This window comes from Zingiber officinale, chromosome 10A (assembly GCF_018446385.1).
Source record: "Zingiber officinale cultivar Zhangliang chromosome 10A, Zo_v1.1, whole genome shotgun sequence".
NCBI lineage: Eukaryota > Viridiplantae > Streptophyta > Magnoliopsida > Zingiberales > Zingiberaceae > Zingiber > Zingiber officinale.
In genome coordinates, this window is record NC_056004.1 from 5,574,846 (window position 1) to 5,631,373 (window position 56,528).

General features: G+C 38.8%; 4 protein-coding genes across 6 annotated transcripts; 3 read left to right on the forward strand and 1 right to left on the reverse strand.

Annotated features, from left to right (window-relative positions):
- The first annotated feature begins 10,419 nt into the window (after window positions 1-10,419).
- On the forward strand, window positions 10,420-13,539 carry LOC122027572. Of its 2 annotated transcripts, XM_042586556.1 has the most exons (5): window positions 10,420-11,403; window positions 11,570-11,917; window positions 12,028-12,751; window positions 12,854-13,015; window positions 13,112-13,539. In XM_042586556.1, exons 1-3 carry the CDS (start codon window positions 10,900-10,902, stop codon window positions 12,709-12,711), a joined length of 1,536 nt encoding a protein of 511 aa, XP_042442490.1. In that variant the 5' UTR covers window positions 10,420-10,899; the 3' UTR covers window positions 12,712-12,751; window positions 12,854-13,015; window positions 13,112-13,539. The 2 variants fall into 2 exon arrangements, with proteins under 2 accessions (XP_042442490.1, XP_042442489.1); XM_042586555.1 differs by having other exon boundaries at window positions 12,028-13,015.
- An 18,705-nt stretch (window positions 13,540-32,244) lies between these two features.
- Window positions 32,245-33,278, forward strand: LOC122027778 (lysine-rich arabinogalactan protein 18-like). Its single transcript, XM_042586786.1, has 2 exons — window positions 32,245-32,830; window positions 32,942-33,278. The coding sequence occupies exons 1-2, from the start codon at window positions 32,273-32,275 to the stop codon at window positions 33,029-33,031; spliced, it is 648 nt and encodes a 215-aa protein (XP_042442720.1). The 5' UTR covers window positions 32,245-32,272; the 3' UTR covers window positions 33,032-33,278.
- Window positions 33,279-33,384: 106 nt separating this feature from the next.
- LOC122026229 (3-oxo-Delta(4,5)-steroid 5-beta-reductase-like) lies at window positions 33,385-35,011 on the reverse strand. The gene has a single exon (XM_042584884.1). It carries the CDS (start codon window positions 34,831-34,833, stop codon window positions 33,604-33,606), a length of 1,230 nt encoding a protein of 409 aa, XP_042440818.1. The 5' UTR covers window positions 34,834-35,011; the 3' UTR covers window positions 33,385-33,603.
- A 14,759-nt stretch (window positions 35,012-49,770) lies between these two features.
- On the forward strand, window positions 49,771-54,918 carry LOC122027416 (ubiquitin-NEDD8-like protein RUB2). 2 transcript variants are annotated; one of them, XM_042586366.1, is made up of 3 exons: window positions 49,771-49,989; window positions 50,411-50,670; window positions 54,640-54,918. In XM_042586366.1, exons 1-3 carry the CDS (start codon window positions 49,897-49,899, stop codon window positions 54,743-54,745), a joined length of 459 nt encoding a protein of 152 aa, XP_042442300.1. In that variant the 5' UTR covers window positions 49,771-49,896; the 3' UTR covers window positions 54,746-54,918. The 2 variants fall into 2 exon arrangements, with proteins under 2 accessions (XP_042442300.1, XP_042442301.1); XM_042586367.1 differs by having other exon boundaries at window positions 54,654-54,918.
- Window positions 54,919-56,528: the final 1,610 nt, after the last annotated feature.

Genomic DNA, 56,528 nt, shown 5'->3' on the forward strand with positions numbered 1-56,528 from the left:
GTCAATATAGTTAAGTTTGATATTGCCTTTAGTGACATGATCCCTAACGAAGTGATGTTTAATTTCTATGTGTTTAGTTTTAGAGTGATGTAATGGGTTTTTAGTTAGATTTATAGAACTTATATTATCAATATATGTTTTCATATTTTTATAATCTAGATTAAAATCTTTTAAAGTGTGGGACATCTATAGCAATTGAGCTATGCATTCTCCCATCACTATGTATTCGATTTCAGTAGTAGATAAGGCAACACAATGTTACTTTCTACTAAATCGACTAACTAAAGACGATCCTAGTAGTTGACATCCTCCACTTGTACTCTTTCTATATAACTAACTGCCGGCATAATCTGAATCGGAATAGCTAACTAATTCAAAATGTAATGTTCTTGGTGTAGGATCGAAAAGAATTTAGATATATCTACAATGGTATGATATTATATACTTTGGACTTAAGCCCTCATGGTTTTACTCTTGGACTCTCCCCAAAATGCCTCATATAAATGGAGATATTTTTTTCTTATAAACACATGATATTTCCCATGTGCTTTCAATGTGGGACTATGTTTGTAACCTTGCAACCCCAACAATCCCCCCTTAAATAAAGGACCACAGGGTCCCCCTCAAACATCGAGTCACTCTTGACCTGCTCAGGGCCTCCCCTCAAGCCTCAAGTCACTCTTGACATGCTCAGGGCCTCCCCTACTTTGTTCAAGGTTTCAACCACATAGTTTAATCTTGGATACCAATTGTAGAATCGAAAAGAATTTAGATATCTCCACAATGGTATGATATTGTCCACTTTAGGTCTAAGCCCTCATGGTTTTGCTCTTGGGCTCTCCCCAAAAGGCTTCATGTCAATGGAGATATCTTTTTCTTATAAACTCATGATCTTTCCCATGTATTTTCAATATGGGACTGTTTGCAAGCTTGCAACCCCAACACTTGGGTACCACATGCCTACATTAATGGTTCCTTTTAGATATTTAATTATTCTTTTAACATAAGATAGGTGAGACTCTTTGCACATGTTTAATATCGAGCACACATGCTTACTGCAAATAATATGTCAAGTCTGCTTACAGTTAAGTATAGTAAGCTATCTATCATACTTCTATAGTATTTTAAGTCAACTGATTTACCATTTGGATCACTATCTAAATTAATGTTACTTGTCATAGGTGTTTTTAGTTCTTTAGAGTGTTCCATACCAAATTTTCTAATTAGTTCTTTTGTATATTTAGTTTAATATACGTAGTTTCCTTTTTTAGTTTGTTTAATTTATATAGTACCTTTTTTAACTTAAAAACATGATTTGGGTATTCTAAGCTTTCAAAATCTGATGGTTGACTTACATAAACCTCCTCCATAATTTGTCCATTTAGGAATGTAGATTTAACATCTATTTAAAATAACTTAAATCCTTTGTATGCTGCGTGCACTAGCAACATCCAAATTGATTCAAGCCTAGCTATCGGAGCATAAGTCTCATCGTAGTCGAGTCCCTCGACTTGACTAAACCCTTTGGCAACTAGTCGGGCTTTGTTCCTTATAATTTCACCTTGGTCATCTAACTTATTCCTAAAGACCCACTTAGTGTCAATAACTGACTTACCTTTTGGTGGAGGTACTAGATCCCAAACCTGATTCCTATCGAATTGACTCAATTCTTCTTGCATTGCAATTACCCAGTTAGGTTCACACAATGCATCATTAATGGTTTTGGGTTCAATTTTAGATATTAGTAATATTTGGCTTATGTTCCTAAAAGTTGATTGGGTTTAAACTCTTAACTCAGGATTTCCTATTATTTATTCAATTGGATGATCAGGGTTTAGTCATATTATTCTTGGATTGATTTTTTTTCTATTTGTTTGTTTTGTTTTAATTGTTCTTCTTCTTCTTGATTTAAAGAATTATGTTGATTATTAGTTTTCTTAGGGTTAATTATATTATTATTAATATTTTTATCAAAAGTGATATTAGTTGTTTATTCAATTTTTAAAGTAGATTTATTATAAACTCTATAGGCTCTACTTGTAGATGAATATCCAAGAAAAATTTCTTGATGGGTTTTTTAGGTGAATTTTTCTAAGTAATTTTTAAGGTTTAAAATATGTACATTACATCTAAATACTTTAAAGTATTTTATGTTTGGAATTTTGTTAAAATAAATTTCATATGATGTTTTATTTAGAAATTTATTTATTATAATTCTATTTTGGACGTAACAGGCCGTATTAACAGCTTCTGCCTAAAAATATTTAGGTAAATCATATTCATTTAGCATTGTTCTTGCAGCTTCTTATAAGGTTCTATTTTTTCTTTCTACTAGTCCATTTTGTTGTGAGATCTTGGGGCATGAAAATTCATGATGGTAGCCATTTTCTAGACAAAAATTTATAAAATTTTGATTTTTAAACTCACCTCCATTATCACTTCTAAATTTCTTGATTTTGATTTCTTTTTCATTCTCTATTTGTTTGCAGAAGTTACTAAATATTTCAAAAGTTTCATATTTATGAGTTAAGAATCTAACCCCAAGTATATTTTGGAGCAATCATCTATTATAACTAAGCAGTAAGACTTCCATTTAATGATTTTACTCTATGAGAATCGAATAAATCTAAGTGTAATAATTCAAGTATTTTATTAGTTCTATTTTGATTAGTTACTTTATGAGTTAATTTAATTTATTTTCCTTATTGACAAAGGTTGCATATTTTATTTTCAGGGGTTTCTAATTTAGGTAGACCTTTAATTAAATCATTTTTATTTAATTTTGGTAAATTTCTAATATGGGTGTGAGCTAATCTCCTATGTCACAACCATGCTTCGTTATGTTGTGTCAAAAGACACTTAGGTGAGGTTTTTGGTAGATTTATTGAGTAAATATTTTTATCTCTAATTCCTTTCAATAACGTATTGGTTGATTTAGTGTAACTTATTAGACATTCAGAAGATAAAATTTTTACTTTAAATCCAGAATCACATAATTGACTTATACTAAGTAAATTATAATGAAAATATTCAACAAGTAATACTTTCTTAATTAATATATTAGACTATAATTGAATCTCTCCTGTACCAATTACCTTTAGCTTGTCGTTGTTTCTAAAGGCAACTGATCCTAAGTTTTTAAACTCGATACTTGTGAATTTGTGCTAATCCCCAATCATATGTCTAAAACAGCTACTGTCTAAAATTTATTTGTCCAGAGCTTTTGATTCCTACAAATAACGTAGGAGTTAGACCAAAGTTTGGTTAATTGAGTTTTAAGTGTTTTGAGTTTAACTTGAGTTTAGTTATTAAGTTAAAAATAAATTAGTTTTAGTTAAGTATTAAGTTAGGTGTGTTAATTTTAGTTTCAATTAATTTTGAGTTTTTAAACTAATTTTAAAATTAATTAAATTTGAAAATAATTAAGTTTTTAAATAAATTTTAAATTAAGTTTTAAAATAATTTTAATTAAATTTAAAATTAATTTTAATTAAGTTTTAAATTAATTTTAATTAAGTTTTAAATTAATTTAGTTTTTAAAATAAATTTTTAATTAAGTTTTAAAATAATTTTAATTAAGTTTTTAATTAATTTAAAATTTTAAATTAATTAAGCTTTATTAACTTTTTAAATAAATTTTAAATTAATTAAGTTTTTAAATGACTATTTTGAAAAAGGTTGTTGAACCCTTGTTAGATTCAAACTTAGGTTTGGGTTAATCAAGCAAGCTTCCTAAGGATAAGTTTTTATTTAGTGGCGAGACATATGATCTTCTTGTATATCAACGATGGACCATTGTATGAATACTTTCCAAATTAGTCCTACCCAAATAATTTAATACTAGATTTTGGTCTAACTAGCCCATGTTTGACTAGGGTAGGTCGGTCAGATTCACTAAGTCTAGTGCACCAGGTAGAATACACAAGATTCAGTTTAGACATGCTTTTGATAAAGCTTCCTTGACGTACTATCATCCCAATCCATTCCGATGCTATGTTATTAGAGTTTGGTAAACCTTTTTAACTAACCGTTGTAAACTAAATAGAAAAGTACTAAGCCTAATCCTAAGCATGCATAGTTGATAAATCAAGTTGGTTGAACAATTTTCTTATTTGCTCCCCCTAAGTCATAGCTTAGATATGGTCTATCTAAGTAGTGAATTTGACTCTTAGGGATCAAATAATGATTTAGTTTGATTGGTTTGGTTAAACATCTTTTAGGAACCCATGCTTGGACTTGATTTCTAACATTTTGACTAATTAAGGTCAGATATGGTTTGTTGGTTTTATTTTGTTTATAGTCAAGTCTCGATTTGTTGTACACGGCTCATTGCGACCCAAGTACTATATTTAGACACTTGGATCTCAGTTCGAACCTTTCCAACATTTTCTTAAGTCGCTCGACTTGATTTTGTAAGTACCCCGGGTAGTTTTGATGTGGTCAACCAAGTTCAGTTAAGTCCTATTATGTTTGATCCATATGTCTAAGTGTGCAGGAGCTTAGGAACACAAGAAGTCGAGCGAAAGACGCAGCCAGCGAGAAGGATGGCACAGGAAGAGAGTCACAGGCTCAGTGCATCCGAAGGACGAAGTGCTGCGAAAGAGTACACCGGCGGACAAGAAGGATGCGCACAACGGTTTGAGAGACGAGAAGCCGGGGAGGATTGCTCAAGGAGAAGGGCAGGAGTTGGGTTCAGGTGAGCTCAATTTCGGATGGTCGGAGCATCACCCAAGCGAACGGAGTGAAAAATAGTTAACAAGGGAAGTTAACTATTTCCATATGAACAGTGTTGCAGGCACCCTCAAAGGCTTTGAAGGCGCCTTCTGTGAACAGTACTGAAGGCTCCTTCAAAGGCTTGGAAGGCGCCTTCGATGAACAGTACGAAGGCACCTTCTAGCCCTTGAAGGTACCTTCCGACAACCGTTAGCGAAGATGAAGTTTTATCTTCGCATGGATAAAACTTAACCAATTGAATGTGCCTTGAACCCTCTTGAAGGCGCCTTTCACCTTCAGATAAGTTTTTCCAAGAGCTATAAAATGGCCCCTGGAGCTAGGAAATAAACAACAACTTAAACTACAACTCTTGTACTATTTCCTAGTCAATTTCTTAAGCTGTCAACGTCTGTAAGAGACTTTTCCGCCTATAATGAAAGATATCTTTTTAGTGTTGTTCACTGCCTTGGATTAATAACTATCTAGGTTTGTAATCAAGTAAACCTCTGGTCCTCTTACTTCTTTCTTTAAGTTGTTTAGTTCAATTTTATTATTGTTATTTTAATTGTGCTACTAATCAAGTCCAAAGATCGAGAAGGAATTTATTTTTTTGTGTAAGCAATTCACCCCCTCTTGCCGACCCAACCTGGTTCAACAGATTTTTCAAGTTGAAATTTTCTTCCTCAAGTTTCGCAACTTGAGTTGAAGTTCTGACTTGAACTTGGTTAGTCGAGTTACTCAAGTTAACTTACTCCTTAAGGTGGTTAATTTCCTTAAATAGCAAGTTATTTTGTTTTTTAGATTTTGTTAATTTTTTAACCGAACATTTAACTACTTTAAGTAAATTTGACTTTGAATAAAAGGTTACCATATTGGGACCTTCGGAAAAGGATACGGATCCGTGGCTTCTCTCAAACTCGGTGTCGATTTCAGACTCGATGTCGGTCTTGGACTCGTACTCTTCCTCGGACTCGGAATCTTCGTTTCTTGTCATAAGGGCAAGATGGCTCGAGTGCTTCGGTTCTTCCACATCAGACTTCTTGGAAGATGACTCGTCCTATGTCTCTTTGAGGGTCTTCTTCCTTCTTATTGATTTTGAATTTTCTTCCTTTCAATTAGGGCATTCCTTTTTGAAATGTCCCTTCTTGTTGCATCCATAACAAACTGTTTCTAATTTATTTTGCGTATGGTTCGTTGGTGTCTTCTTGGTGCTTTTTTTTAACCTCATTTTTGTTAGTAGTTTTCTGACCATATTGACCAGCTCCTCTTCATTGGTTGAGTCTGAGTCAGATTTACTTTTTGGTTCATTCTTGACTTTGGTCTTGGTTTCTTTGCTTGATCCTGTATACAAGGCAATACCTTTCTTGATTTGACTCAAGTTAGAATGTTCATGTAATTCTAGTTCATAAAAAAGTTTGCTAATTTAAGAATTGAGAGATCCCTTGAAACTTTGTATGCATCTACTATTGATGCCCACAAAGGGTTTCTCGGGAAAGTGTTTAGTGCATACCTTATCGTGTCACGGTTCTCGAGGTTGTGTCTTATCAGATATAGGTCGTTGAGAATATCCTTTAGTCTCGCGTGTAGTTGTGTGGTCGTCTCTACGGGAAACATTTTAATATTAAATAAATTATTTAATAGTAAATCTCTTTTATTTACCCTAGATTCATAGTTCTTTCATGTAGCTTTACCAGATGGTCCTAGAGTTTTTTACATTTTCGTAGGATCTGACTCGGTTCAGTTCTTCTATGGTCAGGCCACACTGAATTGTGTTGATTGCTTTGTAGTTTAGTTGCACATTCTTAATCATCGGGGGAGTCCAATCTTCTGGTTCTATCGGCTTTCCATCAACCATCGGAGGAGTGTATCCTTTGAGTATAGTGAACCAAAGTTCGATGTCGGATTTGAGGTAGCATTCCATTCTATTCTTCCAGTAGTTGAAGTTCTCCCCTGAACAATGGATGGCGGACGGTGTTATACCCTTCTTGGTAGGAGTTCGACATCCTTGTGACAAAGAGTAAAAAAAAAAGAAAATTTCCAAGACTCTCATCTTGGGATTAATAATGCGGGGTAAAGAAAAAATGTTACTTAAGAATTAAAGAAAACACTTTTAAAGAAAAAGGAAAAAATTAAAATTGCTCGAAAAATGGTTAAGTAATTTCAGAGCTACCAGATTCTCATACCAATTGAAGGATCGAAAAGATACAATAGAGAGGGGTGAATATCGCACATTAAAAACTTTTCTTTTGCTTGTAAAACAAATCAGAATAAGTAGCAGAAATCAAAATGAAAACAACACAGATGACACAAGTTGATTACTTGGTTCGGAGCCTAAATCAACTCGTACTCCAAGACCCACGATCCTTGATCGCATCATTGGGCAATCCACTAAAACTCTTCTTTTCGAAATCTTTGGAAAGAACCAATGCATAAAAATGAAGAATGTAAGATAGTAACAAACTATTATTTTTTATAAATTAAGACAATACAAGCATAAACAAAAAGTTATATCGACACTAGATAGAAGATGAAGCTTGGTCAGTACTTCCAGATTAATCAGTTTGCTTGTGAAAGTACGAATAGGAGCTTTGCACAACGTTGACTTCGAAATTGATGCATTGCCTCGAACCTCGAGTTCTGCTTATATAAGTCTTGATCGGTCAACTGATAAATTATTCAATCGACTAATCAGTTCAATCGGCCAAACAGTGAATTTCCCTATTCGTCGAGATTCGTACTTAATTCTACATTAATGAAGTGATCATTCGGTTGACAGATCCTCGTGTTCGGTCGACCGATCAGCCTAGCTTCCTTCTTTGCTTCGACTCGATCTGATCTCTGCCATGTTATCATGGTTCGATCAACTGATTGTCTGGTCCAGTCGATTGATCAAACTTTGATCAAACTCTGTTTTGCTTTGGCCTGAATTCTGGTATGAGTTGATCTGGTTCGGTTGACCAACCCCTGTGTTCGGTCGACTAATCAGGTCGGTTCTTGCAAAACACAGTTAAACACAATATATCCCTACAAAATAAAGGTTAGCACAGTATAGTATGATGCATAAGTAGTAATTGACAGTAACACTGTCTTGATTTCAATTTGAAAACCTTCCCGATTTCTTCAGTTGAATCAGCGACCTAGGATTTGTTCCTTCCCAGAACACGACCTCACTGTCGCTCCTCTCTAGCTTGTTTACCTCAACCTACCTGCCAAATATTTATCCTCCAAGCATGCTTGAACTTTGTCGCTTAGCATCCAATCAACTTACTAGGACTTTCCCTCAATTTCGGTCCTTTAGACCTATCGAGTTTCCTTGCCAAGTATCAAATCCTCTTGATCCATTTGGACTTTCTGCCTGACTTCCACGATCTACTAAGAATTTTTTGGTTGAATAAATATTCTACATACTTAATTAATTTGTCAGATCAAATTAATTTTTGATAATATTAAAACTCAATTTGATGCATATGTATTAATAAAAAATGTATACCCCTGAGAATCCTAGTCACCTTTTTATTTTTTATATAGACACTGACATTAGAGATTATTATTTTCTCCGTGCTAATATTTTAATTTTCTCTTCCAACTTTTCTTAAAATTTGACATGAGCGTGGAAAGGGGTGTTCACCAATGTATATCTTAGCCTTCCTTCTGAAACTTTTTCAGTTCTTTCAATTCTTGTCACGGAAGACATCCATAAGAGATCTTGCATTATTGGGTCTGATAGCTGCTGACTCGACAATAGTCGACTCGAGAAGATTTGATCAGACGTGCATCCAACCTACCAAAAGAGCTCGACCACATATACGTTAACGAATCAACTCCTTCCTGATCTCAGACCGGATCACGGAGTGATAATACTATTTATTAACTTAGAATTCAGTAAGTTCACATAAGGGATCGTTTGGTAGATCAAATTAATATTTTATTTTTAAAATACTTTTCGATCAATTTGTCGTAATAAAAAATTATCTAAAGTTCAATCAGATGCATCAAATAATTTTAAGCGCCATTGAAGCATATTCTTCTCAACTATGCAACTTTCACCCACTGACCAATAGAACTCGAACGATCCGTTAACTCACATGGTAAAGAGAACTCTGTTGGCGATCGCCACTTTGTTTAATGATCGCCATGAGAATGTCTGCATCATAAAGAATAAGGAACTGGACGGGTAGATCTGTTATGTGATACAGCAGTGGGAGCATCATTAATAAGGCGATAAAGGCGGATTGTGTAAGAACCGAATCCACAAATTAACTCTGCAACTAAAGTCTGGATACAGATTTCTCATTTCTTTTAAGGAAAAACTTATGATAAAGACGGATGGATCTAATTATATATACGACGAACCTGAATCCAAACTACTTTTGCATGTGTTCTTGGCTGGATTTCTGTGATTTTCTGTGGTGAACAGAAATTGTTTATTTGTTTCTTATTAATTTACTTCAATGTGTTTCCTAAACGTCGATTATTGGGCCGGTGTTATCTTTTCAACATCATCAAAAACAAGCATTTTATTGCAATGAGCAGCAGGCCCTGCCGATACCTATCAGATTGAACTCTCAATTTTTACTCGTATATATCTATCTATTCCCACATTTTTCAAAGATAATCTTTCCGAGTTCCTTTCGCAAAAGTCATCCTCTTATGTCCAATTTCAAACAAAAGTAGATAGGACCAAACACAATTCCTCAAAAAGATTTTAAATACTTTCAGAGCTGATTTTTGCAAGGAAAGTATTTAAAATCTTTGAAAGTATAATCCTTTTAGTCCATAATGATTGCTGTACATGCTTCCCCGAGCTAGTCTCAAGATGCTCGCCATCATACTTTAATCCATTTGTATAAAGAAATAACTAGATACAATCTACCCGATTAAAGTCATGTTCAATGGTTGAATCAAGCCAATGAGAAGGTTAGATAGAGATGGGGCAGATTAAACTTTCTTATTTTAATGTCGTGCAACCAAACACATTGTGTTAAGTATGGATAAGATTCTTGATTGTTATTTATTTATTTATTACATTTACCAAACACGTTTTTATTCTCTATTGATTATGAGATGAGATATGTAATTACAGAATATTAGACTTATTGGCTGTCACAAGTATTTTTCAATTTATCCTTGATTTAGTAAATTTTTATGGAATTGGATTAATCATTTTAAATTTAGTGTTAGTCCATCAATTTTTTTCCTATTGATTATCGATGTAGAGTTGTTAGGCTTTGTGTTTCGGCCTTTCTGTTTCCTGATCCAATAGAATTTATTGGATCAGACTTAACGATCGATCTTCGGCTTCCACTTGCCCATTTGCAGTAATCAAGTAAATAGATGGTTGTGAATTAGATTTGCGCCATTTACGAGGTCGAGTCAACGACGACCCGCAAAGATACCGGTCACGTTCGCACCACCAGTTCGTTTCTTTACTGTCGGCGAGCATCGAGGTCCTCCGCCGTCCGAACCGCCCTGGACGGACGGGATGCGTCGATTAGATTATGGTCCCTCGGCCTTTAACTTTTGTTGTCGTCTGTGGCACTGTATAACGTTATACATTGATGATAAAATTAAATATGCAAAAGAGGAATCTCCGCCGGTCACGTGCCGCATAAGCCGTCTACTTTCCGTCACGGCGCCGTCCTCAGTCAACCCAAAATGAAAATTCTAGTAACGGCGCCGTCTAGTGAGGCGCCGCCCGCACATGTGCTGCTCCCCGCTGGTGTGGCTCACCGCCTAGAAGTCCGGCGCTGACGGACGAGTCCGCTCACTTGCGGTCGGTTGAGCTTCCCATCGCCTCGGGCTTCAACGAAGCGTTTGCTGTTTAGAGGAGACGATTAATGGTGGTGACGCCGTGACGGTGATCGTATCCTCCTAAAAGAGAGAGAAACTCTTGTCCGTATTCGTGTGAACTGACTGACGCACTCAACAGCCACATTCCATGTTTCGCCTTCCATATTTTATAATTTACCATTTGCTCTCCTCTTCCAGTTGCTTTTATTGGTTTTCTTGCTCGACTTGCCTTTCTTCTTCTTCTTTTCAGACAGCTCTGTTTTGCTGCAGTAGAGTGGCAGTGGTTCCTTCTCGGTCCTCGAGAGAATAAATCTCGCGTTGCCGTCCTTCCACCATCTACGTTCGGTTGGTGGATTTGCTGCGGGAGGCGTCGGAGCGAGGAGACTGGTTGATTCCATGGAGAAGAAACACGGGTTCTTCTCTACGCTCGAGGAAGTGGTGCGGGGGCTGTCGCCGGCGCGGCTGAGGACAAAGAACCCCGCGGCGAAGAGCGAATCTTCTTCGGGAGCAATTATGATCAACCCGCGGCGGCGGAAGGGGCAGGGCAGAGAGAGGCAGCCTCACCAGCCGTTGGATCAGGATCTGGCGGAGGCACCGATGATGGGGAGATCGTCGAGCTTTCGGCCCGTAGGGGAGGCGCTGTCGCCGCTTCTGGAGGGCCCTGACGGTGACGCGCCGGAGGAGGTTGGAAGTCAGAGGAGGGAAGGGTGGGGCCACTGGGTTCGCGGCCAGCTCTCGCGGACGCCTTCCGTCACGTCCTCTTCGGCTGCCGCCACCGGTTGTTCGTTTGGCACTTCAGACCTTCGGCTCTTGCTCGGAGTTATGGGGGCGCCGCTCGCTCCCCTTCACGTCAGTACCGTCGATCCTCTCCCACTTCTCAGCATTAAAGACACTCCCATTGTAAGCATAGATCTTGCTTTTCCACAATGCCGTTATTTCTCTGCATTTTCTAGTCATCTTCTTCATCCGGGGCAGAACTGCAAGCTCTCTTTGAAAAATGAAGTCTTTGTGATTTAATTTCTTTCTACGGTCTCCGAGTTTTGACGCAGCTTCCTTATTCTTTTAGGAAACTTCATCGGCTCAGTACATACTGCAGCAGTATACAGCCGCATCGGGTGGTCTCAAGCTGCAAAGCTCTATCCGCAACGCCTACGCGATGGGAAAAGTGAGGATGCTGGCGTCAGAGTTCGAGACGCCAACCAAAGTGGTGAAGAACCGCGGTGGCGCAAACGCTGCGGAGTCCGGCAGCTTTGTTCTCTGGCAAATGACCCCGGACATGTGGTACGTCGAGCTCGCCGTCGGCGGGAGCAAGGTCCACGCCGGCTGCAACGGTAAGATCGTTTGGCGGCACACTCCCTGGCTCGGTGCGCACGCTGCGAAGGGCCCTGTTCGCCCACTCCGCCGCGCCCTCCAGGTATAAACCTCTTATGGGCATCACCTGCTCTCCTGGATCTCTCCTTAGCGAAACAATTGCTTCATAAAAGTTTCTTCTTTGATTGAACTCGAGGGACTTTCTTCGAACAGGGCCTTGATCCTTTAACCACGGCGAGCATGTTTGCAAGTGCACGTTGCATCGGGGAGAAAAAGATCAACGGGGAGGAATGCTTCATACTTAAGCTCTCCGCCGACCCGCAAACGCTCAAGGCCCGAAGCGAAGGCCCTGCGGAGATCATCCGGCACGTCCTATTCGGCTACTTCAGCCAGCGGACAGGGCTCCTGGTCCACTTGGAAGACTCCCATCTCACTCGCATCCAACCCAACGCCGGCGGTGACGCCGTCTACTGGGAGACCACAATCAACTCTTTCCTCGAGGACTACCGCCCCGTCGAGGGTGTAATGATCGCCCATTCCGGGCGCTCCGTGGTGACTCTGTTCAGGTTCGGTGAGGAGGCGATGAGCCACACCAAGACGAGGATGGAGGAGGTCTGGACGATCGAAGAGGTATCGTTCAACGTGCCAGGCCTCTCTGTCGATTGTTTCATCCCCCCTGCCGAGATAAGGCGCCACTCCATCAGCGGCGCCTGCGACCAGCCTCAGGCAGAAAGGATCAGGAGCAGAAGCAGCATCGGAAGCCGGTCGAGAGTCGCCGCCATACCCGCGGAGAAGCTGCAGGATCCGAGCGACAACAAAATCGTTTTTAGAATCGAAGTGCCGCAGCGTCATGCCCTTAAACAAGGATCTGATCGCTTTGTTAATATGGCCGGCTAAGTAATTGACCACCGGAAATGGATCACTGCAGTTCTAGACAGTAATTTCATCTTTGTGTTGCTTCCTCTGTACATAAGAGCATAATTTTTCTCAGGTCTTAATTGTCAAAAAGCCGGGCTGAATTTTTGTACTCTGAATGCAGAAGGATAAAGCATTACCTAAAGATTTAAATGTGTAGTTGGGAACAGACGTTTTCCCTTCGGCCTCTGCTGCATTCCACTATTATCTGTATTTGAATGAAACAATTCCTGGCACTACTATCTGTACTTTTTCTCCAAGATCTCAAACAATTCACAATGCGACGGTGAGTCTAATCCTGATCAAAAACATAGTTTGCCATGGGAAACAAGCTTCATCAGTTATTTAATGCCTGTATCTCTTTTTCTTTCATGTCTGGCAGATCTTAGCTGTACATTTTGTTGCCTTCTCTCCAGATCTTGTGGGGGTGCTGAAATCATCTTGATCTTGTCCTCTTCTGCTGCAGCTTTATCTTTTTTATCTTGTTTCGTGACAGCGTCTGAAGCTTGGTGATCCACAAAGTAATTAAACACAGCTCGTGCTCAGGTGCAAGTGAGGCAGGGGTTGTTGCCTTGGCCCGAAGCAAGGCATCAAGACGCAAGTGGCCTCGGGGTCTGAAGGCCACCATGTGCTTCTCCTACCTCATTCGAATACCTAGCTCTGGAGCACATTTATTTTAGTGATATGTGAGACGTGATATTTTACTGAAATCTGCAAAGTCTTACCTAACACATTAGTTAAGACGTGCATGCTCCTTTGTTAGTAATATTGAGAAGCTTCCAGCTTCCTTATGTGGATGCTCTTCTTCAAGTCAAATCCCGTGATGGTCACTTGCTCATTTTTATATCTGTGGAAAATATTCACTACGATGCAAAGATCAGCCAGCAACTCCATTGTCACTTGAAAATTTGAAATAAAGTACATCCACACACACTATGAGCTCGCTTCCAATAGCAGCAGGTAACAAGGCTTAGAGGATGGTAGGTCCATGTACCATTGAATTATCGTTCACAATGTCTCCCAGCTATCCTACAGCAATTCTCAAATGATAATGTACGACTGGTATGGCACTGTCAGGCTTTCTGTCCTCGATCAACAACGGGTATTTTGAACAGCAGCAAAAAAATATAATAAGCACGAAATTTTAGAAGCTTTTATCGACAGAATAATTGATGAGTCTTGAGAATTAATTTCTTTTGCTATCGGGTATCCTGTTCTTGCGAGCTGTAATCAAATCTAAAAGATTTCTCTAACATTTTGCTGAATTGATGAAGCATACGTACATGGAGCGACCAAAATTAGGATTAACTTTTATCTTTCTCTCATGCTTCACCAGCCAGGCAGCTGCTAGTTTCTTCTCTGCATCTTGCACAATGTACTTACCGTTCGTAAACATAAATGAAAACTTTCAAAAGCAATACCTATCATTTGACCGGCGATAAGTTTGGCTTCGCCGAACAGAAATAAGTAGAAGACAGTGGACATTGCAGGATTCTTGATCCTTGTTTCTTGCAGCTTGTTCTTGGACAGCTAAATTCCTGCGGCTATTAATAAAATTACTGTTTAAATGTGATGATATTGATGTCTGATGGCAAGCAACATGGAGAGTTGGTAATAAGATTGATACAAATAAATTTACGTTCAAGTGTAGGGTGAGCATTGAAATCTAGATCCAAATTGTTTCTTCAGTCTTCACAAGTAAAGAAAAAAGGATTTAAGGAACAATTTAACACTGATCAATTTTCAGTTAGACCAGAAGAGGATTACAGCCCAATCCAGCATGTTTCAGATGCAGGACAATTGGACTATCAGAAAGCGCCAGCTCGGGCACCAAAACCTCCCATAGTCCCATCCATATAGTTCTTTTTGCACAAATGTTCTTAGAATCTGTGACAGCATTTGCATGGCTTTAACAGACCTTGAACGCAAAAGAAATTGTTTGCTAGATTCACTACAACACAAAAAGAGGAGGAAATTTAGAGCTGTTAATAAAAGAAATTGCTATAGAAGTTCAAATTTGCATTGCAAATTTAACTCGAAATGAATTTAGACAATCAAAAGTTTTATCACAAGTAACACGAATTCCACACACCGCATCCTCAGAAGAACCTGCCCTAGTAAGCTGTACCCTTACCAAGGCCCAAAGAAGTAGCTAGGATAGTAGATGATGCCTTGTCAATCACCAACCCGGTAGATATTAATAAATAAGATACTGAATTTCAGAAAACGTGTTTTTGTATCCCTAAGTGTATAGTTGATTAGTAAGACGTTGCTGCATACAAAAGAATCATATCGTGTGATCACTCTCTGCTTAAGACTGAGTTTTAAATGCTTAAATGCTAATGCAACTGCATCCAAAACCAGTAAATAACACTTCATTTGTTGATGTCTGTGAAATAGTACCATTGCGTCTTCCCTGCGCCATTGCTGAAATTATTTTCTGTAGTCTTCTCTATCTCAATGAATTCACGAACAATCTGGAGTAACATTTGATAAATAATAGAAGATTAATCTTTAATGCAAATTTTGGAACAAAGTCAAAAGTGTATGAACTTATCTAGAAGCTTAGTTGAAGGGACCGGTGGCGATGACAAAAATATTGACGGAGAAAGGACTGGGATTGAAAATTGAAGATACGCCATAGCTTTTAGCCCTCCAGCAAAGCTGGGGAGAGGTGATAAATGTGGGTTGCTGGGGAGAGGTGATAAATGATACCCACGAATCTGCGCACACCATAGACAGCTCCCTTGGGGATGTTAAAGCGAGATTCAGGAAAAAGGTATCTGACGTAGATACTCCGGTGCTCAAATCAGAAAGAGACAGAGCGAAAAGCCTATAAAAAAGAAGAAGAATAGTAGATGCGTGTGTAGGTGCATACTTGGCCAACGGAAATGACCTCTTTTTATACCGCTTCTCATAACCTCTGTAATAATGAGGTGATCAAAGAATGTTTGGTGTCAGAATATATCGGGTGATGTAGAATATACGACGGACTTCCATTGGGTGAAGAAAGGGTTTGCGATATACATGTGGCAAAGTATTAGAATATTCCCTTACAAATTGTCGTTATTTTTTGACAAGTTGTTGTGATTCCCTGATAGCGTTGTCTCCTGGCGGTAATCTGATCTGCTTTGGGACTGATCAGGAGTGGGCTGGGAGCTATGCCCATGAGTGAGATGAGTCCAAGAGATCCGACTAGTATTGGGATCAACCTGAAGTAAACTGGGTGTTTGCCCATGAAAAGTGATTGTTTTGGAGATCCAATCGGCACTGGGACAGACCGAAAGCAGGCTGGGATGAGAATCTGGGAGGCGTGTGAACCATCCACGCTTATAACTAGCATTGGAGCGAGAGTCTAAGACCCGACCGGTTGGTCGTTGGGAGCATGAGTCATGCACGTTTATTACTTGCACTGGGACAAGAGTCTAGGATCCAACTGGCTGGTTGTTGGACACGTGAGCATGCACGCTTATAAATCGCACTTGGGCGAGAGTCTGGGACCCGATCGATTGGTCGTTGGGCTCGTGAACTATACATGCTTATAACTCGCATTGGGACAAAAGTCTAGGACCTGACCAGTTGGTCGTTGGGCTCATAAGATATGCACGCTTATAACTCGCACTAGGGCGAGAGTCTAGGGGACCCGACAGATTGATCGTTGGGCTCGTGAACTATGCACCCTTATAACTCGCACTGGGATGAGAGTCTAGGACCCGACTAGTCGATACTCATGCTGCCCGAGTACTCGGCCTTGATTGTCGCCTCCTTTTAACATTTGACCGTCATATTATCTTAACTCTTGACCTCAAACTATCCTTGGGCCACCCATTATACACGTATCAGTGTATAAATGCAATGAATGAAATTTTGATAGTGTTTCTTCCCAAAAAACACAAGGATAAATTTTACAAAACAAAACTAATTAAGAATCGAACGTAATGAAACAAGGAACTAAAAAAAAATTCAAAACAATTCACTATAGAAAGTGGCAAGCATCGAAGAGGAACAAAGGATTACAGAGAACAAAAACTAGAATGCAAATATGCTTTTTGTTGGAATTTTGGTGGATTTAATAGGTGAAAATAAGAATACAGAAGAGACTTTATAAGAAAGTATGAGGATGAGAGAGAGATTCTGATGAATGTTTAGGGTTTGTTATTAATAAATGATCATCATATAAGATTCTTTTTATACCCTTAGATTTATATTTCCACATCTTTCTACAATTAATACATTATAAAATAATTAATTTTTGTTCTTTTCTATACTAATGTGACAAAAAGGCGAAATCGCTCGCCCCTAGCGCCCCCGCCGCACCCGACCCAAAGCCATCACGAGGGAGGTAAATCACAGCATCCTGAGCGAGCATGTGGCAGGTGGGGTGAGTTGCACAGGGACCGGGGATTTACGCCCCGACTACCCTGAGTTTCGACCCCGCGACCTCATGTGGCAAGCATCCCACCACATACCAACTCGGATGACCTGTGGGGTCATTCTTTTCTATACTAATGATTCTTGTCATAAAGAGTTTCATTGAACTTAATAAGATAATTAAATTTTTCATATTTGATGAAGAGTCACATGAAGTCAAATTGTTCTTAGCATTGTTCTTGCATAATTGAAGAAGTCAATTTGTCTTTGGAATAAGTTTACATGCCAACATATGCTCCTTTAAACTTGTTCTTCCTTAAACTCCAAACAAATTCCTTAGGTATTGAAAAGCTTTTGTTTTTAGAGGTATTGTAAATATATCAGCTACTTGATCACTTAACTTCACATGGAGCAATTCTATTTCTTTTGACTTAATATACTCCCTTATGATGCTTGAATCTTTCTTGATGAACTAGGCTTTGTTGGTGTTGGAAGCACCAGCTAATTAAACTTGTATTTTGATATTGACAAATATTCAAAGTTAAGTTGTGTTGTTGTTCTAACAAGTTGAACTAATTATGCAGGAAAGTCCTGAGTGATCTTATGCAAGGTGAAAGTCCTAATTGAAACTAGGCAAAGAGGTCTTAGTTGATACAAGACAGGTGGAAAGTCTTAGCTGCGATTAGACAACGAAGTCCTGGTCTGGGGGACTAGGCAAAGTCTTGGCAGGTCGAGAACATTTAGCAAAATCCTAGGGTCGATGACACTAGGTGAAAGTCCTAGGGGTCACAGACACTAAACGGGAAATCCTAGGGTCGAGGACATTAGGTGAAAGCCCTGAAGTCTCAGATGCCGAGCAAAATTCTAGACGGTCTGGAGGAACGGTCTGAGAAAAGTTAAACTCTCCTGAGAGGAATATGTGAGGATACGTTCCATGTAGAGGGAACAGTAGATATTGGTTCGACCTAGAGTTTCAGCAAAACTCAAAGTTAAGACTGGACAGTCCAAAAACTGTCAAAATCAATTTACTTTACATATTATTTGTTCTTGTGCTAACCTTGTAATGCAGAAAGTTGGTGGCTGGAAAACAGAGCTCCAGGCACCCATAGCTTGTCTGAGCGCCTGGAGTTGCTCCAAACGTTTGGAGGTGCTCCAAGCGCCTGGACAAGCAAAATCTCATCTTCACTCTGCGTTGGAGCATAACGACTAGCCGACCCACATTAGCGGTCCAGGCGCCCATACATGGATAAGCTTCTCGGATGAAGTTTCTGTAAGGAATAGGTGGTCGGCTAGAAAGGGGGTTGGATAGCTAGGTCACCCACAACTTCTTTTCTTCTCTACAAAAGATTAGTGCACACGCGGAAATACAACTAACTAATTAAAACAATAAGAAAGAATACCAAATCGCTAACAAGCTCGATGTAACGTGGTTCGGAGATTGCTTGCTCCTACTCCACGGCGTGTCCTTGAGGTGGACGAGCCCTTGATCCTTCGATGGATCAATCCCCGGCAATCTCCGGCTAGAGCTTTCTCCTTCTCGATGGAGCAAACCTCTCACAAAGGATCTCTTCCTCTTTACAATGATGAACTTAGGTTTAGGAGGAAGAGAGTAGGCTTGGAAGCTTTGGGCAATGACAAGGAGTTATTCAATAAACATGAGTAACCTCCTTCAAGCCCCAAAGCTTCCCTTAAATAAGAGGAGAGAGTTGATCATCATATCAACTCATCTCGGCACCAGTCGACTGGTGTTACCGTTAGAGGTAGCCAGTCGACTGCTAAAACTAGCAGTCGACTGCTAAAACTTGCAGTCCACTGATCCACACCAACCGAACGAACAGAACCATTCTGTTCGCGCCCAGTCGACTGTGCAGTCGACTGCACCAGTCGACTGCTAAAACATGCAGTCGACTGCTACAATGCTGCTACAGTGAATCCTAAAATTTATGCTTTTGCTTCGAGTACAATCTCTCGTGTACTCGTACCCTCACCCTTACGACTCTTTTAACGCTTCCTTTGCAGCTTTAACAGAACCTTCAAGCATACTTTCTTTGGCTCTCGTCCCTCGGATGCATTCAAGCCTGCGGCTCGTCCCCAATGTCATCCTTCGCGTATGCCTCGAAATTGCTTCCCTCGGCCCTTGTCCTCGCTGCCTTGTCCACGGTCCCTCGGATGCTTCATCCTTCACCGGACCCGAAGCCATCAACCTGAGTCGCATGTGTATCCTGCGAACCTGCACAACTCAAATACACATATCAGATACAAGGGTGAACCTAACTTAAACTCTTTGACACACACATCAAAACTATGATCGTACCGATCAAAATCTAGGTCGATTGCACCAACAATCTCCCCCTTTTTGATGTGTGGCAATATGTTTAAGTTAGGCATAAATATCAACATGAAAATTAGAAGCAATATGTAAACATGAAGCATAATACTCAAGCTCCCCCTTAACATATGCTCTCAACCATAATTTTCAAGTTTTGCACATAGTTAAGTTTTTAACTTAAACCTTTGTATTTCGCCCCCTTTGACACCATCAAAAATTGTACCAAACATGTATACATACTATGCTATCAATGTGGACTTAAAAATACCCAAAACCAGCTCTTGAAAGTGCTGGAAAACAGCTACCAGTTGACTGCTATCTGTCGCAGTCGACTGGCACAAACCAACCCGAATTTCAGCATTTTACAGCCAACTTCAGAAATGCATAGAAAATTCTAGAAAATTTGAAAAATCATGAAATTTTGAACACATATTTCTTATAATGTTCTTTAACAAGGAAAAATATGTTTCCATGAAAATTCATCATATGTTTGAAGTTTTAATAAAAACTCAAACACCTTGAAAAATACTCAAGTTTGTATCAACTTAAACCCTAGTTTTGAATTCATATGTTTCAAAATAACTATCCACTGTAAATAAAACATAAAATTGTTTTTCAAAACATTTGAAATGTCCAACTATGATCTATGGGCAAGATGTCCATTAATTAAACATTTGCTTTCCCCATAGTTGGCCTATGATCACTAAAAATTAATACATCTCATAACTCATCAAGATGCTATAAGCATAAGTGAATTATTTGTATCATCCTATCATCTCACATTTAAGGTTAGAAAATAATGCAAATCATTGTGAGATTAAGATAACTCCTACTTAGCCCCCTTAATCATGAATTTCTATCAAGGCTAAGTGCTCCCCCTTAAGGTCTCAAGTCAACCATTTTTCAAGGATTTGAACTATGATTTTAATGGTTGACTAACCTAAAATCCTCTAACCCTTGAGGATTGATTTTGGCACCCAATAGAAATTCTTTCTAATTGGGTTAACCAAATATTCCTTGGGGATCCATTTTCTATCTATAGTCTTGGTTTTTTATTGGCCCCTAGCAAGTAGACAATGGTAGGTCTTTTCATTATTGGGTTCCTTGTATCCTAACCCATTTTTCTTAAAACTTGCCCTTTGGCTCCCAATAATCATGTTTAGGGTTTTAGAGCCAATTTCAAATTTTCTAAGGACATTGGTAAGATATTCTACCTTTTCCCTTAATTTCCTATTTTCCTCTTCTAAACATGAATCATATGAACTTGTAGAAGAAGCATGCATATCATCATCCCTAATAGACATGGATTCTAATTTTTCTTTAAGCATGCAAATATCATTTTTCAAGGTTTTATTTTTCCTTTTTGCCTTGAACAAATCATCATTTGTACTTTTAATGATCTTAATTAAAACATGAGGAGGAAGATTGTATACCTCACTTACCGAGATGTCTGAATCCGATGTTTGACCTCCCCCTTCACTTGAGCTCCCTTCTTCATATTCACTTGAGCTCTTTCCCTCTTCATTTTCGGATGAGGTGGAGGCTACATCATCAATTCCCATTAGAGCAAAATTGACTACATGGTGCTCCTCTTCCTCCAATGATGATGATGGATCATCCCATGTTGCTTTTAGGTTTTGAGCCTTCTTCCCTTTTTCTTTTGTCTTCTTCTCCTCCTTCTTCTTCCCTTCCTTCTTCTTCAAGAGAGGACAATCATCTCTTATGTGTCCTTCTCCTTGACAATTATAGCAAATGATCTTCCTTGTCCTACTTTTGCTTCTAGAACTTTTCCTAGCACGAGATTTGTTAAAAGAAAAAGATTTAAATGTCTTTCTCATCTTCCTTACCATATATGCTTCTTGATCGCTATCCATTGAGGCACTTGATTCTTCGGAGTCGAAAGATGGTGGTGATGAAGATTTCTTCTTCTTTCCCTTTCCCTTGTTTGCCACAAGGGCTACTCCTCTTGATCTATGAACTTCTCCATCTAATCCTTCAACTCTTGTTTCGTAAAGCTCCATTGTTGAGAAGAGTTCATCTAGAGAGGATTTCTCTAGATCCTTTGATATGTAGTATGAATCTACAATGGAGCTCCAAGTTGTGGTTCTTGGGAAAGCATTTAGGGCTTTCATCATCATGTCTCGATTTGAAAGTGTCTCACCTACACTTGTTAGCCCATTAATAATTTCCTTAATTCTAGAATGTAACATTGATACCTTTTCTCCTTTCTCAAGCTTGATATTGTTGAGTTGAGTTCGAAGGATGTCTCTTTTTGCCAATTTTGCTTCTGATGTTCCTTCATGAAGCTCCACTAGCTTTTCCCACAAGTCTTTGGCACTTGTATAGTTTCCAATTCTTGTTACTTCTTGTTGTGGAAGAACATGTAGTAGGTGATGCATTGCTTTGGAATTTGCTAGATGCTCTTCTTTTTGCCTTTTGGTCCATCTTGTTATGTCGATTGTCTCATTGTGTTCATCCTTGGGTTCTTCAAAACCACTTCTCATGATTAGCAGAATGTCAAAATCGGTATTGAAAAATACCTCTATTTTCTTCTTCCACCATGAGAAGTCCCCTTCGAATTTCGGTGGATGAATGTTTGAGCCGGCCATTTTGATGAAGTGTTCTTCTCGGCGATTAGTCCGTTGAAGGGCGTCCTCACTCTGATACCACTTGTAAGGAATAGGTGGCCGGCTAGAAGGGGGGTTGGATAGCTAGGTCACCCACAACTTCTTTTCTTCTCTACAAAAGATTAGTGCACACGCGGAAATACAACTAACTAATGAAAACAATAAAGAAAGAATACCAAATCGCTAACAAGCTCAATGTAACGTGGTTCGGAGATTGCTTGCTCCTACTCCACGGCGTGTCCTTGAGGTGGACGAGCCCTTGATCCTTCGGTGGATCAATCCCCGGCAATCTCCGGCTAGAGCTTTCTCCTTCTCGATGGAGCAAACCTCTCACAAAGGATCTCTTCCTCTTTACAATGATGAACTTAGGTTTAGGAGGAAGAGAGTAGGCTTGGAAGCTTTGGGCAATGACAAGGAGTTATTCAATAAACATGAGTAACCTCCTTCAAGCCCCAAAACTTCCCTTAAATAAGAGGAGAGAGTTGATCATCATATCAACTCATCTCGGCACCAGTCGACTGGTAAAACTATCAGTCGACTGGTGTTACCGTTAGAGGTAGTCAACGGCTACTTTCCAGCACCAACGGTCATTTACCAGTCGACTGCTAAAAATAGCAGTCGACTGGTGCAGTCGACTGCTAAAACTTGCAGTCGACTGATCCACACTGACCGAACGAACAGAACCATTCTGTTCGCGCCCAGTTGACTGCACCAGTCGACTGCTAAAACATGCAGTCGACTGCTACAGTACTGCTACCATGCTGCTACAGTGAATCCTAAAATTTATGCTTTTGCTTCGAGTACAGTCTCTCGTGTACTCGTACTCTCACCCTTACGACTCTTTTGACGCTTCCTTTGCAGCTTTAACAGAACCTTCAAGCATACTTTCTTTGGCTCTCGTCCCTCGGATGCATTCAAGCCCGCGGCTCGTCCCCAATGCCATCCTTCGCGTATGCCTCGAAATTACTTCCCTCGGCCCTTGTCCTCGCTGCCTTGTCCACGGTCCCTCGGATGCTTCATCCTTCACCTGACCCGAAGCCATCAACCTGAGTCGCATGTGTATCCTGCGAACCTGCATAACTCAAATACACATATTAGATACAAGGGTGAACCTAACTTAAACTCTTTGACACACACATCAAAACTATGATCGTACTGATCAAAACCTAGGTCGATTGCACCAACAGTTTTGACGAGAGCTCACCACGTCAGCACAGTTCAAGCACTCGAATGGGGGTATAAAAGGAGGGTTCGACCAGTAGCTTCAACACATCATTTTGAACAACTTTTTCTATTTGCATGCTGCTCCGAAAATGACACAACCACTCCCAAATGTTGTCCCAACAACCAAAGCCAAGAATTTTCAGATCTGTAGTCGTCGGTAACTTCTAAATATTTACATATATATTGTAATTCAGATATTCTTGTAATACTTCAAATTGATAGTGAATTACCTAACGAAAGCAATCAATGATCACGGGCCTTGAAGTAGGAGTCATCACAAACTCCGAACCAAATAAAAATAAACTTGTTAACGTTGTTTTTTACTTCTGTTCTTTATTTATTCCGCTGTATTTTACTCTGAATTTTAAATGAACGTGAAAAGTTACGCCTGCTATTCACCCCCCCTCTAGCGCAACGATCCTACAATTGATATCTGAGCCTGGACTGCTAGAAGGACTAACCGTTGGCTGTGCACAAGAGTCATGGTATAATCGAGCCATGTGAGGTGAAATATTGACCTTCAACGAAAGATGTGAGGGCTCCCATGTCTGGATCAAGATGACCAGACACTAGGCAAAGAAGTCTCACTTGCGGTTAGGCAAGAAAATCTTAGTAGGTTGGTCGAACCGAGGGGAAGGAAAGTCCTGATGAGTTAAAGATCAGATGACATCAAGCGGATAAACTTGAGGGGGCAGTCCTTCGTTTGAGGGGGGATTGTTGAACTGCAATGGTTGCAAATAAAGTCCCACATTAAAAACACATAGAAAGGATTATGGACTTATAAGAGAAAGATATCTCTATTGGTATGAGGACTTTTGCGTAGAGCTCAAAAATAAAATCATGATAGCTTAGGTCCAAAGTAGACAATATCATATTATTGTGAAAATATATAAATTCCTTTTGATCCTAATAGGCTTTTGCTAAGGCAATTGTCGAACTATTATCCACATAGATCTTAGTTGTAGCTTCTTGTTGCAAATTGCAATCTAAGATCCTAAGTAATCCCTTTAGCTAAATAACATGACAAATACAAGAGGTTGTAGCAATATACTCAGCTTCACAAGTTGATAGAGCAATAATTTATTATTTCATTGAGGATGATACGGGTGACAAAGTGAATGCAACATTACCAAGATAAAACACATATCCAGCAATGCTCTTGCGATCATCATAATTTCCAGCTCAATCGCTATCACTGAGACCAAAAATCTCCATATTTTTTGTTAATGAATTGAGAAACCAATTATCAATTGTCCTTTAATATATCTAAAAAAATCTCTTAACTGCATATAAGTGAGAAGTTTTTAAAGTTTTCATATACTTGATTACTAAACTAACTCCAAATAATATATCAGACCTTGTATATGTCAGGTACCTGAGGCAAGCCATGAGACTCTTGTAATAAGTCGGATTCACATGTTTATCTTCTCCATCTTTAATCATTCTAATGAAATATTCAACGGGCGTATCCATAGTATAATAATCTTCCATTAAAAAATTTTTCAGAATCTTTTTAGCATATTTTTTTTGTGATATAAAGATTCCCTCTTCTCTTTTTTATACTTCAATGCCGAGGAAGAATCTCACCGATCCTAGATCTATCATCTAAAACTTCTTCTCCATTGATTGCTTAAATTCTCTAATCATGGAGATATTATTACTTGTAAAAATTAAATCATTCACATAAAGCTATACCAGCAAAATATCTCCATATAAATTATTCTTTAAGTATAAAGATGCTCATAGGGGCATTTTTGCTTGTATCCTTCAGCAACCAACCTTGTTTTATGTCTTTCAATTCCTCCTTTTGCATGGGTCTTTATTTTGAATACCTATTTGACTCTAATAGCTTTGTGTCTTTGAGGAAGTGAAGTGAGCTCCCATGTATTATTTTTCTTTATAGTATGAATCTCTTCTTGCATTGCTTTTCTCCACTTTGCATCCTTGGAGACTTCTTCATAAGTTATAGGATCATATTCTGCAAATAGACACAAATTATTCCGAGCACAATTAGTATCTGTCACTCTTCGAGGGTGCAATTCCTAGTACCCCACTTAGTGAATATAGTAAAAGAGACATGGATACTATTGGGGCAAACTTATTAATAATTTTCTCAACTTTATTTCTTTATAACATTTTTTTCTATACAACGAAATATACAACAAAAACAAAAAGTGCATGAAGAAAAAGGCAAGTGAATAATGTTGGAGCAATCTAGGTGTTATAGGTTTTGATGTTTTGGCAATGATTTAAGTTAGATTTATTGTTATATTTGATATGCATTGTGAGTGTGCAGGATACAGGTACAACAAGGAAAGTCCAAGTGTGATCTTGGCAAAGGAGAAAAGTCCAAGAGGAGTCTTGGCAATATAAGTCCAAGTATGTAGTCTTGGCAACGTAAATCCAAGTGTGACTTGGCAAAGGTTAAAGTCCCAGAGGCGTGACCTCTTGGCAAAGGAAGACCTGACAATAATGACAAGGCTAAAGGAAGCTCTTGAAGGTAAGGTGTGAAGGATAAGGAAGCATCCAATGGATGCAAGGCTAATGGAGGAGGCTAGAAGGCTAGGTCTAGGTGGGTCGGACAAAGATGAGTGCTGAGTGAATGTACTCGGGGGTTAAAATCCTAGATTATTACTGTAGCAGTATTGTAGCAATCGACTGATGTTTTCATCAGTCGACTGGTAGCTAATAGAATACCTCTGTTCACTCAATCGATGTGGAGCAATCAACTGATACTTTCATCAGTCAACTGGTATCGACCTGTTGGCCTATAACGGTCGAATTCCACTTAGGACCATTCGATTGGTCAAATAAAACATCAGTCGACTAATGGCGGGAAAATAGCTTTATGTTTTCCTTCTGAGCTCTATTTAATAGAGCTCGGGGTGCTTGAGCAAAGTTGATGAAATAGAGGTGGTAGTAGTCTTCCAAGTTCCCTACCATCCCAAGCATTCTTGTGCGAGTTGTAGTGAGGTTTCTCCACCCACAAAGAGCTACGTGAGCTAACCAGAGGTTTTTTGGGGAGTTATCTACCAACGGATCGGGATCATTCACCTTACGGACAATCGTGGAGTAGGAGTTTTATCTCTAAACCACGTAAATCAATGTGTAAGGTTTGTTTTCTCTTGTTAGTATTTATTTTTATATTTTGCTATGCATACTAACCATTGTAGGAAGCGACGTTTTGGGTGAGATGTTGTTCACCCCCTCTAGCGGGCGTCAAGATCCCAACAAATAACACATGAATACTACGAAACTAAAATAAGTCAAACCAGGAATCAGTAGGTCAAGATCTCTGAGCGACTCTATGTATACGTTAAACCAACTATAATATCAAAATGATGTCTATGTTTGCAAAACTAGAGGTAAAAAAAATAGACAATAAGCCAAATAGCTAAGTGGGTAATCAAAATAGATGCACATGAATTTAACATTGTTTAAGAGGAAATAGAGTAGAGCACAATCGCTTATTACAAATTTAAGTTCTTCTTTACGTTTTATATAGAAATGTATATACAGATATACAAGTCATCAACAGTATAATCTCGATAAATTATGTGAATATCAACATGTATATAATAAATCAACTAAAAAGTGAATCACTTGAGCCAATATCATATGTGAGGAGAGAACGAAAAGAGAAAACCAAAGGAGGTTGCGAGAGAAGACAATAGTTAGGGTTGCTTTCTCTTCGTTGTTGGCAGCCTCAACTCACTCTAGCGAGCTCTGGCGAGCTCTAACATGAGCAAGACATCATCTAGGGTTGTTGTTGGAGGTGATGAAAGGCAGGAAAATGCTAGTGGGGGAAAAGAGATAGCAACTAGGGCTGCTACTCTTGGCTGTTGAAGGAAAGAAAAGCATCAAGTGTTGCTACGGCTACTGTGCATTGGTGGAGAAGAGGAGAAGAGGTAGAAGGTGGAGAAGAAGAGGCTTGTTGCAGTTGTTGCAACTGTGAAGGAAAGGAAGAAGAGAATAAATAGGGATGGCAAGAGAGGCGACGGGCGACGCATGGAGGGAATGTGTGGCAAAGATGTGTACGTGCGGGAAAATTACGGAATGAGAAGAAAAAGAAAAGAAAAAGAAATAGGGGAGAAGAAAAAAAATCCAACACGTAACAGTATCAATCACTTGGCTGGAGTCATATATATCTTAGATGCTCTTTATCCTTTTTACAATTGGACTATTTGGATCATCACTTTCTGACTCAATATCAACTTGTTGGGGTGATGATACTTTTTTGCTCTCTCTTTGTTTGTCTTTCTTCTCTTTTTATTCTTCTTCAAATGAGATTCGTTTCATATTGTCATTATTATTGTTGTTCCAATTCCATGTTTGTTCTTTATTAAATTCCACATCTCTTGATACCATAAGCTTTTAAGTTATGGGATTATACAGTTTTCACTCGCTAGCATTCTCACAATAGCCGAAGATAATACATTTTTTGTTGGAGCAATCTTTCCTCAAGATGGTCCTGGGTGACCACGGGTTTTGATATTTTGGGAAAAGGATTTAAGTTAGGTTTACCCTTGCATTTAATATGTGTATTTGAATTGTGCATGTTTACAGGATACACATATGATTCATCTTGATAGTTTCGGATCCAATGAAGGATGGAGCATCCGAGGGACCATGGATAAGGCAACAAGGACAAGAGTCGAGGGAAGCGACTTCAAGGCATACGCGAATGATGACATTGGGACAAGTGACGACTTGAATGCATTCAAGGGACGAGAGCCAAAGGAAGTAGGCTTGAAGGCAAGATGTCAAGGCTGCGAGAAAGAGTCAAGTGAGTCGTGAGGGTGAGGGTTCGAGTGCTAAAAGTCTGTACTCGGGTACTAGTCGACTGATATTTTCATCAGTCGAATGAACAGTCGACTAGATAGTCGACTAGGAGCGAACAAAATACTTCTATTTGCTCGGCCAATGTGGAGCAATGACTGGTATCGAGTTGTTAGGATATAGCGGTCTAATTTTCACAGAGGACAGTTGACTAGCACTTTTACTAGTTGACTGGTAGGCGGGATTTTCCAACTCGTGACTTATATAACCAAGGCTTGGGAGCTTGGTTAAGATTGATGAAATAGAGATAGTTAACCCCTATTAGTAGTCTACGAGTGCCCTAGCGTCTCAAGTGTTCTTGTGAGAGTAGTGGTGAGATTTCTTCACCTACAAAGAGCTACGTGAGCTAGCTGGAGTTTGTTAGGGAGTCATCCACCAACGGATCGGGATCGTTTACTTTACGGACAACCGTGGAGTAGAAGTTTTATCTCTCAACCACGTTAAACGAGCGTGTTAGCGGTTTGTCTTTCCTTTAGTAATTAGCTTATTTGTTTTGTATTATTTCACTGTGTAACTAACAAGTGTAGGATGAACCGCAAATGGGTGGCGCCATCTATTCAACCCTCTTCTAGCTGGCCACCGATCCCCAAAATTTTTGACTTTTATCTTCAAGTTTTGTCTACTTCTCTTCATATACCTTTGCAAATGCTATGCTGCCAAAAATATGAAGATGATCCACTCTTGATTTGTGTAAGCTCCAAACTTCCTCTAGGCGATGTCTCCAATTCTTTTAGTGGAAAACATATTCAATAAATATACAGAACAAGCAATAACATCTCCCTAAAATTCTTTTAGGATATTTTTCTCTTTCAACATAAATTAAACCATATTTAGAACAATTCAATTTTTTCTTTCTAATACACCCATTAGTTTTTGGTGTTTAAGGCTTTATGAGTTGGTGAATAATAATATTTTTCTTGAAAAAACAAATCTCAAACTCTAACAAGGTATATTCATCTCTTCGATCAATTCGTAGATATCTTATCTGATATCCACTTATTTTCAACCAAAATTTTAAATTGCTTAAATTTGGTACTTCTTTCTTCTCTTTTAGCATATATACTCAAGTTTTTCCACTATAATCATCAGTAAAAGTTAAGAAATATCTATTTGCATTAGGAGAGATAGGTTTGATGGGTCTACAAACATTGGAGTGCACAAGTTCAAGTTGTGAAGATGCTCACCTCAATTTGTACTTTTTGAATGGCTTCCTCTGCTGCTTTTCTACAACACATATTTCATATAAATTGTTGGAACTTTCGATCATTGACAATCCAATTACCATGTTGCTCTTTGATGCCCATATCGAAGATGCCAAAAAGTGGAATTGTCCACAATGCTTGTCTTGAAGCAATTCCCTTCATTGATGCCTAACTTCAATGGAAACATTATGTTTTTGGCCATTGTGATATGAGTAATAAGATTATTACTCTTATCATAAATACTAAGAGTCAAGTCCTTTATTTGTATATCATATCCTTTCTCCAATAGTTGATCAATGCTCAAAAGATTATTTTTTATATTAGAAACATAATAAACCTCTGAGATGCATACCTTCTTTCCATTTTACAATTCAAATAGAATGTCACCTTTTCTTTTAATTGGCCTTTGTGATAGATCTCCTACATCTCTTCAAGCTTTGTGAATAATTCCTTTCTCCCACAAATGTGGTTTGATGCTCTTGTGTCTAGGAACTAAGTAATAGTCTAGACAAATCTGCCCCCATCACATGCCATCAACAATATTTGTCCTTCATTGTCCATCTTCTTATTAACAAGGTTCACTTTTTATTCTCCATTGTTAGTGTTATACCAACATTCATTATAGTGATGATCATAATTCTTGCAAATGCGACATTCAGATTTAGTTTTATCATACCTCCATCCAGTGTTTCTATGTCGTCCACTACCTTGACCTTGGCTTCCACCATGATCTTTTCCTTATTCATATCCTTTTTGATTATTTTCATTTCCATCATTCTAATTTTGAATGTGCTTATTGAAGTTAGAAGTATGACCACCTCTTCCTCTCTATGTAGAATCCCTACCTCGTTGAGGACCTCCTCTGAATGATTCATTCTTCTTGAATGATAGTTTAGATTGGAGTATTTACTTCAAAGTTCTTCCTTCACTTTTCTTTAATAATTTTTATTCATATGTTTGAAGGGATCCCATAAGTTCTTCACAGTCATCATCTCCAAATCTTTTGATTCCTTGATTGCCACAGCTAGAGCAATCAACTCAAAAATGACTTCATCTACCCCTTGATAGATAGTGAATAAGATCTTCTCTCTTTTCTTCATTTCTTTAAGAGCTTCCTCATTTCGATAATTTGTTTGGACTATAATATAGCCGGTCTCCACAAGGTCCCATGCATCAAGGGAACTTAATAGAGTCTCCATTTATATACTCCACATTCTGTAGTTGTTTTTGGTTAACTTTGACATTTGGAGGGAGCTCGTGAAGTCATTGTTGTATATGGCTCTCATACTAGATTTGTTGAAATTTTGATAGATCTAGGATGAGAAAGCAAGAATACAGGAGAGAGTTTATACAAAAAATGTGGAACCGCTACATCAGCGGCCCCCCTAGAATCAGTCCCACGGATATGGATGGAGGTAAATGCAGGTACACAGGTGGAAGGTGCATGACGGAGACGTTAACCCCAGACAATGACACCCCTTTTATCACAGGAGAGAGTTTATACAAAAGTATGAGGATGGGAGAGAGATTCTATGAAGAATAATATTTAGTGCTTGTTATTAATAAATGATCAACATACAAGGTTCTATTTATATACTTAGATTTATGTTTTTACATCCTTCTACAATTAATACATCACAAAGCAATTAGTTTTTGTACTTTTTATACTAATATTCTTGTCATAAAAAGTTTCATTAAACTTAGTAAGATAATTAAATATTGCTTAGTTGATAAAGAGTCACATGAAGTCAAATTGATTTTGACACATTCCTTACATGGTTGATGAATTTAAATTGTTCTTGGCATGATTCTTGCATAATTAAAAAATAATAATTTATCTTTGGAATAAGTTTATATGTCAACACTTTTACTAGTTTTGATAAAGAAAAGATGAATAATTATGTAGTATTTTAGATCACTGGTGGCGAAAAGTTGAAATCGTCATTTTAGCAATTTCTCCAGGTAGCCTCATACATTTTGAAGGGGGTAAATTATGGAAACTTATTCAACCTTACCTAAATGATATTCCTAAAAGAAAACACGAGATAACCCGAAGTAATATTTATACATGTAAGGAATCGAACCATCAATAATATTTTAAATCACATTCATGTTCCAAAAAAAAAGTGATGATTTTTTAGAATTATTATCACTTTGTTTCTTTGAAGAAACAGGAAAACAAATTAAGGATCAAAACAAATACGCAAGCATAAACAGAATCAGAAGAGATTCTTAAAATTATTATCACTCCGTTTCTTATTTTTATATACAAACTAAAATGGAATTTTAATTTGTTAATTGATCGTGCCACATCGATATTTAACAGAGAAATAAGACAAATTTAACATTGTAATAGATATACTACAATCTCTAAAATAGATATCACATTAAATAAAATACAAATTGGTTATAACTTTAAAAAAGAGGTATAGAAGTTGATAGATTTAGAGTTTTAACCTATATTTTTTTAACACTAAAAGAGACTAAAAGAAATAACTACAGTTATATATTATTCAGACACTAAAAAAAAGAAAATGTTAAGAAAAAATAATAATCCCAAAGCACAAGACAAACTGTGTAGATATAACTTAAAATATACTTTTTTGTGGAATCAAATTGTATGAATACTTTTGCATACAATTGAAATACTAAGAATAAGTTAGCGTGACCAAGAATTGAGGTTCACCAACTACGCGCCTATCCAAGCGCAGAACCAAATGGAACAACATAACTGCCAACATCCCCCAAACTTAAAGAAATGAACTGTTCGATTTGACTCACGTCCAACCCAAAACAGCGACAGTTACAACGTTTGGATCCGTGTCACTCAACGCGCCTCTTCTCACCCTCTCTCTCTCTCTCTCTCTCTCTCTCTCTCTCCTCTTTATAAATTCGCCCTTCGAAATCCACCTCTCTCACTCTGGTCTCGTCTTTCTCTTAAATCAGTCACGATGCTCCGCCGCTCCGCCCTTCTCTTCCTTTCCTTCGTCCTCGTCGCTGCTTCCCACGCCTCCGCCCAGTCCCCAGCCTCCTCCCCCACTACCCCCGCCCCTTCCCTATCCCCTGCCACTCCAGCTTCTGTTCCCCCCGCCGTCGCCCCACCCCTGCTCACCCCCACATCTACCCCTGCCGCTTCTCCCATCAAGGCCGTCGCCGCCCCAACCAAAACTCCCGACGCCTCTCCTCCGAAAGCCACGACACCCTCCGTCTCCCCAGTGTCGCCCCCTCCTGCCCCCGTGCCTGTGACTTCCCCGCCCGCGCCTCCCCCGACATTACCACCGCCGGTGCTCGCACCAGCAGCAACTCCAAGCAAGCCCACGGAAGTCCCGTCGCCAGCGCCTAGCAAGAGCAAGAAGAAGCCGAAGAAGACGACCAAGAAGAAGAAGATCCAGAGTCCCGCCCCTGCCCCGGCGCCGCTCTCACACAGACACAGCCCTCTGGCCCCTGTTGCCGCGTCTCCGGCAGGAAGCGTCGATGCGCCAGGGCCCAGTTTCGCCGCTGATCAAGCGGTAAGCCTTAAACCCAGAAGATCTTTCTCAACGGCGCATGATTAAAATTAGCATTTGATCTCCCTCCCATTACAACTTAATTTGTCACTGATATCTTGTTGTCCCGTGCAGAGTGGTGCAGTGTCAGTGAGATCCAAAGTTGCAGGCGGCCTCATTTCAGTGGCGGCGTGGCTTCCACTGCTCGGCTTGGCTGTGGTTTGAAGCATCTCTGCTCTTGTTTTGTTGTGCACCGCCATGATTCCAGCTACTTGTAGTTCCACGTTTAACTACTCGTTCTCTATTGAATTCATTGAGGAGGGGAGGTCGTCATTGTTTAATAATTAATAATGTGTTAGGGCGGTGTCGAACTGAGCATCTTTTTATTTACGATGGATGTTTTAAATATTTACTTCTGCGCTGGATCCTGCGGTGAATATTTTTTTTATCTGACAAATCTATCAGCCTGCATGTTTCCTTGCAATTGCAATGCATAAGTGAAATTTTTCTCAAAAAACATTATCTTTCCGAGCAATTGCATTCATCAATACTGCAAAAAATGCTTCCGATCGAGACAATAAACAGTGTGGCAGAGGAAAGCCAACTAACAAATCGGTTTTCAACAATTCAAAGATCGAGTGCTAAGGAGTACAATTTTTATTTGGAAATTGTATTGAACTCTCAATTTGGATTATTCTTGCAGCGAGCTTTCCACACCAGACGAAAACCACAATGAGATAAGAAATTCTGAGAATTTAAAATCGGCATAGAAAATTAATTGAGGAGACGACGACGCATCATGGAACAATCTTGTAAGCCTTCAGTTTATCAATCCAAGCGTTGAAAGAATTTATCGAGTTCCTGAAGCCCAAGAAGCCGTGCTCCTTGCTCTTGTTCATGTTGTCGAGGTGCTCCAACTCCACTCCCAGCACAGCATCCGCGTATGCCCAGTTCGCCACCTCCTCTAACGTGGTCGGCACCAGCTCGTTCTCCGTCACGATCTCCTCCCACACCGCCTCCTTCCCCTGCATCAAATTCTTCAGCTTGAGCCGATTCCCGCCCTCGTCCTGGTAGCCCACCGCCGGCACACCGAACTGCTCCGCCAGCACCGCCCAGAGGTGCTTCCACTTGAACGCGTCGCCGTTGCTGCAGTTGAATGCCTCGTTCTTGGAGTAGGGGTCGACGGCGGCCCAGATCTGCTGCTCGGCCACGAGGTCGGCGTCCGACGCGTCGCTGAATCCGTCCCACGCCGCCCGGCCGCCGAACCACCGGAGCGGCGCGCCTTCCTTTTGGCAGATGGCGGCGTAGACGCAAAGGGTGACGACGAGGTTCATGCTGCTGCATGGGGAGAAGCCGAAGACGGTGGTGGGGCGGTGGATCGACCACGAAACGGAGCCTCTCTCTCTCTTGGACAATTCGTCGAACAGGATGTCCTCGAGGTCGTAGTAGAAATTGGGAGCCTCGAGGCGCGGCATGTCCTCGCGGAAGGGCGGGTCGTGGGGCTCCACCGACATCGCCTCGGCCGCGCCGGTGGATCGAAAGGGACCGAGGTAATGATCGCGGCCGGTCTGGAGGCACACGTGCTGGAGATTCGCCGCTGCGGGGAGCACGGCGGCGAGGACGTTGCGTAGCATGGAGGCGTTGGCGGTGCGGGTCTCGGCGGCAGTGGATCGGCGAGAGAACGCAGCGTAGAAGACATGGGTGACGTCGGCGAGCGGCGACAGCTTCGCGAGGGCATCGGCGGTATCAGCGATATCGCAGGCGACGTGCTCGACGGGGAGGGCGACGGCGTCGACGAGATTGGGGGAGAGGAAGGATTGCCGCGGGGGGCGGCGAGAGACGCCGTAGACCTTCCAGGGACCGCCGGGGGTGTCGGAGAGGGGAAGAATGTCGTAGAGACTGGAGCCGACGATGCCGGTGGCGCCGACGACGAGGGCGACGCTTGGGTATCTGGAGGCTCTGACAGAGTCCTCGCCGACGGCCAGCTTCCTTCCGGCGCTAATGGCGCCTGCCCACCACCAGCTCATGGCGATGCGATAGCGATCAAATCAAATACTCCGAGATTTTGTGCGACGGCGATGGAATTGAATTCAATTCGCTCTACAGAAACCAAAAAAAAACAGAGAGAGATTGCCGAAGGAGCAGGCTGATGAAGTAATATTTGAAGGGATAACAGATATGATTGAAACGAGATCTCTGATATAATAATAAATTAATAATTGAAGGAAAAAAAAAACATGAAAAATGAGAAGAAAAAAAAAAGACGTGGCGAGAGGCTCATCTGAATTGTGATGTTTTCCGAAAAGGTTTGCTATTATTAGAGGTTAAGTTGGACGGAGTTTGTAAATAAGAAGGGATTTATTTGACCTAAAAATGTTATTTTATTTATGAGTGTATTTCACGTCATATACATTTCTAAAAAAAAAAAAAAAAAAAAATGGAACTGTCACATCAACAGTCCCCCTAAAACCGATCTCACGGATATGGAGGGAGGTAAATACAGATACATAGCTGAAAACACATAGCCGGGATGTTAACCCTAGACAATGACACTCCGAAGATCGAATCCTAGACCTTTTGATCATAAAATTATACATCCTCAGCTGTACTACGCCCTGAGGACTGTCATATACATTTCTACACTATATTGTAATACGTAGCTATCCAAACCTTCATCATCTTCCTTTATTTTTAATATTTTCTATGACCATAAGATATCTCACAGCTCATTTGAATATGGAAGTGACCAATATAAATATTGTTAAATGGATTCATTTACAACTTAAATCAAGCAACTATTAATATATAGGTTTGAATTGAAGGCACATGCCAGTTAATTTGCCTTAGCAACACAAAATCTCCATGATTACAATTCAAATTTTTGAGTTTGGTATGTCATCCATTTTAATTAATATTACAGACCCTTTTGTGATCCTCAATCTCTCTCTGTTTTTCTTTAAAAATTAATTATTGGCAATAAACTATGCTAGAGAAGAAGGATAATGTTTCATAAAATAAAATTAATGTAGCAAGAGAATGCTATAATATTAAAATAAAACTAAAGGGTGACAAATGATTAAACTTCGTGGTCTTTTGGAGAGTTATTTCTTATTGGTTTTTTTTTAATTCAGGTATTTTGACTTTTTTTTACGGATAAATTTAGAGGCGATTGGTGGAACCTATTAAATTTTTTTATCGATCATTAAAATAAATTTGCGAAGTACTTTATTGTTGGACACCAGTAGTAGTCGACTTTTACAAGCATCTCTCGTTGATGGGACGTGTTCTCCACTTAATCATAACTTATAAAACTATCGCTCCACGTCATGGGTCTAGTGACTAGCGTGTGAAATGTCACAATGAGATCTGGGGTTCGAATCTCGATAAAGTTGAGATAAATATCTCTCTTATGTACTAGTCACTATTTCAAAGGCTAATAGTCGTCTGTGATTTACCTTCTCCGTGTTGACCCTGGAACAGATTGACAGGGGCGCTGGAGACGAGCATATTCATCTTTTACCATAATAATACGATCGCTCCGCAGTGAGCTCAGGCTTATGAGTAATCTTACTTCATGTTGTGTTTGCAACACGATCGCATCACCAGTGGACTAATCCCATGAGTCACTATAAGAAATACAAGGATTATTAATTAAAATATTATTGTAAATCCATTTAGCAATGGAATTTTAAATTTAGTAGCTAAATTAGCGAGGGAAATTAAAATTCGTCACTAGTGACAGAAATAAAATTTCATCGTTAATTTTAACTATAGAAATAAAATTTCATTGTTAAATTTTAGAAATAAAAAATCATCACAAATTTAGCAACGAAAATTAATACTCCATCATTAAATCAATGTTGAAAATTAATATTATGTCCCTAATGTAGTGAAAGAAATTAATATTTCATCTCTAAATTAGCAAATTAGCGATGAAATTCAAAATTCCATTGCTAAATTAGTAACACAACTTAAAATTCCATAGCTAAATTTAGCCGAGGAAATATATTTTTATCGCTAATTTTAACAAAAAAATTTTATATAATAAATCCTTTAAAATTGATTCAAATCTTATAATACATTATGAATCCAACGACATTCAACATTTATAACATTCAACAAAATAACATTTAAGTTACATTCAACAAAAAAAATATTCAAATACACTTATCTATCAAAAAATAATCTAATGGTTCTAGTTGCATTACATCACATCCTGTTAAAAAATAAATAAACTCATCACTTCTTTGGCTTATTCCTTCTCACTATCCCATTCTACAAGTACAATACAATAGGTTTAACAAAAACAATCACATGCATGATTCAAATTCAGTTAACAAAAATAATACGATAGGTTTAACATTATATTTTCTATTTTGAAATAATCTCAAATATATATATAAAGTTAAAGTATATATTAGTGATGTTAGATAGAATAGTGTTTATCTTGTAGGCTAATGAGAAAATAGAATTAAGGAGAAGATAAAAAAAAACCTCTAAAAGAAAACTTTTTTTATTCAGAATAGAGGATTATCCCTCAAACAAATATATATTTATATAGACTCAAGACCCTAAGACTCAAATAAAAGAAATAAATCTTAATATATAGACCTCAATTCAATTCCTATCGTGTAAAGAAAGAAATAAAATCTTTATAGAAAAGGAAAATTTATGACAAAAATTCTAACAGAAAGAAATAACTAAAATAGGGCATATTATATATATAATAAAAAGATATTCAAAAGTTTTAAAAAGGATCTAAATAGTAATTTTTAGGCCTAAAACTTAGAGGTTACGAGTTCCCATATAACAAATGTAGATTTTTAAATTCTACAGGCGTAAATGCTGACAGAGTTTGATTTCAACTCTCGAGTCACAAATTATAACCCTTTGGAATTCAAGAGGTCATATTGGGTTGATCCTGTTGGATCGTGAAAGATGAGAGGGTGGGTGAATTTCATTCGATTAAAATCTTTTCTTTTTCGTACTAGTAAAACTTTTACTGAATTAGAGTATAGTTTGTAGTGGAATAAAAAGAAAATAAAAACTCAAAGTAACAATTATTTTTTACTTGGTTTGTAGTCTAGTGACTACTACGTCCCGGGTCTTCAGGAGGGCAGTTTTTCTTGTCTTGAATCGCTCGTCCTCCCCCGCCTGATAGACAGCTAATTCCGCCCGACATGTCATCAGCTAAGATTTGGAGGCATCTAATTCAGAGTTTATAGCCTCTACCTTTGCCTGCGGGGATTCCAGCTCTGCCTCGTCCAAGTTTTGTTGCTGCTCGGATATAAACTAGGTTTTAGCAGCCAGCTCGGATTATTTAATAGCCATCTCCACGGCATAGGTAGCCTTTGATTCATCTAGTTGAATGGAGATACGATGAATTTCTACAATTTTCTTATCCAACTCGACTACTATTTTTGCTTGGATGGTTGTTTTTGAACGGGGTCTATCCTTCGAAGTTTTCAGGATAGCCTCCGCCTTCTGCACCCACTCTGTCCCAACATTTACTAACGATTGAGCCTCCTGGAGTTGGCCCTCCAACTCATTCAGCTGGTCAAGTTGTGCTTGATTCTCCTGAGAAGAGCAGGCGGGAGTATAAATGTAGCCCGTCTCGGACAGGTACTACCTCAAAGCCTCATTTTCTTGAGCCAGATGGGCTAACTTCTGTGCCATGTTCATCCTGATCGCCCATTGCTATGAAACAAATATCATTAGTAGGGTTCATAGTGAAAGAGAATTGGGAAACTGAAACTTACCAAGGTTAGGTCATGTGAACAGTCATCCGCCATCTCCAGTGGTATATGTTTATCCGATCGGCTCATCGCCAGCTCCCAAGCCTGGACCAGCTAGCCCTTCAATGATACATGAACATGGAGCAGTCATAGAGTCGATGGAGAGGCTATCGTCTAGACAAACGGGAGATCATAAACTGCTGAAAACTGATAGAGCCTCTTTGGCTTGCTAGGGGAACCTGTAGCCGGTGAAGCTGTGACAGGCTGAACCTCAGTAAAAGGGATAATGGATAGAGCTGCTGGGGAAGAAGCAATTGGAGGTCTGCCCGGGTGTGATGTAACTCCCTTTGGGACTAGACTGTTAGATGGAAGAGCGGACAAAGTCCGCTCAGAAGACACCGTCGGGGTTTCTTCTCGGATTGGCGTCAAGTGCGGTGAAGGCACCTTGAGGGGGGATGCTTGCCCCTCGGGAACTTGTGTGGAGGGAGCAAGTCGGCGTCTCTTACACCTCTTTAACAGCACCTCCACTTTCTCGGAAGGAGAATCTGTGAAGGCTAAAAGAGGGTCAGCCAACAACTCTTCTTCTGATACAATCACCTCACTGGGATCTTTGAAGAATGTAATATGACTAGGAGGAGGAGGATGGAGATAATCTTGGGCAGTAGTAATATGAATATGATGATTTTTAGGGATTTCATATTGTAGACAGATTAAATTTCGATAAGCATTATCAAAATCTGAGCGAATAAAAGTATACCAAGGAGCGAAAGACTCTTGAACCATGAGAGAACATGGGGAAAATAGAGAAATCAAAGGAAGGACTTACTGATATAAATTGCAAGAAAGAAGGGTTCGTTGACAAAAATTGTCAAGGAAAAGGTCAAAGAAAAGAAGCACAAGTGATGGGTTTCCGCATCACTTAGGGTTTTTAACTAGGAGTTAGGGGATACTTTCCAACCTCCGCCGTTTGATCAAAACGGTCTGCTCACTGATAACCTTTGATTTACAAAAGGAGTGTCGTTGCTTCGTACGAAGAGGCGTGCATCATCGGTCACTTCAAAGAATGTGTTAGTGGGACACATAGCGTTTACCCATAATGGGCATTTATGATGGATGTGACAGCTGAATTATTACGCTGAAAAATATTTTCCTACGTATCAGTGGTATACTACTGGGCATGTCTAACATCGAGCATGCATTTTTTCAAGAAATATAATTAAGTATAATATTAACGGGCAGGTGAGAGTACATCCCTCTGATTAAACTAGTAAGTTGGGTGATCGAACGAAAATAAGACTTAGGTCTAGTAAGTCGGCTACAAGCCTCCTTCGACTATACTTGAAGGGGAGGCTAGTGATACGAGATGTTAGGATGGACTTGGGTATGACGTAGCAGTCAAAGTGACGTGGCAGTCAAAGTCAAGTAGAGGTAACAACCAATGTGTCACTCTCAACAGGACTTTGCTCTTCACCCAGTGCTAAGACTTTCAGTACAAGGACAACTGAGCCATGATCCGGTCGGACCTAGGGACCTAGTGCTCCATTCCTGTATCAAGACATCTATTATATATCCGATCACTCAATAGCTGACCAAGTTTAAGGGATGTCTAACCTGCCACAAAGTCGGTCAGTCATATGTCCAGCCAGAGTGAGGGGATCTAGCTTCCCACTCTCAGTACCAGTCTCTCAACATATAACAGATCGACCCCACTGACCAGTCAACCCTATAGGTTTTCTCACATGTCAATTTTTCTTCATATAGCTTGTTGGTAATAACTTCTGCCATATTTATACATCTCAACATACCCGTCTCTTATACGTACAGAAGATAAGTGTAAAGCAACTCCCCTTATAAACTCGGTCGAACTTCTAGATCTCAGTTTCTCACGTCAAAGGCAAGTCTTTGATCATCTGGGTGATCGGTTTAAAGTACTGATCGAATCTCCCGGGACTCATTTCCCTATTTCTCAGAGGCAAGTATCCCAATATATGACCGGTCAGTAACAGAACTGACCGGACCTAGGGGACTTAACTTTATATTACCTCTAAAGCAGATCTCCAGCATCACCTAGTGCATAACCGAACAACTTAAGGGAAGGGTGGTCATACAGTCAGTCGGTCTAAAGATCCAGTCAAGATATACTCAACAGATAACATGGTCAGAGAATCACAACAATCTATCAGAATAACAATTGTTTGTCAGAGAATATTTCTCTATTGCAATATGAGCATTCACTGGAACCTTCTTCGAAGATGACTTTATATTTTCCATCAACCAATATATTATGACATCATATTCCTTCAATCACCTTATTAATGGTATATTCCTTCAGCCGACTCATTAATGATGTAAGTTATAAAAGATGTGCACATATGGGTAACAGAAGATTTCTCGGACGATGACGGTACATTTCCCAGGTGTACTTCTTTTCTTACCTGACAATCTTGTTGGTGCAATATTCCCTAGGTCAAGGTTGACCTGTTTGACTGGGCTTGAAGTGAGTCAAGCTCGAGTCTTAATGATTTGGTTTCGATGTTTGACAATACTTGTAGACAACACATGAACGTTGGAAGTGCAATTGTTCATGTGGGGAGATTGTGAAGGAGGGTCAAGTAGGTCAAGGTTGACTGGATACTTGACTGAAAATCCTAGTGAGTGAAGCTAGGTGAAAGTCCTGGTGAGTGAAGCCAGGCAGAAGGAAACCCTAGTGAGTGAAGCTAGGTGAAAGTCCTGGTGAGTGAAGCCAGGCAGATGAGAAGACCTAGTGAGTGAAGCTAGGCAGAAGGAAAATCCTGATGAGTGAAGCCAGGTGAAAGTCCTAGTGAGTGAAGCTAGGCAGAAGGGAAATCCTGGTGAGTGAAGTCAGGTGAAAGTCCTAGTGAGTGAAGCTAGGCAGAAGGGAAGTCCTGGTGAGTGAAGCCAGACACGGAAAAATCCAGATGGGTCAAGGTTGACCAGACATCTGGTGAAAGTCCAAGTAGGTCAAAGGGATTGACCGGATACTTGGCAAGAGGAGAAAAGTCTAAGTGGGTCAAGGGGATTGACCAGACACTTGGTGAGAGAGTCCTAGCTGGTCAAGGGTGACCGGATGCTAGGTTTTATATACCAACAAGTCATGGTTGACTGGATGTTGGTTTAGGGGGCTTTGGACTTGCTTTTGGGCAAAAATCAAGATCTGGATTGATCAGTCAATTGATCCAGCAAAATCTGGATCGATCAGCCGATCGATTGGATCATGCCCAATCGATCAGCTGATCGATCGGGTGAGTCCCCACGAACAGAACCCCTTTGGATCGATCCGTGGATCGATCCAGAGGTCCCAATCGATCAGTGGATCGATTGGGAGCTGCTGTTTGTGCGCGATAAGCCCTGGATCCATCAGCCGATCGATCCAGGCTATTCCAGAGAGCACATAGGCACTCTGGATCGATCGGCTGATCGATCCAAAGCCTCCCCGATCGATTGGGAGAAATCCAATCGATCGGGATCCGACCGTTGGCGTCGTATTTAGCTGCAGGCGAGCGTTTCCTTCAGTAGTGCTTACACGATTCATCTCCGATCTTCACCAGCGACTCCACAGCTCTCTCTCAAGTTCAGATCGCCAGTTCTTGAAGATTCTTGGAGGTTCTTCCAAGTCAAGAGGCGGATCAAAAGCAAGAAGAGAAGTTAGGGTTAGGGTTTATTGTAAGCTTTTGCTTGTATTTCATATCCTTTCCTTTCTTCTTGTATTGAGAGTTTGTAAAGGTTTCTCCGCCTTCGGTAGTTACCGTAGAGGAGTGTGTTTCATAGTGGAGGGTGCGTGAGTGTGTGGATCCTTGGATTAGTCACGTCTTGTGAGGTGGATACCAAGTAAAATCTATTTGTTAGTGTTATATTTTGTTTCTTGTACATTTCCGCTGCACATCTTTGAAGAAACAAGCAACGCCAACCACGAAGCACGCGACGAGCTATTCACCCCCCCTCTAGCTACTTTTCGGTCCCAACACCTTTCACACTCGACATTCTCTGCCACCTCATGATTGTGGGGGTTATGAGAGATGGTATATAAAAGGAGTCCTATCCATTGGCGAGGTACACGCCTTACAACAGTCTTACTTATGTACACGTATTTACTGTTTATCGCCCCTTTTTCTGCTTGGACACTATATTGACTTGATTATCGTAGAGCCTATGATAGGGATCCCTCCCTAGTTTTTGGTGTTGACATCTTATCTACTCTCTTTGGTGTGTGCAGAGAGAAAGAAGATGCCTCTTTTTCTCCAATTCAAAGTCTTTATCCAATCAACAGCGCAGCCACATGCCCAGCGTGTCATCTCTGTAATTTTTAGACAATATCAGTATCCTCATCACAAAATTTATATTTCTACATTTGCAATGATGACATGGACAGCATAACTTGTCACCATCCATATAGCTTAAATAATGCTTAACGAAGTTCACAAACTCTTCAACACCATCAAAATATTCATCAGTGATATATCTATTTTCTAACTTGTTGTATATCTAAACTTTATCCATATATATTGTAACTTAATAAGAAATAAATTTGCAACATTATTAAATATGTAAAACTAAGTATACATATAGTTTAAACTTAAGTTTAATTAAATGATTAAAACCTAATATTATCAATAAATAATCATTCATCATATACCTAATGTCAGTGCACAAAAAAAATATTGTCTTTAAAGGAAATGTCAAAGCCTACGCAATAATGTCAAATAGAGAAGTCTACACAAATAACATTATAAAGTCAACAATCAAATAGAATGATGCACAAATAACAATCAAATACTAGAGTTGCATGCTCATCCGCTCGACACCTCAACCAAGGTTGCATGTGCGCCTGGCTAGGGATGCACAGTCGCTCGACCAAGAATGAGGTTGCGGCCAAACTGGCGACCTCTCTTTGAGCTCGAGGCTAAGCTCATGGGTAGGGTTGAGGTCGCAGTCGAGCTCGCGGCTGAGCTCAGGGTCTGTTTAGCTAGCCCTACGTGAGGTTGCACCTGACCTCCCGAGCTCGACATGATGTCGCAGCCAAGGCACAATCAAATTGAGGACGATGGGATGAGAGGAGATGGAAGGGCAGAGGAGTGTACCGACGAAATGCATGCCAAAGATTGGAGAGGAGAGGAGATGCGTGTCAAAAATCGGAGGGGAGAGGAGTGTGTCGGAGATTAGTGAGGAGAAAGATTGGAAAGGAAGAGTGGTCAGGAAGAAAAACTAGGATCAAAACCCTAATTTAAGATTTCATCGCTAATTAAATAGGTTAAATATAAACGATGATAGAATTAGCGATGAAATTTAAATTTCATCGTTAAATTAGCAATCAATATAATTTTCAATCGTTAATTAACGAATTAACGATGGAATTTAATAATCGTACTTCGTGCAATGTTCTATACTTTTCCATCAAATAGACTCCAATAGAGGATTGACTTGATACTATGAAGATCTACCAAATGTCTTTACCACTACATCATTCTCCGAAGCAGTTATTTGTTGCTGCATTATTTAGTTTCTGCGGTTTATAAGCTTATATACATGGTCGGCCCTGACATTTGGGGGCCCTTGGCGAAAAGAGAAAAAGATGCCTTATAATTTTTTTTTACTAACACACAATTTGAATAGAGTTTAATAATAAAACTTAAAAAACAATATATTTTATTTAAAATATGATGAACTCCATACAAAATATATGTCTCAAGGTTCTCTAAAAAATACAACACCATACAAAATATATTTCTCAAGTTTCTCCAAAAAGTGCAGCCCCTACAAATACAAAAACAAAACAAGTATCAAATAATCATTGAAAAAATCTAGATCTTCTAGCATTTTGGGAAGCAAAATCATCAATAAGGTCTTCCAAATCAGGTTTTTCTAACACTTCATTTTCAATGCATAAAATTGTCAAACCATTTAATCTGTCTTGAGACATAGTTGAATACAAATGCAATTTTATCAATTTCAGTTTAGAAAAACTTCTTTCTGCTGATGCTACAGTAATGAGTATAGTTAACAAAATTCTATAAGCAATGGAAATATTAGGAAAATAATATAAGACTTTTACAAACTCCAGAACTTCAAAAGTTAACTTTGTTTCTGTTGGTAAACACATTTGTAGCACTTGCAATTCAGAAAATAAATCATCAGCATCAATATCATACTTGTCATTATATTTTAGAGCAACTTGAAGATTATTACAACACTCATACAATCTATTATCATTCATTGAAAGAAATTTTTTAGGATTGAATAGAAAACCAAAAATGTTTTCAAAGATTTCTAATTGTTCAAATCTATTTTTTAAAGAGAAAATAGCAATATCAACGACGACATTAAAATAATTAATCCTAAAAGATTCTTTAGCAAGATTGTGAAATCTCTTCATGATCATTTTCATCGAATTGTTTCTTTCTATAAATTGTACGTTTTTTAGGAAAAATAGGATCAATATCCATTTTAGATGCAATCTCTTTCGCTAATGTCATAGCAGATTGGAAACCTTCTTCCCTATATCTTTCAAAATAAGAAATCAATCCTCTCAAAATATTTATTGCAATATCAATTTGCATATCTTTAGATTGCAACTTTTTACTAATCAATTCAATTGTTTTCAAAATGTTATGCCATTATAGTCATGCCCAACAAAAATTCAAAACTTTCAAGTTCATGTGTTACTAAAGATTCAGCCTCACTCCTAGTCTTGGCATCTTCACTAACTTTCGATAATTCATATAAAGCTTCTCTTATCTCATTTGGCTGAGTTATTATGGTTGTGATACTATTAACATGACTTTCCTATCTTGTTGTTGACAATGGCTTTAGAGTTAATTGATGAACATGATCTTGTAAAATCTTTCACCTTTTTGTAGAACTAGCAAATAAAGTATACATGCGCTGCACAACTCCAAAAAATGACACAGCCTTAACACAAGAATTTGCCATATCACAAATTGTTAAATTAAGAGAATGACAAGCACATAACATATAAAATGCTCTTGGATTTATTTCAAGAAATCTCTTTTGTACACCTTGATTTTTTCCTTTCATATTAGAACCATTATCATAACCTTGCCCCCTCACATTATCAATATCAAGTCCGAGGGTTTCTAAAACATATTGTAATTCATTAAAAAGTCCTAATCCAGATGTATCATCCACTTTTAAAAACTCTATAAAATACTCATTTACCTTTATAGGACAAGCTAAGACATCCACACATCGAATTATCAAAGTCATTTGCTCATGGTGACTTGCATCTAAAGTACAATCAAGTATCACTGAAAAATATTTGGTCTCTTTTATTTTTTTTCAATTATAGTACTTCTAACTTTAGAACCTAATATAAAAATCAACTCATTTTGAATATTATGACTAAGGTAATGATAATGAATCTCATTATTTTGAATGCGTCTAAAATGCTCTTGCATTACCAAATCAAATTCTGCAATTAATTCAAGTAGCCCCAAAAAGTTGCCATTACTACTTTGGTAAATTTTTTCATTATCCCCACGAAAAGTCAAATTACGTTTAGCAAGACATTTCACAACAGAAATAATCCTAGCTAAAACAAGTTTCCAATGTTCTTTCTTTTTCTTAATTTGCACTTGGATCTCTTTGTCAATTGTTTCATTCTTTTTCAATCTAATTTCCAAATCAATCCAAGTTCTCATGTTAGTAGTATGCTCAATATCATTCTCATGTTGTCTAAGTCTATCACTTAAATGTTTCCAATCATTCAGACTTTCATTTGCCAGCAAACTTTTATTTTTCACTGATTTAAACAATTTGCAACAAAAACAATATACTTTATTTGCATCTTTTGAGTATACAAGCCATTTTCTATCTTGATTCTCTCCATTTGGTAATTTTCTTGTGTAATAAGAATATGAAAAATGTCTCGAAAACTCATCTACAGTGAACTTAAGATTACTTTCTCTTATAGGGCCTTTCTCTGCCAAAAGATCTCTTGTTTTATTATCAATGTTATCCCAAGATCTTGGATCATATATATCCAAAACATGACCAATTTTCTCTAACTCATTTTTATTCTCAATTATATTACCAACTTCTACGTTCAAATCATTATTATTATTTTCTTTCAATTCTTCTTGCTCATTCATTGCATGATTATTGTCATCATTTTCTATCAATTCTTTCTGCTCGTTGATTGTATGATTATTAAGTTCTTCTTGATTACTCAGTTGTTGCTCATTTGTTGCATAATCATTTAGTTTTTCTTATTACTTAGTTGTTGCTCATCTATTGCATAATCATTTAGTTCTTGATTTTCTTCTTGTAATTCATTAACTGAATCTTCAATTGAAGAGCTAGTTTTAAAAAATTTATGAAGAGCACCTTTCTGAGTTTTAATAATCTCTTCTACTCTTTTTCTTTTGTTTCTTTTTTGACTCCCAGATAGATATTTCTTTGAAAACATGCTTGTAATACAAATTTTAAGTGTAAAAATAAAACATACAAAACTAGCAACAAAGCTAGCAAGTAGCAACGAAATAAAGACAAGTAGTGAAACTGAAAATAATAGTAAAAGAGCAATAAAACTTGGTTTGCTCTTGAATCAATCGATAGATGTCACTTTTGTAATAATTTCCAGCTGAACAATAGATCTAAGGCAAGGATCACTGAGAGATGGAACTCGCAACAGTTTTACTCTTTGAGCATAAATCCAAACACTTCTTCCCTAGAGGAACTCAAACATGAGTCACTCGACCATCTAGAAACTAAAGTCAAAGCTATGAAAGAGAGAAAGAAAATCAGTAAATCACCCTCCACTGTGGCTGAAAATTTTCAAAAATGGTCTCTTTATTCTGTTGACATTTGACAGTGATCAGATTCAAAAGATGACGATTTTTTACTTTTCAAGCACAAATCCAAACTGATTTTTCCCAGATGAAATTGTGATCGGTAACTCTCCTCCTTCAAAATCGACAACTTTCTTGATCAAGAAGATCTCCGACTCCTTAGGCTACAAACTACAACGTGCGGACCTGCAGTTGCGAGGATAAAATCACATGACCATGATCGATCAAGAAGACAGAAAGAAAAAGTTTGCAAAATAATAGTACGAAAAGGATAAAAGAAAAAAGGAAATGAGAGAGACAGTACCGAAGCTTCCTTCGTTTTTTTTCACAGCACCTTTATTGCTGCTTCAAAAGTTCAAAGCAAGGATCAAAGGTCAAAGGTTTAGGGTAAGGATGAAAAGGTGTTGCTTCAAAGCTAGGTTCAAAGTAAAAGACGTTCAATATCACTATGCTGCCTTGGAAAGGAAAATTTACCTGGGAAAGGAAACAAGCTACCCATTCCTTTTTTCCTTTCATTTTTTTGAAAGTATTTTCTTAAATTTTAATAATATATATTCAACGTTTATTAAAAAAATTCAACTAACTAACTAACTATATATATATATATATAAAATATGGGCCCCCCAAAAATCGGGGCCCATGGGTCGTCGCCCTCAGTGACATGCCTCAGGGCCGACCCTGCTTATATAGAGTTCCATTTATTACGGTGAAGCTTCACCTAGTTTGTCAGATTTTGACATATTGTCCATTTTGGGCCTAAACCCTTATGATTTTATTCTTGGGCTCTCTATAAAAGACCTTATGCCAATAAAGATATCCTATATCTTTTTAAATTCATGATGTTTATTAAATCTTTCTAATATGAGATTTTGATTAAATCGCCACACTTGTCTCCATGTACCTAGGGTTGTAAACAAGCCGAGCCAAGCCGAGCTTTGGGGTGTTCAAGCTTGTTTGATAAGATAGCCGAGCCGAGCTGAGCTTAAAATGAACCAAGCTTTTGAAATGAGTGTTCAAGCTTAGCTTGGTTTATTTTTGCTGAGCTTGAGCTTGTTTGAAGCTTGGCTTGAGCTTGGTTCGTTTAGATGTTATCAAGCTCTCAATTCAAGCTTGGCTTAAGCTTGGTTCGAGCTTGGCTTGAGCTCGGTTCGAGCTTGGCTTGAGCTTGGTTTGAGCTTGATTCATTTAGATGTTATCAAGCTCTCAATTCAAGCTTGGCTTGAGCTTGGTTTGTTTAGATGCTATCAAGCTCTTAATTAAAACTTGTTTGATTGTTTGAAACTTTTAATTGTTTGATTGGTTATTAAGATTGATAATTTAAATTTATTTATTTATTTTATTTTATTTTATTATTTATTTAGTATATTGAAAAGAGTTTTATTAATAAATATAGTTCGTGAACATTGTTCACGAACGTTGTTCACGAACGTTGTTCACGAACATTAACGAGCTGAACACATATGTGTTCAAGCTTATTTGTTTAACTTAACGAGCTGTTCAAGCTTGTTTGTTTAATTAATCCTATGTATATTGAACGAACATAAACAAGCTCTTACCAAGCCGAATACCAAACTTGTTCACGAACGCTTGATTCATTTACAGCCCTACATGCACCTCCCTTTCCTCCCAGGCAAAGCCAATTGCTTTCGGAGAGAAAGAGATCACCTTTCAGGAAGAAGAGGAGTTTTTGCCCTTGTCCTAAATCCCGGCCGGTTTCTGCTTCCAAATACAATGAAGGCGTATGCAAGTCCAGCGACAATGAGCTGTAGTGTGCGGCGGACAAGGTGTTCTTCCAGGGCCAAATTCTCCTCCTGTGGTCCTCTACCAGCTCCGTGGCCGGGAGTGGCTTCTTCAGCCATGGGCCGAGCAGGAGCAGGATTCCCTTGGCTAGTGCGCTGCTCGACAGCTATCCTCTAACCGGGGCACCAAAGCACAAGCCGGAGCAGTAGTCCAATTGCCACTGGAGCAATTCGTCGAACAACTTATATACGGTAACCAGTCTAATGCACATTCTCAAACCAATAAGAATAGATGGTAAAATACGTTAGTTTCAGTTTACAGAATCCGAGATTGAACAAGGAATTTCACTATGAAATTCATTTTTTTTTTTATCAAACCCTAACAAGAATTTTAAAACAAAAAAAAAAAAAGCTAAAGCCTGTTTTGTTTGCGTAGGGTTGAATTGAAGTGTTGCAATTGAGGGATCAAGTCAAAATATTAAATGTAAAAAATTAAATAATATGAAATCAAATAAAAATTAAGAAAATGAATACGAAACAATTAAACAGATGTAATAATTATAATTTCGAAAAAAAATAAAATTATATACTCATTTTATTTTATTTTTAAATAGAAAGGACAGTTTTTAAGATGCTGCATAAATTTAATATTCTGATTATTTGTTCTCCGGTCACGCGTTCGTTCTACGCTAACGAGTCCATCGTATTCTTCCGCTTTATTAGCTGACCTCCTTCCATTTCCGAAGCGAACAAGGTCTCCACTCTTCAAAGAGACCAACTAGGGTTACAGGATGCAGATATTCGTCAAGACTCTTACGGGGAAGACAATCACCCTCGAGGTCGAGAGCAGCGACACCATTGACAACGTCAAAGCGAAGATCCAGGTCTTTCTGTTAGTCTTTGTCTTCTTCCGATGCAACGATATGTGTTCCAGGGTCTGACTAGGGTTTTAACTGGAGTCTTTACTTCATGTTCCATCATTCCATTTCTTATCTGTTTCATCTTAATCGATTATTTGGGGCCCTTTGTTTTCTCATGCCTTTCGTTTGGAATTAATTTTCTTCCGGGAGGCGCTCGTAAATTCTGTCAAAATGATCAATTTGTTTTAAAAAAATCGGTTTTAAGTTGCAACGACTACTTCTTCCGATTATCAGGATTTGTGGATTTTTTTTTCTTTTCTTACAAAGACCGTAGATTTGTTACTTTATTGACAAAGAGTGTGGAACCAATATTAATTACTTTAGGAACTTTTAAGACACAACAAAACGGCATGGTCTTTGATAAAAGATGATTGCCTTCCTGCAGGACAAGGAGGGGATACCCCCGGATCAGCAAAGGTTGATTTTTGCAGGGAAACAACTGGAGGATGGCCGAACCCTTGCTGATTACAACATTCAGAAAGAATCCACTCTTCACCTTGTTCTCAGGCTTAGGGGCGGGATGATGATTAAAGTGAAGACACTAACGGGGAAGGAAATCGAGATTGACATCGAGCCCACCGACACAATTGACAGGATCAAGGAGAGGGTAGAAGAGAAAGAAGGAATTCCACCTGTACAACAAAGGTGTTCTTTATCTTTTGGTATTTGCATTTCTGGATTTTATCTTCCCAGTTTTCTCTAAACTAACTTTTGACCATGGTTTCCGTGCCCGTGTTAGATCTCCTTTTTTGTTTGTTTGTTTACTTTTGTATATTGAATTATATATTTTAATTCTTCTAAATAACTGGTTGTTTGTGATACACCAACTATAGATTGTTGGAAGTAGCATATATCAATTAATAGGAAGTAATGGTGCTTCCTGCTATCGAGCCTTGTCCTATACATTGTCACTCATCTCCTTTGTTATCTCCTCTTTAAGATACAAAAGTCTATTATTTCTTGTGGCCATTACAACTTTTAATGACTCATCATTCTTTTTTAACTATTAGAGATCTGTTTCTTTGTCTGCATTCAGATCTGAGTCAGTAGCTACTTATATTGCCCACTTATACGTGCAAAGTCATCTGATCCTCAACATTTATCTTGTCTATGCTATATGGTATTAAATTTTTCTTCAAGATGAACTTTTATTGAAACAACAACAATAAGGTTGTCTATGGCCATCGCCATCACCATCATTATAGTTCAAGAGTGCTTAGCTCTTTGTTCCTCCTCTTTATTTAGAGTGCGACCTTGTTGATAGGTGTGCATCCTTTTTCCTCCTTTCATTGTGTTATTCAACATACATTCTTTATTGTATCATCTATTGTTTTTATATTATTAAGTAGTTGATATAATTTTCTTAGAAACAATCTTTAGTTCAAGTGATGCAATACCCATGGAACTTAATTGCATACACTGTCTCCCCTAATTAGTAATAATCACCCTGTATAAACTCGAAAATGGGTTTCCTTAAACAATTGGCATATGAAGCTTCTCACTTCATCAAACTACATCCTAGAAGCAACACAAGAGTATATATGCATACTGCACATTGAAATTAATGGTTCTAACATCAAAACCAGTATTGATGTTGAACAAATCTGTGGTGTTTTGCATATACAGATGCCATCAGCTAATAGCATTTCTCATCAGCCACTGGCTGCTGCTTATTTTTCCCTTTCATCTGGAGCGATGACTTATTGTATAGGATTTTAAAGATGTTATAGATATGCCCAAAGATGACAAATAGATTCACTAGTGTATTGGTCTGAGGCTAAAAGGAAGACCAAAAAGGTTTCTTTTTGTCATAGAAAGATGATGCGGTGATAAGGAGGGGGCCCATCCCACGGAGGATAGCGGCCACGGTGAAGGTCAAAATTAAGGCGGTCAACGCGCAGATAGCATCGGCCGGTCGGGGGAGCATGCCCGATCGGGGGGAGAAGGTCCCGGTCCGATCCCGCCTTTGACACGGGGAGGTGTCAAAGGACCAACGCTCAGTGGAGTATTGGACGCCAAACGGAAGAGGAGATGATGTGCAGAAGTCGGGCTGAGTGGCAATCCCGCTCAGCCAGGCAGCAGGACTCGACATTGGCAGAGCGGAACTTCAGCCGAGCGGACGTGACACAAGCATAGGGGAGTTACTGCCGAGCGGACGAGACACAGGAGCAGAGTTACTACTGTAGGATCGAAAAGAATTTAGATATCTCCACAATCGCATGATATTGTCCACTTTGGGCCTAAGCTCTCATGGTTTTGTTCTTGGGCTCTACCCAAAAGGCCTCATGCCAATGGAGATATCTTTTCTCTTATAAACTCATGATCTTTCCCATGTGTTTCTAATATGGGACTATGTTTGCAACCTTGCAAGCCCAACAATCCCCCCCTCAAACAAAGGACCATAGGCTTCCCACATCCGATCCTCGACCCACCAGGTCTTCCTGCCCCTCGGTCCACCCGACCTACTAGGACTTCCTTGCCTAGTCGCAACTAGGACTTCCTGCCTGGTGTCTGGTCCTCTTGATCTGAACATAGGAGCCCCTACTTTCTTTGTTCGAGGTCAATATTGTACCCACATGGCTCAATCAGACCATAGCTCTTGTACACAGTCGGCGGTTAAACCTTCTTGCAGTCTGGGCTCTGATACCAATTGTAGGATCGAAAAGAATTTAGATATCTCCACAATCGCATGATATTGTCCACTTTGGGCCTAAGCCCTCATGGTTTTGTTCTTGGGCTCTACCCAAAAGGCCTCATGCCAATGGAGATATCTTTTCTCTTATAAACCTATGATCTTTCCCATGTGTTTCCAATATGGAACTATGTTTGCAACCTTGCAAGCCCAACAACTACCGAGCGGACGGGACACAGGAGCAGTGAAATTCCGGTTGAGCGGTCAGTCCGCTCGGCCCAGCAGTATACTCCCTCTGATATCCATTGACATCTTTTTGGTAGTTAGTGCCGCTGACATCGGGCATGGACAACCAGAAGATCGTACGGCGGAAGCTTCCATTGTCACTTCAGAGATATGCCAGCCTGTTAAGGTACTGTGTCAGAGACATTTTATTGACAAGTCTTTTCAGGAGAAACTTGAGGAAGCGTGCTTGCCTTGGGGAGCATGCACGCACACTACAGGAGCTCTATATAAAGGGGTCCAAGCATCAGCAGAGATAGGCAATACGCGATATATAGGGGTGTCAATTCGGGTGGGTCGGGTCGGGTTGAGTTTTTTTTTTTAACCCAACCCGAACCCGACCCGAACCCGAGTTCAACCCAAAACACCTCAACCCGACCAACTCGATCAACCCGAACCCGACCCATATAACCCGAAAATCGGATTCAAAACGACTTTTTTGGGTTATTTTTCCTATAATTTTTCACTTTTATCTCAATACTCCATCATTATCATACAAACATGATATTAATATACATAAAAACATCTAAATTTTTAAAATAAAATTTGATTTAACCCCAAAAAAACCCATAAAACCCTATATTTAAGTCAACCCGGGTCAACCCGAACCCGACCCGACCCGACCCAACCCGAAAATTTTTTACTCTCCAACCCTCCAACCCGAATCCGACCCGAACCCGATTTTTTTCGGGTCGACTCGGGTTGGGTCGTCGGGTCGGGTTCAATTTTGACACCCCTAGCGATAGACACTGTTCTCGCTATTGTTCATTCTTATTGTTCCACCTTCTACTTCATCGTCGGTAACTGACTTGAGCGTCGGAGGGTCAACGCCGGGACTCATTTCTTGGCTTGGCACTGACGTAAATTGTGTTGCAGGTCCGAGCGGAGTCTACAGCCGTTCAGCGGGAGCGCCACATCCCTAGTTTTTCATCTCATCGACTTTCAGGCAGGATCAAAAGAGATTAAGGAACTTAGATATGCTTGATTGCAAAATAAGATTCATGCTACCCACCTCAATTAGCTGGAACACAATATAATAATCTTCTTTTCCACGTAAAACATAATTTACTATTGACTGTTTGGTCTTCATATACTCCAACTTTTAATTTCTGTCTCTTGCACATTTGTGGTATGAACTGCATCTTGATCCTTGTTTACCTTTTTTTTGCCTTGAAATGAATCAATGCTTTCATTTGCAATCACTTTTGTTCAAATGACTTTCTTTAATTTTTTGACTTGTTTTATGCTACATTGATGTCTTTCCAGGACTCTTTTCTACATGAAAGATTACTTATTTCTGATTTATAATTGTATGCATACTGTGACTGCATGCCTATTTTTCTTGATTAACCTGTTTTCTTTGTTTCCAATTGTTATGTGCATATTGTTTGTTTTGGGTGGAAAGAAAAATAAACTCTATAATCTTAGTAAACTACAAAGAACTAAAAAGTTTCTTATTTACTCAGGCCCTGTGATTTCTATGGAATAAAATAATATCTAGAAAACCGGTTTAGTTGTTAATTCAATTTGACCCCCTTTATGTCGTACTGTAGTGTAATTCATTCTTCCCATAGATGATGGTCTTCTGCAATCTTCAATGTATTATAAGCAACAGCTAGCTGTATCCTTTTTCCATTGAGCATAACTAATGTAAATTGTATTTTGGGCTAAAATCTGCCATGCATTGGACTCAAATGCAGGTTGATCTATGCAGGCAAGCAGCTAGCCGATGATAAGACTGCTAAGGAGTACAACATTGAGGGCGGCTCTGTTCTTCATCTCGTGCTTGCTCTGAGGGGTGGTTGATACAGATTTTTTTTTTTTTTAATGCCCTCAGGGTGGTGATTCTACTGTCGTTCCATAAATGTTCTACAACACTCCAAAAACTGCAGTGAACATTGTTGCTCTTAACAGCAGATATTGTTGGCCTGGCTGATTTTACTACTTTTTATTATATAAAAAAGAACATCTCTTCAAAAGATCATGAAATATTCTGCAACTTTTGAACTCCCGACTAGTATTTTTATGAACTCAACTCTTTTCCAATCAAACATCAAAATGTTTCCCTGATCAATAATTTGCAGTGCTCTTTTCTAACGCCTGCAACGGAATGAAAGCCCGCTTCTTTGCTACTTGGCATTCTGTTTCTTTCAAAACTTGATGGGTTTTGAATTAAGATTTCATTGTTCTGAGTTAGCATTTTATTCCTCGATCAAATTGTTTTGCTACAAGAGAATGTTAAAACATGAAAGTCTTTAGGGGGTGATTTAATCTCTGTTGCGTTCTATACATTTATAATTTTTATTTTCTCAATTTTTGTGAGCCTTACGGTTCTAGGTGCATTAGTTCTTCAGTATCGAAGAACGGTAGCTCACCTAATCAAACGGAGAGCATGAGGACCTCTATCAAGTCTGTTTGCCTGCGGCGTGTCCTTGATTTTGTATAAGATGCACTAAATGCTATTCTAAGGAGAGTCTGCATAAGACCTGGCTGTGGTTTCCACCTTCATTGGATGTAAATTTCAAGCTGTAATATATTTTTATATTTCAGTCATTACATTTTGTCCTTGTTGTTACTGTGTGATTGTAGCATGTGATCATGCCATTAACGTCAAATTGAGACAGTCCACGAGGTCTACCTGTTGCAAAGTCCACTTCCTCACTCACTGCTACACTGTTGTCTCTTCTGTACGACGATCCGGAAAGGGACCCGAACAAGATGTCTCGCATTATTGTGTTCAGCAATCGATCACTCGCAGCCGAAGCACTACCAATTATAGATCCAACAACGATCCTTGCTGTTTTACTGGTCTATCGTACTGCTCACTTCCTTACAGTAATTCTAATTCTTCACGAGTAGTACAGAATGTAGTCCATTCTTTTGCTACTCCTTTTATTAGTTTAATTAAATTCAATGGCTAATGAAACTTCTGCATTATCTGAATCTCATGTAATATTTTTTTTTTTAGTTTCTTTATGTTAATTTTGGATTCTTTTTCACCGAAACGACTCGTCGTTTTCATAGCTCATCTTCCTTGACTTTTATGGAGAAGTCGTTCATTTTGATATCCTTGAACCTGTGGCTATTGCTAATCCGATTGCTATCCAAACTGATGGAGCTCAATTAATGAGATTAGGTGGGCCCCGGAACAGATCTTTCTGGCCTCGTTAAGTTGACACAGATAGATCTGATCTGCAACGGAGATGGAGCTATAGAATGACAACAGTTTGTTTTTTTTAACCTCCAAACACCAAAATAACTGCTAGAATAGATAAAAGAGAGATCTAAAAAAAAATAATTTATACACTTAGTTTATAAAATCATGATTCTACGTCGAATTGATTTAGGATCAGATATGGATAGATCAGAATCGGAGGATAAAATTTACGATTCTACTATAAATTTTAAAATTTTATGGTACATGATTAATATTTAGAAAGAAATATAAAAAATCATTTATATATTAATAAATTAATAATTTTATATATACATACAATCGTTAATAATTTAACTATCATTCTAGCCCAATAACACTAAATAATATTTATTTTTTTCATATCATAAAATTAAAAATATAAAATTTCTACTA

Coding starts and splice junctions, on each gene's coding strand:
- LOC122026229 (XM_042584884.1), bottom strand. CDS start 34,833: ATGAGCTGGTGGTGGGCAGGCGCCATTAGCGCCGGAAGGAAGCTGGCC.
- LOC122027572 (XM_042586555.1), top strand. CDS start 10,900: ATGGAGAAGAAACACGGGTTCTTCTCTACGCTCGAGGAAGTGGTGCGG. Junction 11,404..11,569: donor GCATTAAAGACACTCCCATT/GTAAGCATAGAT, acceptor TTATTCTTTTAG/GAAACTTCATCGGCTCAGTA. Junction 11,918..12,027: donor CACTCCGCCGCGCCCTCCAG/GTATAAACCTCT, acceptor TTCTTCGAACAG/GGCCTTGATCCTTTAACCAC.
- LOC122027778 (XM_042586786.1), top strand. CDS start 32,273: ATGCTCCGCCGCTCCGCCCTTCTCTTCCTTTCCTTCGTCCTCGTCGCT. Junction 32,831..32,941: donor GTTTCGCCGCTGATCAAGCG/GTAAGCCTTAAA, acceptor TGTCCCGTGCAG/AGTGGTGCAGTGTCAGTGAG.
- LOC122027416 (XM_042586366.1), top strand. CDS start 49,897: ATGCAGATATTCGTCAAGACTCTTACGGGGAAGACAATCACCCTCGAG. Junction 49,990..50,410: donor ACGTCAAAGCGAAGATCCAG/GTCTTTCTGTTA, acceptor GCCTTCCTGCAG/GACAAGGAGGGGATACCCCC. Junction 50,671..54,639: donor ATTCCACCTGTACAACAAAG/GTGTTCTTTATC, acceptor ACTCAAATGCAG/GTTGATCTATGCAGGCAAGC.